We start from the raw sequence: 72,089 nt of genomic DNA, 5'->3' as shown, positions 1-72,089 counted from the left end.
AAGCTTTTGTTTCACTTCCCCAACTATAGGGGGAACCCCCTTACTTCTAATATTGTAACGGTCATTTTGCTTTTGGGGTTGCTTCTCGGTGTTCATCTTCCACGTTACTTGCGAGCACTGTTACATGTTTACCACATGCCTAAAGCTTGATGCCTCATCTGGTGCAACATCTTCATTATTGTTTGTATCTCTTGGTTGTGCCTGCGCATTGCTTGCTACGTCAAGTTCACGGTTGCATACTGAGCCTGAAACTCGCTTCCAATCTGAACAAGACCCTTCTAAGTGATCATCTTCATGAAATGAATAGAATTAATTGTTCACGCATTGTTCGATCTGGAACACTAAGCTCTATGCAGTTTTAGTCAGGAGGTGATTGTTGCCTAATGACATCCTCCCTTGTCTCTGTTTGGGCAGTCGAATCCTTGCAGATGTGTCAATTATTTTTTGTTTGAGCTTGGACACTTTTGTTGTCAAATTTTTTACCAGACGAGTAAGGGTTTCAATTTCACTTGTTTCTCTGTTCTTACACTTGCTCGTTGTAGCCTATGGCTCCCTTCTCACATCTTTGGAGTCCTTTTTTGGTTCATCATCCTTGATGACTCCAATTGTGCACATGTCCTTTTCAACAGTGGTTGTCTCTTCACAGTTTTCTAACAGTGTTGTTTTTGTAGCTCACTTGAAAAACTGCGCAATGCTGGTCAGTAGTGCGTATGTGTAGTAACCTATGGTGATGGAGTCATGAGGTTTAGTGTCCACAACAAACTTATTTAATATGCACAAAAAACTCTGATTGAAATATTTTACCTTTTCTTTCCCCTCCATCTTCAGGCTTCCCAATTCTTTCAGTAACATCGATGGGGTCTTGTCATCAACAAACTTTTCCAGAGACATACGTTTGAACATACCCCAGTAGTGTATGGATTTGACATGAAAGTTGTGATACCATTCTGTTGCGCGACCATCCAAGGTACATGGGAACAATCTACATGCAACATCATCGTACGATACCTCAATAGTCTACAACTGTAGGTAGAAATTATCTAAGTAATCTTCTACCTTCACTGTGATGTCAGGGTCGAACTTTGTGATCATTCTCTCCCACTGCTTCGACATCCTATGTAAAGCACCTGGGAGAGTCGATGGTCCTTGAGTCAACCATTCCAAGTTTTGGTCAGCCATGTCTTCTTGCTCTTCATCCTCCTCCTCTTCTTCAAATTTTGACGGTTCTGGCTCTAAATATATTGGTTCTTCTCCACCTCATCCTCCTCCACTGCCTTCCCTCCCACCTCCTATATCGGAGACTGAGCCCAAGATCACGAGGGTGTCTCATTCTCCCTGTTGGAAGACCGTAGGTTCCTCTTCGTTCTCAGCAAATTCTCCCAAACCTTTAAGTCTGGAAAGAAATTCTTCCACCGATGATACAACAACCCCTATGGGAGTGGTTTTTCGCTTTCTTAATGCATATGGAAGATGTTGTATTCCTCGGATCTGTCTGACTACTTTCACGAAGTAATGGGTGATGGGATGGATGGAGCAAAGGTGCTGATACGAAATTTCTTGTTCAGTCCTGGCAAGTGAGGAGTATCCAACATCAGAGTCACACGTAGATGAGGGGGGGTGCGAGTTACTACCTTGACCAGATGATTGATGAGTGGGGGTGAGAGGACATTCAACCATAAACAACTAGAAACCCTCCTTCTAGCACCAGAAATGTTTATGGTGTAGACCCGCCAACATTAAGGGGATCTCCTCGGTATGAAGTCCCAACTAGACCTCACACTGTTTGGTGTAAGATTCACATCCGGTATGATGGCCCGGTTTCCATTATCTTAAATTTTTTCCTTATGTCTTTCTTGTCAGCACAAGAGAGTGGTCTTCTTTGTCTTCGAGGTTCACGTGCCTGGTGAATGATAATTTTACTTATGTCAAGGTTCTTTCACAGCAGAGAGAGAATATGGAAGTGAGTCTCTAGTCGATGGAGAGAAAGTGCCAACTCTATTAAAGACACACAACATAACAGGACATGCACAGATTTCAGAGGAGCAGTGCACACGGATGTGGCAGCCACAACACACACGAGAAGATAGCACGTACAACACCTAGAGGAGCAGCCCGCACAAGTGCGACGGTCGTTATAACAAGTTTATGTGAAATGTTTTGTCTGATGTTCGGGAGGTAACCAACACGGGCATGACACCATTAACAAGTTATACAACACATTTTCATAATTATATGTATTAGAGCAAATGAATGAGTTTTATTGTTTAACACAAGTTAAAGCAACGATTATTACAATCGTTAAATTTTAATATTACAAATAGTTACAACACATGTGTGAAAATGTGTTGGCTTGTGATTAGGCTTTTGAATTAAGCGAAAGTTCCAAGACACATCAATACACCATACAGCACTAACCCCATGAAAGGGGCGTTGGAGCCACTGCTCGCTCCTCAAAGAATATACTACAAACTCTCAAGGCTAAGTGAGAGGAGCCAAGGTGAAAAGTCCTTTGCATGTACAAATGAGGGGGTATTTATAGCCAAGGGTGAAACTGGCCCTTGTGATTGTTCAACTTCCCTCATGACTATTTGACTTATTTGACTCTTTGGCTTTACATGACTCTTCAGATTACAAGTGGGTCTCTTGTACTTCCACATTACATTACATTGATTTACAACAGTAAGGCCCACAATAGTGATGTGGCTGACATGACTCATGAACCGACTCGACATGACAGTGCTAGTATGTTCATGCTGGTGGTGGTGTGCATGTCGAGTTGCAGTGTTGCTGAGTGATGGATGTCCTCTTGGTGTATCACAACTTCACCTCCGCATGGCAAGGTGTGTAGAGTCTTCGATGGTCATTGGGGTTCGCTTGATGTCATATGTGCACGTTGCTCCTTGCTTGTACTTTGGCATGCTTGACATGTTCGTCCATTAGTGAAAATTTATCCTCGCATGTTTGTCCATTCGTGAACACATCTCCTCGCATGCATCGTTTGTTCGTCTGTTTGTAAACACATCCTCTTGCATGTACTCTCCTTGGTCATCCCATATGTCGTCACGTCACGTCTATTCATGTACCTGTATCTATAGTCACTCATGAAGAGACGACATCAAATCCATAAACGTCCTAGTCTACCATGATGCATGGTCATTCTCTTTTGGATGCAGGTGGTCAAGAGAGAGGAAAAGGCTATGAAACTGCGTGAGGCAAGTTTCAAGCTGGGATCAAGATCTTGGCACTACTGGTGAAAATTACGCAGAAGTCACTGGGAGAATGATATAGGAAATCTGGCTTAGCAGTGACTGTCTACGGGATCTAGCTCAACTGGAGGGAAGATCTGCGCAATTTCTCAAGCGAGGCAGTTCTGGCAGCTGAGGTACTTGGTAGTAAAAACTGCGCAATTCCTGGAGGGATCTGGCTGCGAGCTTCAGGAGGCTTGGCAACAAAAACTGCACAATTCCTCGAGGGTGCTAGTAGCAGGCTGCGAGATAGCTTGGCAGCAAAAACTATGCAATTCCTGGAGGGAGTTGGAAGCAGGTTGCATGGTTACTGGAGACAAAAACTGCACAATTGCTGGGAGGTTGACTTGTTGAACATCTTTGTGCAGTTTCTAAGTTGAGCAATATGTTGGGATGTTGAGGGGCTTGCTCAGAAATCTACACAGTTTTTTGGGTGAGAAACTAGTCGGCTGTCTAGGTGGCTGGTTGGGAAAACTGCACAATTCCTGGAGGGAGACAAGGACGGGCACTAGGTGTGTGTCTGGCCTGTCTGTGTAGTTTTCTTAGTCAGTGGAGCGGGCAAGGTTTGCAGTTTCTGCTCAATTTTTTAGGGGAGTGAGTCCCGGGGTCACTGCCTGGTCAAACTCTCTGGTTGACCAATAGGAGGGTTGGTTGATCAACTTGCAAGCAACGTAGATTGAAATGCCTTGTTGTACACTTCTATGTTGTTCTGGGTGACAGTTGGTTGAGTCGATTGCATGGTGGAGGTCTGGTTTTTAGAGGGTGATTTGATCGTCATAACTTCAACAAAATGACTAAGTGTGTGAGTGAGTGAATTTGTGCATACACGACCTTGCAAACACACACTCAACATGACTTGACGACAAGACGCCTCAAACCATCGAGACAACATATGCTCAACATGACTGAACGATGGTGCGAGCAACAAGCACGACGCTTGTGATATATTTTTGAACGACTGCGATGACGCTTGCGCGACAGTGCATACAACTTCATGTGTGAGTGCGACAGATGTTTACATAGAAAATACCACATGTACACATGAAGCGAGGACCTTGTGCATGACCAAAACATGGCTGCAAGAGTGGCATTGAGACCAACATGCAAAAAGTTGTCCATTGAACGGTTAAGCAAGGAGGGTGCAAAGACTCACACAAGCCCACGAGGTGAGCCTGAGTGCTTGCATACATCAAGTAAAAATCCAAGGGAGACTCCGGAATTGAATTCAGGCCAAAATTTTGGAGGGTGTTGCAGTCGCTACAACATAAAAATATAAACTGAAAGTAGAACACCAACATCAGCATTTTCCAACCATCTGGGGTAGACCATGCTTGGGGAAACTATGGACAGAGGTAGCATTCTTCCTCTGGTAGGTTAGTCATGGACACGCCCTCACATGGGACCAATTACAAAAACGAGGTGTTCAGGGTCCTTTAGCATGTAACATGTGTATCACAGTCGGAAACTATGGAGCACCTCTTAAATTCATGCCCTTTTAGTAATCAACTTTGACAGAATCATGAAAACCTCTTCGGGCATTCAGACAAAGATCGTTCAAGCATCAAGGCTACAATTGAAATATAGAGGAAAAGAGTATATAAAAGAGCTATCCTCAATAGAGCCTGGGCCATCTAGATTGGACTTCTCCTTTGGGCGGTGTGGAAAGTAAGGAATTAGAGGGTATTCAAAGATAAAAAATAGACTGAGATAGATGTCTGGCAAGTAATCAACCAAAACATTCGAGAAACCATCCTTGCAGATAAATAGTACCTAGATGATTGGAAAGTCCCTCTTGAGGAAGCCCTTATCCTGACAGTGCTCAATTTGTCTCCGTAGATTCTAGTGCCTCATTCATGGAAAATAAACACCCCCCCCCCCCCCGCACCATCAAATCACCCTTGAAATTTATATTCCCCCTTAGAGGAGTTCATAAAAATGAACTTTGCTGGCACATCCAAAGGTAACCCTGGTGAGGCGGGATTCAGAGGCAGGCACGAATTCGAGGTAAATTCCTCCCTAGAGAAACCAAGAAACTTCAATTCGTGACCTCAACAAATAAATTAGAGAAATATCACAGCTATATGAAATACCATGCTATGATCTCCAAGTTTATTGGCATTTAGCCAACGGAAAATGACTCAATCAAATCAATCCAGCATAAATGGCAGCCAAAAGGCCATATAGAGCTAAATCTGGAAGCCAGAGGTTTTTTTACAGTAATTTTCTCGAATCTGTAAGATAAGGAAATATTTTTCGAAAATGGGCCTTATTTATACCACAATGCAAGTCTCTTCATGAGATACTGGGAGGAATGCTAGAACCCAAACAAAGAGCAATTCCTAGCGGCTCCTATTTGGGTTCGCCTCTTTTCGCTACCAGTTGATTTATCGGACCCTGAAATCTTGGAAGGTATCAAAACTCAATCAACAGATTTTTGAAAATAGCAGTGTCTACTCGTAGGGGAAGATATACCTCCTATACCTACATCTATGTTTATATGAATATCTCGGAACCCCTCCCAGAATCAGTGGAATTAGAATACCAAGATGAGGTTTGGTAGCAATCTTTGCATTATGAGCACATACCGTTTTTTTGTCACCGTTGTCATGAGTATGGTCATCTGTACAAAGAATTCCCATTGAATCAATCTAGTTTGGAAGAGTTGAAGTTGTCGTAGGAACAAACCTCACCACAAGACAAGAATGAGGGGTTTAAGGAGGTTCCACACAAAAAGAAGAACTCAAAGGTGCAATAGAATCAAGGCTCCAACCATCAAAAGCAAAGGGTAATCCAGAACAGGTTTGAAGTGCTGCAGGAGGAAGGGGAAAGCTCAAAAGAGGTGGAACAATTAGAGGACCTAGACCAAGATCGAGAGCCATCCAAATCAACAATCACACCAAAGAGGAAAGCCCAAACAGAACTATCAGACAAAGAGGAACATGAACAATCAATTGATCTTATCGCAATGGATGTCGATGCATCCAAGGAGGAGTTGAGCACGGAGGAAGCAGTTCTTGTAGGTTTTAACCCCATACAGAAATTCCCTGCATATGAATTCTAAAACACAAAAAATAAACAATGCGAGAGCATAACACATAAAACACATATACACAGAGATTTTCCCCTGGATCCAAAAACTGGGACTACCAACTTGATTTTTTCATTATGTTCCTTTCAATGTTATAATACATATTTATACATGCCAAAGCATCCAATACCATGGACCGAAAACCATCGCGTCCAAAACCATGTGCGAAAATCATGCACAAAACCATAGGTAGGTCTGCCCAACCTAATATAGGGTCCAAAAAACAAAATTTTTTGGGGCGCTACCCTGGACCCCATAGAGGGGGGTTACCTGCACCCCTCAAACCCCCTGTGACCCCCCCGCTATGCAATTGGCACAACAAAGGGGGGGCTCCGCCCCCCCTCTAACCCCCTAGTTAACTACATGGGCTAGTCGTTGAAAGAATATAACACAACCCAACATTCTCCCTCTTGTTTTTTTCTTTCCACAGGGGGCCACAAGAGAGCTTAGTCATTTATCCAACCCTGCAACACCCATTGTTTCTCTACACCAAGATAACTTCTGAGAGCTCACATATTTTGTCAATGCATCTGCAATATTCTTCAAAGTGTCCACCTTTACCATCAACACCTTTTTGTCTTCTATCATATCCCTCATAAAGTGATACTGAACATCAATGTGCTTTGTCTTTGAATGATATGCAGGGTTCTTTGCCAAGAAAATTGCACTTTGGCTGTCATAGTCTATCCTTATATCTCCCTATACTAACCCCATACTTGAACACAATCTCTATAGCCAAACTTCTTCCTTGCTTGCATGAGTGGTTGCCATATATTCTGCCTCTGTAGTTGATAGTGCCACTACATATTGTTTCTTACTCATCCAACTGACTACACCTCCAAATAGGTTAAACACATACCCACTTGTAGATCTTCTCTAATCCAGATCTCTAGCCCAGTTTGCATCAAAAAGGCCACGAATATCCAACACTCTGTCCAATCTTGGTCTTCCTTGGTAGCACAAACCATAATCACTAGTGCCACGCAAATACCTAAAAACCCGCTTCACTGTTGTCCAGTGCTCCTTCCCTGGTTTTGACATAAACTTGCTCAATACTCCCACTGCATGTGCAATGTCTGGTCTAGTATAGACCATTGCATACATCAGGCTACCGACTGCACTTGCATATGGAACAAGGGATATGTCCTCTTCATCTTCTTGTGTCTTGGGACATTGTTCAGCAGATAACCTCACACCTATAGGAATAGGAACCTTCACCAGTTTACTATCTTGCATATTAAACCTCTGCAGTATTGTCTCAACATACTTCCTCTGGTTTAACCAGAGCTTCTTCTTTTCCCGGTCTCTTTTAATTTCCATGCCCAAAATATAGTTTGCAGCACCAAGATCTTTCATGTCAAATTTGGAGGACAATTGGGTCTTCAAATCCTGGATAATTTCTTTGTCATTTCCAACCAGCAACATATCACCCACATACAAGACCAGATAAATAACACGGTCACCAATTAATTTAAAATACACACAGTGATCTGCTTTGCTTCTGGTATAGCCAAGTCCCTGTATAAATGTATCAAATTTCTGATACCACATCCTTGGTGACTGTTTTAACCCATACAGAGACTTCTCTAAACTTGCATACCAGTTCTTCCTAGGTCACCTGTTTGGGATGTAATTCTGGACTCGGCAAAAACACTAAATTTCTTGGACCATATCTCCGCAAATATAGCGAAGAAATATCTGAAATTTGGGCCTGAGCTTCATCCTGACTTGGGCTCAAATGGGTTTTACTTTAAGAGTTTTAACCTTCATAGAACACAAATTATAGCGAAAATTCCATGATGACCTATTTGCGATGGAATTATGGAGCTTTCAAAAACCCTAACTTCCTCAAATCATATATCCAAAAATACAGCGAGACAAAATCTGAAATTCAGACCCGAGGTTTAGCACGATTTCAGCTCAAATGGGATTTTTTTAGCTTCTGAAACATCGTAGAGAAGATGTTATATCTAATATTCCACGATGACCTGTTTGGAGCAGCGAAACCCTAAAATCCAAAGCTTTGATACCAAGTGTTATGAAACCAGCTCACAAAAAGATAGAAAAGATAGATCAACGACTTAAAAATCAGGCTCTTCGAGGGGGAAACCTCCTTTACATTACACAAATGAATAATTATTGGAAGATACAAATGACAAGACCTCCTTTCTATATATAGGAGTCTAAAGGGTCCCAATACAATTAGAGCCTACATAACAATAGTATTGTAGGGGCACAACAATAACAATAGTGGGCTTCTATGGGGCATAATAATAACAACATGGGGAGTATATGGGCACAATAATACAATGAGGGGGTTACACTAGTAGTATAGGGACCTAACATGGCTCGTGGGTTGCTATAGTGCATAGATCGTCTCTGTGTGCTCTACCTCATATCTCTCCTAGCTATATTTGCTCAACTATGGAACAAAATTCTTTCGAAAGAATGGAATTCCTCTTCCTCCTAGTGGCCTGGTTATAACACAACCCAATAGCTTACTAGTGGTTAATTTTGACTACATCAACTCTTAACTAGAGTTACAAAATAGTCTCTTCTAGAGTATTTTACATCACAAACAAGTGGCTAGCCCCTTTTCCATGAATAATGGGGGTTGACGCGGCATCCTCCCGAACTATAGATGTGAAAATAGGAAGGCCAAATTATGGGTGGCATAACTTTTGCATACAGACTCTGATTGACATGATTCTTGCACTGTTGGAAAACTTTTTGTGTGTAGAATAGCATGAAAAGATGCACAAGAGTAGAAAATCCCCCCCCCCCAAAAAAAAGTCATTTGATGCCTCAAAACACTCCCGAAAGGTTTCAGACCCTGTTTCGCCAAACTGGGTCCCGCTAGTAAAAACGGTCCCGCGAGCTACTTTCTCCACTTTTTCCACTCCAAATGCATCAAGATGGATGAAAAAAAATATAATGATCCAATTTGGATCACACCTCCCCATTTTCGGAGGCTTTTGGTCCCTAAAATATTTTACTGAATGAGGTGAGGAAATTTTTCCTCTACCTTCTCTCTGGTGTAGCATTTAGCTTTGCCTGGAAGTTGTCTCTTCAACCCAATCTTCCAAAGGTCTTCTTGCCCTTGTCTTGTAGTTCTAGACCTCTTCTGCAAAATTGTATCTTCTGTCAACTCTGCATGAGCGTCTGGTGCCAAATCCTCCACATAAGGTAAGACTTGTTCCTCTTCCTGATCTAGCATGGAAGGCTCATAGAGTTTCAAATTATCTACATCTACAACTGAGTAAATGCGCATATATGGTGGTAAAACGAATCGATAATCATTATCCCCCACATTTTCTAGTATCTAAAAGGGACCATACCTTAGAGCCTTGATTTTATTACTAGGCCCCTGTAACGTCTCCTTGTTTAGTTGTAGCCATACTCTGTCTCCCACCTTGAATGATTTCTCTGTCCTGCCAGTAAAAACACTCCCGTGAGCTAATTCCTACATGTTTTCCACTCCAAATTCATCGAGATGGATGACAAAAAATATAATGATCCAATTTGGATCATTGTTTTTGTGGCTTTCATGGTTTTTGTATGGGAAGTTTTTTTTTCAAATTAATTTATTTAATTTTGCAAGAAAAATTAAATAGAAATACAAAAATGATAGGAAATCTACCTTAGCTTGGGCCTCTGGGAAATTGGTGGGGTTGTTGGGGAGGTTGGTTGGGTTGCTCCATCGTTGAATCCCTTTAATACAAAATAGGGCTCAATTGAGATTTATCGCTTAATCAAGCCCTTAAGCTCAATCAAGCCATAATTTTTTATTGATATCCTATTGTCTACTTAAACAAAAGCTCGATCGAGGGTTTGTTTTTAACTCTCAAGGAGATTGATCAGGTGCTTAAAAATGGCTTGATCAAGTGCTTAAAGTGGCTCGATCAAGCTCTCTATTTTCACCTAAATGCACCCTCCCTTGCCAAAATATGTAACCCAACTCCATGTTTTTACCGAGCCACAAATCATTGCTATCTGCAATAGAACCTGTAAGAGAAGAAAAGTAAAAGAAGTCTTTGTCACCTGAATCTTCATTCTTGGGCGTCTTTGGAAATTCATCAATGTTAGTTGTGGTGACATGTTGTTTTCCCTTCCTTTTTCTATCATCCGCTCTTTCTAGACAATCACTTCTATAATGACTAAATTTGTGACAATGATAGCATTGAAATTTTGACATGTCTCTCTTCCCTTGAGGAGAGTGTCTTCTTCCTTCGGGGCTTCTTCCTTCAGGTATTTTTCCTTCATTTCTTCTTTGGAAACGAAACTTATTTCTTCCTCCACTCTTCCTTAAACATGTTTCATATGCTTGAGAATCACCTTCTTCGAGTCTTTGAATCTTCCCTCTTGATATGAGCCTTGATTCTTATTGAGTACATGCAGTCCATAGTTCATCAAACTTTGGAGTTTCATTTCTAGCACATATCCCTGATGCAAAAGAATCTCGTGATTCAGGTAAACCATTAAGTGTTGTAGTCACTGGTTCCTTTTCAGGAATCATGATTTCATCTATTACTTGAATTTGATCTCTCAATAGAGAAATATTCATGAAATATGAGGCTATATTATCATTCCTTGTCATCCTAACATCATGAAGCGCATTCTTTAAACTCATTGCTTGACCAATATTACTGATAGTATAATCCAATTAGGGAATTATACATTTTCTTTGAAGAGTCAAGATTTGCAATATATTAGATCAATTGATCTTACAAAATCTACAATGATACTTCTAGTTGTAACATCATCTTTCTCAAATTTTAACTTTTCTTCATCTTTTTCAAGTTCAGTGACCTTACCCTTCACAATATCCAAGAGTTCATTCTTCGCAAGGAGAGCAATACTTGTTTTCCAAGCCCTAAAGTTTGTGGCTACTTCTAATTTGTTTTATGTTGTAATGAACAAAATAAAGAAAATATTTATTAAATAAAATAAAATATTTATTTATTTATTATTAATTATGAAAGGGTAAATAGTCAAAAGACATGACTATTCACCTTCATGGCCAGTCAATGCCTATAAAGGCACCACCACGAAAGTATTGTATCCATCACTCATTATATCAACTTATCAATATATATATTATTTACTATACAATTGTGTATTCTACATTGTAAGTACAAAGAAGTTACAATATTTTTTTGCTACAATGGTGTAAGAGCCATTCGATCCTCTAAACATTAACCATTGCACAATATATCCATTAATCCTTAGGTCTAGAAATCATGGGAACATATTCTCAAGATTATGACCATAAAACTAGGTGAAAATTATTACTAGAAATGAAATAAATACTTGCAAAATAAATAAAGATTCTTGAAACATCAGTTTTAGCACCTACTTTAGAAGTTGGCCTTAATGTCAAAGAGGATGAAATTATTGGGAATAATATACCTGAAGATGTACATACTATAAATGAGGAAAAAATGGCCAATCCACCTGAGGTCTTAAACACTAGCATTTCAATTTGCATAAAGGAAGCAAAAAATCAACAGTGCCAACCACCATCAAATCTTCCACCCCTTGTACCATCTTCAGAAATTCCAAAATACCAATGGATTCAAACATTTAATTCCTGTTTCTTTCTTACAACACCTGACCACAAAATCCACATCAACAATAAAATGTTTTTCCAGTAAATGTTTCATCACTAGTACCAGGTTCCTCATTACCAGTTTTCCCATCCCTCTCAATTTCAATATCGACAAAACCCACAAAATATACATTTGCAACAAAAACAAGGGTTAAAGGATCCAATGAATACTCATATGTATAATTATCGATATCAATATCCAAACCACCCTTCTCGGTATAATCCTTCACTTGCAACAAAATAAAATTTCTCATCGTACCCTGCAACAACAAGAACTCCTCAATCAAAGAACTCCTCAGCAGCCACAAAGGCCTAAAAGAGCTCCTTAGTCAAGAGGAAAACCCCAACAACATGAGGTGAAGAAAGATTCATGGTGTCCTGCTCCACCTCCTTCGATTCCACAATCTTCTAATAAATGCTCTTGACAATCCATCCATACTAGTAAAAATGTTCTCAAAGATGAAATATCTAAGAATACAATAGTGGGACAATCTGATAATCAAGAATCCAAACACCATCTTTATAAATATGAATTTACTCCCAAAGATAAAGAACCTAAATAAGAAATTAAACATTCTATTACCCTATATTGTGTACTCAAGACTCTAGTTGCAAAACCAAAAAATTCAGTAACTCCTAAAACTCTATTGAAATATCCTGTACCCAAGATTTGAGTTGCAGAATCCAAAGGCTCCAGTAACTCCCAAAACTTCATTGAATGCTCTTGCTAAAGTACCCCAGCTAGATAGAGGACCCAGAAGATATATTTTTAAGAATTTGTTTTTAGATCTAAAATATGGGATCAAAAGAACCACAAAAACTTTTCTACGCCTTCCCCAACCACATGTAAAGGATTTTCATTCCCAAAGTTCAGATTTTGAAATTTTCAAAAATCCACTTGGAAATGTACATTTTAATACCTGCTATAAAGGTTTGCATGTTCTTGATGGCTACCATTATGCACTAAAAATTTTGAAAAGAACATATGGCTGATTTACATGGGCTGATTCCATGACACACTCGTGCCCATGTGACATCTATCTCCAAAACCCTCGTATTCTTTCCAACTCTCTCATGTTATACCACACATCAAGCATGGATTATTTTGAGTATAACAACCTTTTGTATCTGGCTTTACAACGACGACAAAGGAACTCTATGGAATATTTTGGTACTAGTTCAACAAGAGATACTTGATGCTACTTGTCAAATGCGAACAAGATAATGCACGAAAAACTGTTCAAGCAACCCAACCCTTTAGTTAAGTCAATTCAATTCAAACTTTTTCTCTTCAAACATCGTCCCTATCAAGTCTACCCAAAATTTTGGCCTACCTAGAATTTCAGCATACCCATAATATTTTGCCTAGAATTTCGACCTATCTAAAAACTACCTAGAATTTCAGCCTGTCCAGAAACTGCTACTTAGAAAAGTCACACATGTGAGGTCAAGAGAGAGATAGATGATAGAGATAAACTCGTCCTTATTTTCCTTCGCTTGGATGCCTAGAAACTGTCTTGCTTGTGTGAGATCAGATGGTCCCTTTGTGCGGAGGTTGCATGCCTTTATATAGTGATATTCTTGTCCAAAATGGTTGTCTCTTCACTAGGCCAAATTGACTTGAGGGAGGGCCAACTTGATCAATTTGGAGCCAAAAATTCAAAAATTAAATTTCAAAATTTTCTCCTTTAATTTTGACATTAAGAACATGTCTAATAATATTTCTTTTAAGGGCTAATCAATGAAAATGACATGAAGAATATGTCTCACATTTATATTATAAATTACAAGGGATAAAATATAGATTATGAAGACCAACCATAGCTACAAAATTCAACATGTTGTACTTCTTTATATCCATTCACAAGTTGAGTAAGTAAAGTATAAATTATTATATATCCTTAACTAGAGTAGGTAGAAAAATAATTCATGACCAAATATTATGATGTGATTTGCCCATAATTCATGACCAATAGAATGAGCTACAACCCATAAAAAAAAAAGATTTGTGGTGAAGAGTTCATCAAATAATAAAAATAATAAATCATAAGGTTAGTTAAATTAAATTATATTTTTTATATTGTAGATTTGTTTTTATTAATAAAATTATTCAAAAAAAAAAAATCAGAATATGCATAACACATTTTAAAAAATTTAAATAATAATAATTCATATTTGTAACTATGATATTTAATTAATAATCATATATTTTTTTATTAATAAAATTATGATTTTTTAAATAATCATATATTTTTTTATTAAAAAAAAATCATAATATGCATAACACATTTTTAAATTTTTAAATAATAATAATTCATAGTTGTAACTATATATATATATATATATATTTATTTAAAAAGAAGAAGTATAAAACATGTCAAAGAAAATTGACACGTAGATACTAGATACGTATTATGAAGATATATATATATATATATATATATATATATATATATATATATATATAGGGAGACATTATATGTATTTTTATATAAAAAGTTATATGTAATATAAATAATATTATAAAACACTAGTATAGATCCATCTTAATTATGGATCTATAAAAGAATCAAATATTTGTAAATTTAAATTTTCAAGTTTTACATCCAAAAAAAGATTTGCATTTTAAGAGATTTAATCTCTTTCAATGCTTAGTCTAGAATTAAAATGAATTTATGTAGATTAAATAGTTTATTGTTTAACTATAAATTTTAAAATCAACTTAACTTTAATCCCTTTTCCATATTGATCATATTTTTTATAATAAAATTTATGAAAATATTAAATTTATATTTCATGTTGATCTCACTTTAACTTTATCATTTTTATATTAATATTTAAAATTTATTAAAATTTTCACATTGATATTCAAAAAATATAATTAATATTGACAAAACTATAGAAATTTTCAAGACAATCAACATATTTATCTCTAGGGTAGTCTAACTTAAGAAATAGTATTTTTCACGAGAATCTAACAATACAATTTCAAGCAAGAATGTGATTTTTTTGTTGTTTAGAATGCATTTTGGAAAGTATAGATAGATTCAACACCTTGAAAAATGGCTAAAGCACTCAAATTCTATATATTAAGCAACTTAAACTCATGTTTTTTAAAATCTCTCTTGAATTTTGGTTAAAATTAACCAAACAAAATATCATGAAATTTTCACTAGAATCTAACAAGACAATTTCAAGCAAGAATGTGATTTTGTTATTGTTTAGAATGCATTTTGGAAAGTATCCATAGATTCAACACCTTAAGCGTCGGGACGGGGGAAGCCATGTTCTCAGTGACACAGCCAACCAGTAATCGACCTTGCCATCGTGCACGAAGATCCAACCAATCAGCGTGAGCCATCCTCCAACCAGCGCAGGTCACCGGTCTACTCGTTACGAATCTACATGGCCACCTTCTTTTCTGGCTGGACATGTTTCATGGGAATAGGTTTACAGGCGCCCAGCCATGCAGGGAGACACCTAGTGTCTTTATCCTAGCCACATACACTATTGCTAAACTCTACTTATATTGCGTTCCGTGGGCCGTTTTTCGTTTTCCTCTCTGGCCGTCCAGGCCAGAGGAAAGGTAGCAGAAGCCGGTTCATAATCGTAATTTTCAGTCTTTGATTCCCTTTCTTTGCTGGTTTTTGTCAATCACGGGTTCTCTCGACATGGTTCCTCCGTTTCCTGATGCGATTTCGGACTCCTCTCTCGGGTCAGCAATCTTTTTCTCAGCTGTTTTCTCCCTTTAGTTTCACTATTATGATGTTTAAATGATTTTGGATAGATATTTACAGCTATTGGTCCATGTTAATGAGTCTGTTTTAGTCCCTGTGAGGAATTTTGTGCTGCTTAACGATGGTTTTCTGTAAAATTCATGCTTAAAATATGTTGAAATCTATTATAAACAAGATTAAGGCATCTATCTTTATTTATAGTCCATGTTCAGACATAAGATTTTGCATAAGGAGATGGTGGTGCATCATACAGATCTATTGTTGTTGTATTGACTGTCAAAATGAGCCAGTAGAATAGGTTTCAGTAAGTTAGTTTTGGCCTGGTTCGACTCTCCTTGGCACACAAGGTTTTACGGCAGGAATTTTTCGCCAGTTTTCTAATTTCAAAAGCCTTCTCTGGTGTCTGAGCAGATTCATAAATTCCTCTGGCTGTTCAGAGCTGAACTTCCATCATCTTTTGCTCAGAAGTTTCTCACCCCCATGCAATATGACATTTTGACGGTGGAGTCTTGTCCTTCTCTGTCATTCCTCTTAATGCAAGCTGACCCTTGAACGAAATCTTCCCTGTCCTTGAAGTTTCTTTTTTGAGGTTTCGGTACCTTTTCCCTGTGGTATCCTTAAGTCCATATCTAGCTCTCTTGACATAATCTACAGGAAACTTCCCCGTTGTACTTTTTTCTATAGTTTTTCCTTTCTAGGGATCTTTTCATCCAGGCTCAATTGCAGAACGTTCTCTTTAGGCTATCATATCAAAACGCCTTCGTGCAGTACTGCCTTTCCAGCTCCTTCTGAGCATTCCATTTGCTTCTAGGATGTCGTTTGACAGTGACTCCCCAGCCACGCAGGCTCTTTTCAGAGCTGCTATCGAGGCTGAAAAAACACGTGAATTTTCCATCCAAGACACTAGCTGGCATGCCACGGTGGACGAGATGCTTCCTTCTCCTTGTCAGGACTTTTCTCCCCCTGCTCGACTGGTGCCGGATTCTGACAAAATGGATCCTGCTTCCTCTAAATTTGGTAAAGCGGGTGAAAAGGCGGAGCGCTCCAATAAATCCTGGAACCCAGTCAAAACAATCCCCCTGCCAAAGGCTGTCTCTGTCACGAGTGCTACATTGTCCGAACGCATTGATAGCCTTTAAAAGCTTGCACTGATTGGGAAATGGCATTTCCCGGAGATGACAGAGGATGAAATGAGATCATGGCTATCAACAAAATGGACTCCTCTGATTGGATATACTCCAGTCATTTCTCGGCTGATGAAAGATTGGTTCTCCTTTCACTTCCTAAAATCATCGAATCTTGAAATTATTCTTAATAGACCTTGGGTGTTTGGCAGGAGTTTCTTGTCATTATCTCGGTGGTACATGGGTTTCGACCCTCTTAAAAACACGCCATCGAATTGTATGATTTGGGTCAAGCTTCCCAATCTTCCGCTGGAATTATGGTCCGTTGAAACCCTCACGGAGATTGGTAACTCAGTTGGTAAATTTATTTATGTTGACCCTGGGTCAGAGGGGAGAAGGACAAAAGTATTGCTTGGATTTTAATTGAAAAACCTTACAAAGGTGGCTATCCGGATCATATTGAGATAACTTGGGAGGGGGCCACAATATGTCAAAGACTTGACTTTTGGGGTATCCCTTTTCGATGCTCTCTCTGTCATCGAACATGAAACCTCATCAAAAATTGCAGCCTCCATTTTAATCGCAAACCAAAGCGGCGCCCTCTCTATAGGGGTAGAATCTCCAGTGCCGAATCTCTGTCCGAAGATGCAGGTATCCTTGACAATCATGCACCTTCTCAGGTAAAGGCCTCTCGCCATTCTCAATTCAATTCTCATGATCAACCTGATGTCCCGCTCTCATCGGATTTTGACTGTCCTCTTATCCCCGAGCCACTAGAAGAAAATCCGGTGCCCTCTCCATCTCCCATGAATAAAGGGGATTTTGTGGTGGGTACACACCCCATTCTGATAAGCTCATCAACGCCTTCTTCTGTTACCCCTCCCGCAGGCCTCTCTAGAGGTAAGGAGCCTATGCCATCTCCTACTCCTTTTAATTCCCCGACGGAATATCCGGTGAATAAATCTGATATTGACATTGACCTTCTCCTCCAGAGGAATCCACCGGTCCTTGAACCTTTAACCATCCATAAGCCCTCTTTTCCTTCCATCAGCCCCAATTCTGCAAAGAATATTACCGTCCGGAAAAGGCAGAGAGGAGGAAGTCGTCATTTCACGGGCAGAACAATTGTTTCCGATTTTGGCATCACAAACCTTTCCCTAGTCGAAGTTCCAATCTTAGATTCTGCTGACTCCCAGCCGCTTAGAGCATGTATGGCTGGTCAGTCTTCAAAATGACTTTCCTGACTTCTTTGAATATCAGGGGATTGGGCGCCCTCCCAAAATATTTGGCGCTAAAAGAGATTTTCGTATCAGCTCACTCTCATATTATCTTCATACAGGAAACAATGCACTCAAGCAAGGTTTCATTAGCCTTTTTCAGAAGAATGTTTCCGTCCTGGTATATGGTTGCATCCGATGCTGAAGGTTTGTCGGGTGGTCTGGCAGTTTTGTGGGACCCGACATGGGTCAAAGCTAAAGCCTTTAAATGTTGTGCAGGCATCCTAATCTCAGCTTCTGTCAGAGGTTGGCCTAAGATTCTAAACATTTTGAACATTTATGCGCCCTATAGGAACAGATCCTCCTTTTGGGATATGCAGTTTGCCTCGGAAATTCTAGACATTGAATCATTATTGATTGCAGGTGATCTCAACGCCACACTGAATTCTGATGAATGTTGGGGCAACTGTAGGAAGAATGACTCTATGACTGATAGACTTCGCCTGGAATTTCTAAATAGGAATCTGGTTGATGTTACTCCTGTTAAAATGTTAACAAAAAAGTGGGAGGAATTAAAGCATTCTGAGATGGCTTCTTTCTCCACTTTCCGTGAAAAGATCCAATCTTTAAGGGAGGTGGCAAAGGATTGGCTAATTAAACAGAGGAAGAAGGATAAACAGGAGCTGGATGACATAAAAAAGGAGTTAGGTATTTTCTCTGCCTCAGTAAACTTCGACTGCTTGTCCTTTGATCAAAAAAATCATATCAGAACCTTGGAGAAAAAGAAACAAGCGTTGTTGCTAAAGGAGGAGTCATCCTGGAGGCTTAAAAGCAGAGCGACCTGGCTCAAGGATGGCGACCGAAATACAAAGTTCTTTCATAATTTTGCAAATGCAAGGAGGTGTAAAAATTCGATCTAGAAGATCGAAGATGGAATTGGGGGTTTCTTATATACACAACATGATATATCGGTGGAGGCCACAAGGTTCTTCCAGAAACAATACCAACGGCGGACGAACGAGATAAATGATGTTTTCTGGGTGGTTGATCAAGTGCCTATTATGTTTGATGAAGATGCTAATACAGAGTTTTTCAAGCCCATTTCAGAAGAGGAACTTCATGGAGCTATCAAGAAATTCAAAAAGGACAAAAGTCCTGGGCTAGATGGCTGGCCGATTGAGTTCTTCTCTCACTTCTATGATATGTTTAAAGTCGATTTGTTGGGGATGGTGGATGCTACATGTATATCAGGGAATATAAATAGCGCTCTCACTGCTACATTCTTAGCTCTTATCCCCAAAAAGGATCAGTCTGAATCGTTTTCGGATTTCAGGCCTATTGCATTATGTAACATTCTTTTCAAAATCATATCAAAAATTATTGCTGAGAGAATGGAACCTGTCCTCAATTCCTTCATTTCCAGGGATCAGCATGCTTTTTTAAAACATAGGAATATTCTTGATGCAGTCGCCACGACATAGGAGTGCTTATTTTCAGTTTTATCAAAAAATATTGATGCGGCTATTCTAAAGATAGATCTGGAAAAGGCTTACGACTGTGTGGATTGGGGGTTCCTTAGAATCCTCCTCGCAAAAATTGGATTGAGGACTCAAGGAATAAACTGGGTGATGGCATGTGTCGAAAATGTTAAATACTCAGTTATCATCAATGGTATCCCTTCATCTTTCTTTCAAGCGGAGAGAGGACTGCGCCAGGGCTGTCCTCTCTCCCCCCTCCTCTTTATCCTTGTCATGAATTCTCTCAGCACTCAGATCAACAAAGCAGTGGCTGATCAACGATGCATACCGATCAAGATCTGTAAGAATATATTTCTTTCTCATAACCTGTTCGTCGATGACATACTTATCTTTGCCATGCTATGCAAATCAAGCTGGCTCTGTCTCAACGAGATCTTTCAAAAGTTTCAATCAGCATCGGGCTTGGTCATAAACAGGGTCAAATCCATGTTGTATCACAATGACTCTAATCAGGAGTTAGCTCAATGGATTGCCGCGTTATTTGGTATTAATCTGGCATCAATAAAGGAGGGCTTTAAATATTTGGGCTTCCTCCTCAAACCAAAAGGGAACCGCAAACAGGACTGGTTATGGCTGATTGATCGTTTCTATAATAAAATTTCAAGATGGGAGATGCGATTCCTATCTCTGGGAGGTAGACTTATCCTGGTTCAGACTGTCCTATCTCACCTTGCGGTTTATTGGGCTCATCTTTATTTTCTTCCCGCTTCTATTATTAGCAAAATGGTCCCCTTAGCTGCAAATTTTCTATGGGGTGGAAGAACTTATCATTCCAAGATCCACTTAGTCAAGATGGACTCCATCTCAAGACTGAAGAGGGTAGGTGGTTGGGGCCTTTTACATATGAGGTCCTTTGGCAAGGCCCTTCTCTGCAAATCTCTCCATAGAGGCATCTTCGGTGAAGGCAAATGGAGCTCCATTATCAATCAAAAATATCTGAAAGGAAGGTCTGTGGTATATTGGCATAGGAGGAATACTTTGGGTTCAAAAAGGGGATCAGCCATCTGGCTCAGCTTCAGAAAGGTACAAGCTCTCTTCCTGGATTTCTTAAGATGGCGTATCTCTACCGGATCTAGCATCCTTTTTGGTATTGATCCAACTGTGTATGGACTGGAATCCATGCTCACTCCCGAACTGATATCCTTCCTACACTCAAAGGGTTTCTTCACTTGGAATAAATTGATAAAATCTTGGTTCTCATCTTCTCCAATCTGGATGGACGGAGATGATCTATGTCTGCCTCTTTCTCTTCGGCCTACTTGGTGTTCTGCTGTAAATAATTTTGTAGGTAAAGGTATTAATCAAACAGGTTCAAAAGATGAATTGGTATGGTCGATGCGGAATTCCTCTCAGCCTGTTCGTGTAAAGGATCTATATGCAGCTGCCTCAACTAATCTTCCGCCGCTTCCCGCACCCATCTTTCCTTCCAAATTCTGGAAAGCATCCTGTCCGCTTAAGACAATTTTATTTTCATGGCTGATTTTTACCAACAGGAACCTCACATGGGAGGTTCTTCAAAGGAAGGGATGGATGGGTCCGGGAAGATGTTCCATGTGTTGTCAGGCGTCCGAATCAAATGTTCACATGTACTTTCAGTGTGCGGCATCGTCCCAAATCTGGTATGATCTCTCCTTATCTCATGGTTTTCCTTACCAGGTTTTCTCATCTGTTCAGGAGGGCTTCAAATGGTGGAGTGATCAACGTCCAGCATGGAGATCGTTATTCATCACAACGTTCTGGTTTCTGTGGAAATGGAGGAATGCTCGCATCTTTCAGGAGTCCAAGGGACCAATTGCCTCTGTTCTGGTCTATATATCCGCTTTGCTTGAACCTGCTGGTTATCCTCTGTGGTTTATGTGGAACCTTTTCTACATATGGATCTTCTCTCCTTTTAGGATGGTTTTTTCAATGACTTATCATGATATATCTGTTTTGACATTTGGATAATCCTTTTGTAACAGCTCAAATCTTTTCAGCATTAGTCCTATCTGTTATTATCTACAGGATGAGACGACCATGATGAGATGGCCTTATATGTATCAACCCATTATATTCTCTTAATATAATTTCATGATGCTTTTCTCTCTGAAAAAAAAAAACAACTTAAATTCATGTTTGTTAAAATCTCTTAAATTTTGGTTAAAATTAACCAAAAAAAAAATCATGAAACCATCCTTTCGAATGTTACTTTGACTATGCCTTTATCTTTTCCATAAAATTAAAATAATTTAAAAATATATTGTTAAAAGAAAATTTACAAGCAACTTGACTTTGCACATAAAATTATTTGGTTTCCATTCATGTCAAGACTCTTGACATTGTTAGTCATTTGTCATTTGATTCGGCTATTGAAAAACAACTTTACAATGGAATTTAAGCATTTACCTTTAAATTAGCACCATTACGTTTGTTTGTTTTGTTGCTTTTTTTTTTCCTCTGAATTCTAGTTAATTAATTTGGATGCTTTTCAATATAATAATATTTATAATAATTATATATAAATGAAAAGTAAATGAATTGTTTTTTGTTCTTTAGGTAATATGAGTTCTGAGATTTCTTAAGTTTAATTAGTGGTTGAGTAATAAAGGCATTTAAGTACGTGTAAAACCATTGAAACTAAATAAGTGACAAAGCACTTGATTTAGGATAATGTGCAATTCATGTTATTGTCGTTCAAAATGGTCCCACGTTGTTCGTTTATAGAACCTCACTATTTCCGGGGCCCACTTTGACGTTTTGTTTTGTTTTTAATGGTTACGGCGGCATCACTTGGCTTTCAAAACAACTGTTACTTTATTTTCTTGCTCTGCTTTACACTCCAACAATCACATGGTGAATGATTTTGTACTCGACGGCCACTGAGCAACTTTACGTCACGTCAAGACAGAGACATTCGTAGTGGACAGCTGGAAAGATGTTGACTCGTCCTTCGTATTCAACCGTTGGGAAGCAAGTTGAGTGCAGGCGGCAGGGGTTAAATTTGATGGGTGACCCTACCCGTCAAGGAATTTTTTTATGACGTTTTTATTTTTAAACTGCCCATCATATGACTTTTAAAATTTATTTGTACAAGTTTCATCTAATTTCAAATTGTACTCATAATTGTTCAAATTTTTCATTTTTTGTTGTACAATTCGGCTCAAGTCTCATTGCTACACTTTGTTTTGAGACCTGCAAGGAAATTCAAGTATCTTATATGCAAATCTAAATTCAATTAAATACAGATAAGTCACTATTTTGATTTAGCGTTTAATTTCCAAAAGGCTTTATGATAAGTTAAATATTTAAGTATGCTCTAAGAATGGAAACAATAAATATCTTCTATCATTTAAACAAGAATTATGTATTTCGGTTAAGAGCATAGAGGATATCATCTATCTTCCTAAATTATATGACTCTGTAATTTTATATTATGTATAACTAATTATTCCAAGAATTGTAGCATATATAGCATATTATTGTTCCAATGTTTTTAGAGAGGACAAATATATTGACAAATGCTTACAGATCGTTTCTGTTGAGACTCGCAAGAAATAAATATATAAAATTCATAGAAAGCTACAGCTAAGTGACAAGTATATTTTACTCCTTCAACTAACGAAATATATAATTATAATTTTGCCTTCTAACTCAGCAAATGAACTCGACGATATTCCATGAGTCTAAATAATAAAGATTTATAATATTAACCATAGACTGGGTAAAGATTCTCTGTTCATAAAGAATTCATTTCTTAGTTAAAAATCAGTGAAGTTATGCAAGTAATAAATCAAATAGACGGAGCGCTAAAGGAGAAAGAACTCTAAGATTTTATACATATATGTAAACGAAATTTTAATAGATAGTACCCAAAATTGAATCCCCATCACATTCAATGTAATAACATTCAAACGAAATTTTAAACCCTTACTATCTCTAACTAAAAACGAAAACTAAATTAAACTCTCATTGAGTAGCTATATATATATATATATATATATATATATATATATATATATACAAAGCGCAGACATGGTTAATAACATTCAAACGAAATTTTAGACCCTTACTATCTCTAACTAAAAAAGAAACTAAAATAAACTCTTAGTGAGTAGCTTTATATATATATATATATATATATATATATATATATATATATATACAAAGCGCAGACATGGTAAACTGGCTCTTAACCAAACACAGTAATCATAAAAATACAATATCAGTAACGGTGAAACTTGATGGATACATTTGACGAGAATTGGGCGAGTGTTCACTCAAGGAGGCAAACCCTTAATAACTTAATAACAAACCCTCAAATAATTTAATAAACATAACCCTTAATAATCTCAGCTTAAATCCTAATTGTCTTTTTTGTCAAATAGCAAAATGTTAAACTCTTCCATTCTTTCAATCACAATAAGGACTCAGGACACCAACCTAGAACAAGAGGTATGAAAACTCTGTTAGGAAGCTTGTTTTTAATAGCGTCCTCGAAAGACCGCCAGTCACGAGGCATACCTGCAGGACCATGATAAGAAATTAGAGTCTGGGCAATCAAATTTAACCTTGCAATTAAGAAACCCTTATGGGAAAAGCCTTATATGCTCTTATCCCTTGCCTGAAATGCCAAATAACAATTAAATGCCACTCAACCCACCTTCAATCACTCGGATGTTCAGTTTTAGATCTGAAACCTTACCTCGGGAAGGAGATTAACGAGTTACCGCGCAATTGCCCATCAAGGACGAATCGAGGACATTCAATACGACCACGGAAATACACCATGAATCAAACTGTCAACTGTAATCACCGCAGCCAAGTGCCGAGTCTGACCCAGTTGCAAAGTGCATCACATACTCAGGACCACCTAATGCAAATGAGAAGGAAACTACACTGATAAGCGTAGAGGCATTTAGGGTTATCCGCCATAGTGTGAACCGTTGGATTCACCACTGCAGATCTGACGATGAAGCAGCATCCGGCATTAAAAACCTCAGTCCTCTGGCAGAGAACCGGACTGTCAATTAATGCACAAACCAGATGGCACATAATTGTTCAGCGTGCGTACAAGCGAGGTTTTCCAGGTCAGCTTATGACGAGGGACTCTGTGTAACGGAAGTTGCAATGTTAAATATATATAACAATTATTAAAAAAAACTTAAAACTTTTCATTTTCAAACATGCCCGTCATATTGACGTTATTAAAAATTAATAGCAAGTTACCCCTGACGCGGATATTTGAAATTAGAACGTATTTTACGTGTAAAAAACTTAAAAACAGGCATACTGACGTCAAATTTAACCTCTGGCAGACGGGGTCCTTTACTTCGTTTCAGCAGCGAATAAAGTCATTAAATATGAAAGGTTGAACATGTAAAGCCGTTAATAGTAAATATTCAACTTCGTGTAAAACCATTGAAACTAAATTAGTGATTTCGGATAATGTGCAGTTCATGTTATTGTCGTTCAAAATGGTCCCACGTTGTTCGTTTATGGAACCTCACTATTTCCAGGGCCCACTTTCACGTTTTGTTTTGTTTTTAATGGTTACGGGCCATAAAGTAGTAGCCATTATTGTACTGATTCGACTTTAATTTATTAGCAGGTTGAGTCAAGGGCTAAGGCTGGAATTTCAAATTTATTTTATTTCATGTGTTGTTAAAAATTATAATATTTTATTTTATGTATTGTTAAAAAATATAATATAAAGTATATTAAATTATATTTTGTATTAAATTATATAATATAAAAAATGTTATTTGGTGGGTATTATAATGGAGATTTAATCATAGTTATTTTCTGCTTGTCATTTTCTCTTCATGTCTGTCAATTATCAAATTTTCATACCTGGTTGTAAATTCTGGGCAACTCAGCTGCCAGTGAAGGAACCTGGAAAAAAAAATAAATCAAAAGTTAGGACGCACTCTAAATTCCCATTACCACTTGTAATTATTATGAATGGGGAAGTGGAACTGTGGTTTCTTAAGGTGGGAATGAAAGCGACTTAAAAAAAGCATTATTGAATTTCCATGCATCTTCCTCATTACCGCACCTCCTTTGACAAAGTTGCAAAAGTAATCCACGCCGCCCCTTTGGGTGTCATTTTCTTGAATGAAACAAGAAAGGGATGGGTGGGGACAGACGACAACAAAATATATTATATATTACGTTGGATTTTGTTAAGATTATCCATCAAAATAAAAATAAAAAACAAACAAAAGGACGAAAATCACGAAAAGCAAAAGTACACTCCAAGTTGGTGAATACATGCACTCAACTTGAGCGCACTTCTTTGGGCTAAAGAAGTGTGCCCTCCTTGATTTCACTCCTTCATGTTGATAAAATGTTCCCTACCTAAGCACACCCTTTCGTGTCCAAGATATGTACACTTTTTGGATGCATGCATGAGACATATTGTTGCATGTGAGCACACTCCTAGAAAATAGGAGCACACTTAACCTTCCTTAACTAATACTTTCACTCATCGACAAGTGGCGCTCATGCATGAATTATTTTTGCATGTAAAATTATTTAAATCAACTCAATTAATCATTCATTTTCATAATCATTCTCATATAATTTGGATGCACAATTGTGGATAAAGAGACATCAACCAACGTTGTAAGTAAGTTTTCCATATTGAATCTCTCCATTGACTTTCACGATTTCACTATCGCTATTGCTTTTCTTGCTGCCATTTATTTGTTTTTCAGTTTGTTTGCTAGAATTTATGTTCAATATTCATGATACAAGTGTCAATCTATTGTAGAATGCAAAACTATTCAAATCCTTCAACTTGTTCATATTCCACCTTCAATGCGAAAACATCTATATAATCTTTCATATCTTTGTTCCCCTCTTCTTAGCATCAAATCCTGTTGTTTAAATGTATTTGTGAGCTTTCAACAAGAAAAGTGCACTTCTCGAGCTTTGTTTGGCTAATTTAATGTCTTTAAATTGTCAATCATAAATTGCCAACCAAGGTACGTACACTGATGAAGTACAGGTGCACGATATGTGCTAGAAGTTATTTCTTATGTCGTTATGTACTTGTTAGGATCTACACTTAATATTAGTATGGATATGGTGTCGTTAATTATATTAATGTCTCAATCCCTAAAGTTATCAACTAATTTCTTAGGAGTTGTTCTCCATTAAATTAGTTTATGGATGATATGAGAGTGATTCTAGATTCTACTTATGTTAGATTATTTTGGATTTTTATCTTGAATCTTTATGTTGCAACTCTAATTTACTAAGTGCAAGAGAAATCTCTTATATCAAATTGTGAAGAAGTATTGTCTGAATTCAATTGTTAAGGAGAAGAGTCTCACACTTTTACTTATTCAATTTCATTCAAACAAGATATCCTGAACAACATCTATACTATGAAGTAAACACAATTGGACTACACTCAATAAAAATCAAATGAAATAACCATGTTGTACTAGATAAAAAGAAATTCAAATAGCATATTAAACTAGGTATAAAGAAAAGGGAAGTGCTCATGCATATAACGATTCACTGGCGAACTCATCATTTTGAAGACTATCGTAAGTGAAAATGTATTTTTGATCCTAAATTTTAAGATAATAGGAAAGAGAAATTTGAAATTTTGGTATAGATTTTCATATTATTTAATTTTTATATCATTTTTTAAGTAGGTTGAATTGTTCATTTTCATCTTGAAATGGTTTGTAATTCAAAATGTGTTTTTGAACCTACATTCAAATTTTTGGATAATAGGAAAATTCATTTTGAAATTTTGATATAGAATTTTAGATTATTAATTTTAATATCATTTTTTAAGTAGATGGAAGTGCTCATTTCCATTTTGATATGGTTCTAAAACAGTGAATCAAATGTGTAGTAGCTATAGATGTACTACTATGGAGGAACAAGAAAATCCTAATAGGTGATGATGTTGTTTGTTTTTTTTTTCTTTGCCTTGTTTGGCTATTATTTATCTACTCACACCTATTTTCCATGTTTTCATATTTTCCATCATAATATTCTTCGTATGTTCCAATGCACCAACATTTATTGCCATTTTGCTTAGACTTGATTGTTGAAATTATTGTTGTCTTAATGGTAGCATCTATTTTTTTAAAATATAACAAGCTCTACTCATAATTGTTTAAAGGTTGATATAGCATTTATGGAACTAATGCTTCCAAGTTCTACAATTGTACTGGATGCTATGATGAAGTACACGTGTGTACTATGACAACAAATATCTCTTATCTTCAAGTAGCCACTTCCATGGAAATCACACATTCTGTGATGGATAGGACTATGATGTTTGAAGTTGGGATAACAAACTAGTTGTTGACCAAGTATGTGTTATGTATGCATTTGAACAAAGGACATGGTAGTAAACAAAAGGGTTTATGCATTTTAGGGTTGTCACTTGTGTGGATCTACTGGAAGATTTTTATTTAATCTAACATGGGTGACCTGTTCTTGTAGGTTCTCTTGCATAAGCTGAGGATTTTTTTAAGCCCTAACTATCTTGATGAAGACGTTTTGTAGAGTCATTATATCTAGAGTAATATTATAATGTGCTCCTACATCTTTTTTCCTTCACTAGAATGGTAATGATCTTTCCTTTATTGCTAGTATGTTTATAATTCCCCTTTTGTTAGTGAATTATTAGTGGGCTACTTAATTTTTTGCAATGAATCGTAAGAGTAAGGTTTTTTTAATTCAAATTGTGTCTCTTAAAAGTGTGTGAGAGAGATATCTTATTTTTTGTAATGTCTTATTTTGGTTAACGTGACTCAATTATACTTTTACTTAATCATTTTTTTTTCTTGTTATTTATGAAATACTATTAAAATAATGGAAATTTAGTATCCAAACATGTGGATATTATGAATAATTATTATTTATGTGATTAACTATGTTATTGTGTGATTTATTTTTACTATGCTATTTTTAAATAAAAGATTTTGAGACGTGGATACCAAGTTTGAATTATAGGTTTTAATACAATCTGTATAATGCACATAATGAGTAAATAGTTGACTTGAATGGTTCATATAAACTAATGTATAGGCTGAATGGAATATGTGATAGCCAAATAAATTAGGAAGCATCATTCAATTATTTTTATAATGTTTCAAATGTATTGCTCTGGTATTTAGGAAAGTATAGGTTTTCCAAGAAACACGACTACCCAAACTATATATTTGATGACAAAGCTCTCAAATTAGCGATGCCATAATATGTCAATGATAGCATGTTGACTATAATGAAGGATGGAGGTATTGTTAATTTTTTATCTTCTAAAACCTAGAGTGATGGAAGAGTTTTGAAAAAGCACCCACCCATAGATGTGTGATGGCCACTTCTAATTCCATATGGTCAAGGTAATTAATAAAAATATTATTAGTTAAAAGTTTTAAATTTGTTGTTAATTGTTTGTGTTTACTTTTTAAGGTGACAATTATTAATTGGTAGTGAAGGCACTCATCATTGATTGGTTGTTATCCAAAAATACATTGGCTTATCACTATTATTCAAAGAAAACCACATCACTTAACATAATTCATTGATAGATATATCAAAGGTTTCTAAAACTTAAAACTTAAGTTGTTAATTTTCTTTAAGTTATGGACCATTAACCCATTTCTTTATATTTAAGAAAAAAAATATTCAAACAAATTAAACCTAATTTTAAATATTACTATATATAAACTTATAATAATATATATTATATATTTATATAATGAATATAATAAAAAAATTAATAATATATGTTATATATTTATATAATAATATATGTTATATGTAAGTCTCACTAGCACAATTCAACGAGGATGGGTCTGGTCAGCAAGGCGACCCAGGATCAAACCTCAAGGGGTTGGTTGTGTCTGTGCTAAGGGGAAGAGACATACTGAAAAATCCAATCAACTTAGAGCTGGTGTGGCCCAGGTTGAGTGCGATCCTCGGGTAACTTTGACGAATTAGATGCTCCGGAATTGTGTTTTTCAAGCCATAGGTCAAACCTAGAGGACTACAAACAACTTGACAACCTAGAAAATATAATATATATTATACGAGTTGTCTTTAGTGAGACTTTTTGGAAGCATTCTGATGGGTTTTTCCAATCTAATTTCTCTAAAATCTGGCAGGAATTTATTGAAATCACAAGCTTGATGGGTAACCCCTACAGAATCGAAGTGTTGTAAGGGTTTTTCAGGGCGCTGAATCCATATATATAATCAAAAAACGAGTTTAAATAACACAAATCAAGATTTCACCTCAAAAAATTTCCAGCAAATTCCAACACCAAAAAATTACACTATAAACAACTCCTATATTATATATTTATAATAATATTCATTATATAAAAAAAACCTAACAACTTTGTCGTATGTGGAACATAACACTACTATTCAAAACTAATGATTTGGACAGTGAATAACATGGAGAAGCCATAAGAGTGAATAAATATATAGTATATACTTGTATAGACAAGTTGAATGAATAAAGAATCAAATTATTATGTCTCTTTAATTAGTGTATGTGGAAAATTAATCCAATTACTTATGTGCGATTTTATTAGTTTGCCTGTCCACTCACCGGATTTATTTGGATTTTATAAAAAAGATAGTGGGATTCTATAAGATTATCTATCAACTCACTTGCTCTTTTTGGGATTGTGTTGAGATTGCCCCTTAATTCACTGTAGTGCTTTAAACTTTAAAATAGGTCGTGAGATTTTATAATACTATTTATTAGCACCTCAATTCACGGTAGTGCTTTAAACTTTTTGCGATTTTATTATGTTATTTATCAACACACATGGTCCTTTACGCTTAAAAAAATCATTGGATTTACTTTGTTTAAAACACATTAATTGTTTATTGTTTTATGACTGTTAATGCATTTAATTAAACCATTCATATAATAAATTATATTTTATTTAATTTTGTTAGTTATTTTGTTTTTGCTTGAGTTTTTAAATCATTCCATTTACTTTGTTTAAAACACATTAATCGTTTATTTCTTTATGACTGTTAATGCATTTAATTAAACCATTCATATAATAAATTATATTTTATTTAATTTTGTTTGTTATATTTTTTGCTTCTATTTTCTTAATTTTGATGTAGAATTGTTTGTTATTTTATTTTTGCTTGAGTTTGTAGAATGGTGATGTATAAGTTTTTTCAATTTTGATGATTATAATTTTATAAGCAGGATTTGTTATTGGAAATATCTATAAAAAAGTTAATAAGAAAAGTATTTTTATATATAAAAAGAATTAAATTAAAAGATAAGTTTAAAATCATTACATGTTTATATATGATATTAGATTAAAAAAAAGTATAGATGTTTAATGAGATTTATAAACATATAATTCATTTTTATATCATATATCTAGTGATATTATTAGAGAGTTATTTTATAATTATGATGATAATATTATTAGTTATTCTATAATTATGATGGTTCATAAGGCTAGAGAAATAGCCTAAAATCATAATCATTCACAATAATATCAAATAGTGGTTGTATAAGAATATCAAATAGTGGTTGTATAAGCAGCTAAGCTACATGGACCATGATATTTAGAAAATTGTGAAGCATAAGAAAATTTCCACATGCCCAAAAAGTGCTTTCCACAAATACATGCATGTTAATGACATCCTAGCTTAGCATCCATAACTATGTTAATAATGTTTGAAGTAAAATAGAATTAATTCAAACAAATTTGAATCAGTTATGGATTATGTTACATCTAGTATGAGTATGTTGAGTTACAACAATTATATTTTCCATATTTCAAATTTTCACAATATATTCCTTAAACAACTTATACTTATCACCAAAACCATCACACATACTTTTAGTTTGTTCAATTTCTTTTAACTCAAGTCCACATGATATAAAATAAGGAAAAACAAAAATCTTACTTAAAATACTAACTATTTAAACCAACTGATTTATAAATCTGTTTTTATATATTAACAATAAGTAAATTATAATGCAAAAAAATCATCAAAATAAATTACAAAAATATACACACAACCTCACATTCAAAAACTAATATGAAAATTTGAAATTTGGGTGTAAAAATGTGCACATTCACCAAACAAAAAGTGAATGATAAAAAAATAAAATATAAAGGAAACTCATTATAACCTTTTTTCCAAACAAGTAATTTAAACAAAGAAACCGATAACAAAATAATCACAAGAATAAAATAAAGCAGCAATATTGTAACTCTTTCAGCTTTATAGAAATCATTAACCTCCACATGATATAGACAACCCACAATTTTTCAAACAAACTCTTACAACTTTATTGAGATCATTATACCTCCACATAGTGTAGACAACACAATTTTTCAAAACAAATAATTTATAAAAAAACCAAATAACAAAAAATTCACAAAAATAAAATAAAGCAACAATATTATAACTCTTCAACCTTTATTATTAAAATCATTATACCTCCGCATAGTATAGACAACCCCACACTTGTAACTTTAATGTTGATGTACAACCACAATTCTACTTCTAGATAGCTATAGACAACCCACCATATATAATTTAATATATAAACTTTGATAAGATTAATAGTTCTCCATGTCCTAAATCATTGATTTTCTTAAAATAAAGCAACAATTATTGCAACTCTCCCACCTTTATTGACATGATAGACAACCCCATAATTGTCACTTTAGCGTTGATGTACAACACAAGTGATGGACAAGCCACAATATATAATTTAATTTATAAATTTTAATCTCCAAGTCCTAAATCATTGATTTTCTTTCCAAAATTGCCTTGTTCTTTATAGTGGGAAAGACTTAAAAAAAAAAATGAAAGCCGGTGTATTTTCAATTTGACTTTCAAAGCCATGTGATTGATAGAAAAAATGGGTGAGATCGAGGTTATATGGGATAATTAGTTTTTAATTTCTAAATAGTAAAATTTTAGTTTTTAAATTAAAAATAAAATTAAAAAAAAAAAAATTTATTTGTGGTTTATTGGTTAATATTTAATTAAAAGATAAGCTTTTTATATATTTTTAGTTTATATGTTTTGTTAATGATTCGAAAACCATTAAGATATGATATTTTCCTAAAGAAGTTTTTATATGTTGATTTTTTATTTTTCCTTTCCAGGGTATGCATTAATTTATGATTAAAATAATGGATCATCTTTTTTTATTCTTTACATACTTAATGAACTCATATCCTATACTTCATTATCTAGATCACCTCTCAAGAAGTTTGTAAATGTATATAACTGATGAAATTGTGATGCAAAGAGGAAACTATCAAAGTTGGATAATGAACAAATTCCAAGATCAAAGAATGAACTTAATTTTACTATCAAATCATCATAGACATTGTTGTTGATTGTGCACAAGAATCAATTTGTAAATGCTTACACATCGATTTGTGTTTTCAATAAACAATGACTAATGTTATTTTGGAGACTTGATTCCCACATGTTTTGCAAATGAGTAAACAAGAGAAGGAAAAGTAATGGTAGGTTACAGATGAAAGGAAGGGAAAGATTAAAGACAAGTACAACACTAACTATGTAAAGGTACATGGAATGATGTCAGTGAGAGGAGATGTTGTGGTGGTGGTCATTGTGGCTACTACTACAACTCATTTTTGTTAGGATGTTGAGGACCAATTAATGATAAGCACAATTGTGGCATCAAGTGTTGCCCTCATTATAGCACAATGCATTTAGAAGGCATATCCCTACGATATGATCACTATCAATTGGCTTCTCTCCTTACCTATGTTAATGTCAAGACCCCTAGGAATATTGCAACCTTAATAATGGAAGCAACGCTAAGTACCACCACTCCATACTTCTTGAGCTTTAATAATCTCATATCTCATATTATGCATTGACCCATTTGAATAAAATTATTATTGATTCTTTTAAGCTTTCTATGGTAAGAATGTGTGTATGTAAAGGCTTTGAAAATCGTATAGTTTATCTTTGTATGTTAGTAGTTTAGATGTCTTTGTTTAGGAAAACAAGGCATTCCATACAAGACAAACATATTCAATAACCACTCCAACAACCAAATCAAATATCATAAAACCAATATTTTTATGTGGTTTAAATCCTCTAAGAGGGAAACACTCCATGGCCCCAGCCAATATGGCCACTGGATACAATTTCATTAATGCAAAAGAAATTTTTTACATGAGAGTGTTTTTCATAATCGATCATTAACAAATGATCCTCCATGTTATTTAAATAGAGATCATGGACCAATCAAGTTTTAATCCATGGATCAATAGCCATTGATGTCAAGGAGAATATGATCTATCAGATCACTTTATGTCTAGAACATATCATGATCATCAAATTATAATGCAACTAATGCACAAAGAAAATTACATTTTTACCTAAAGACACATTGACCAAGTTGAACTTAACTAACTCCTAAGTGTCTAAATATCCTAACAATCTTTCTTTATAACATATTCTTATTTGTCTTCTCTTTTCATGGATTCCCCCAAAAACCCACATGGAGAAACAATTTTGAAAGAAATCATTATACAAAATGTATTCCATATGAAAAGGGTTTTGTTAATCAACAATAACAATATGTCGAGAGTTGATTTCAACAAATGGCACTAATTTGGAACTTTGCGGTCAAGATTTATTAATGAGAGGATGTGAGCTACTAAAACACACTCACACACAAATGTGTGTGTGGGTGTTAAACCTAATCATATCCCCAATGATGGGTGGACTGTCCACTTGAAACATTAAAGAATTTCAAAAACTCTAACATAGTTTAATATGGAAAAAACTATTGTAATAAACATGATCATGTTCATGTTTATGTTTATGCTTATTCTTGGGTATTAATTTGTCTCAAGATTTAACTAATCCATGCATTTCCCATGGCCATGTTTGGTTGTAAAAGGTCACCTTCACTAAAATTTGGTTTTCTTTGTACATAAAAAATGGTGAGGAAAGAAAGTTATTGTTCCCTATAAAAAATTATATTGAAACACATTTATTTTGTGGAGGTTAATAATGTTATAGCTATTACTTTCCAAAGGTTAGTCAAACCATTAAGAGTGAGCACATCAACAATATTCTTACAAATAATTAAAAGTGTAAGCATGCAACCTTTAATCATATATATCATGATGGGTTAGCTCTTTTGGTAGGGTGTTGCTTTGAATTTCACACAGGAGGTCCCAAGCTCAATTCCTTGAGTTGATTGCAATTTATTTCTTACCTCACTCGATGTCCTTTGTCGGGTCAAGGGTTGTAATTAGCATTGATGATTTTTACACTAGTACCATCTATAGTGCAACAAAGTTCCCTAGACTTTCCCTATGAGATTTTCCTTAGATAAAGGACCTTAATTAATCATATATATTTTTGTTCTTAGGATTCATGTTATTAATTTTCTTGAGAACTTTTTAAAACTATCAAACCTAATGATATGGTAGGAATTTTACATCATGTGTATACTTACCCACTTGGATTTGGAAAGAATAATTAGTAGGAACAAGGACATGGGAGATATATATCTATCTATCTATATATATATATATATATATATATATATATATATATATATATATTTTTTTTTTTCTTGAGACAACAAGTAGAGCAATTTGAATTCCTAAACAAAACAATGAATTGAATATGTATCAAACGGGTTGAAAAGTTGCTTTCTTTATCATAAACTTAGAAGTTCAAACTCCAAAGAGAAACCTTATTAGAAGGGTTAGTCAACTTAGTTGACTAGACCCAATAGGCATGTTGGCGTTATGACCAATGTGTTGTCCTTGATGACAACCTACTTGATGCAGATGTCATCAGGATGTGTCTACCTGTGACAGAGAATGAATATCAGTTCAGAGACATAGGAATGATAAATGTGAAGCTTGAAGAAGTATACGTAGGTTTGGTGAAGCAAAGTCAAGTATACGTAGATTCTGTGAAGCAAAGTCGTGTACGTACTCAAGTTTGGTGAAGCAAAGTTGAGAATACACGAGTTCTGTGACTAAAAGTTGCGTACACATGAGAGTATGAAGAAGAAAAGGAACGTACATATTCTACACCATGGTATTCCAAATACCAAGGGTTTTTACCATGGTATTGATCTATGGTATTAAGACCAGCAATGGATATTTGATCCCATCCAAGAATGCCTTTGGCAATAGTATGGTTTTGACCCGTGGTATTGTCTAAGGGCTAAGCTATATAAGGAGATGAAGATCAAAGTGTTTGGGTGTGCAAGTGATGAATATTTCATGAATAGTTAGATCTAAAGCAAGTGTGCATGTAATGGGCTATTATTGATTTGTTTGATCTAAAACTAAGTATGCACCCAGGAATTTGATGATGGATCAGATCCAATAGATATGAAATGACAATATCAATTATGGGTTGATTTGATCTGTGATGAGAATGTTTTGACGTGTGATTATTTTGTGTATGCCAAGATTTGGGTATGTTTGAAGTTTTGTTATGCAGCGAAGGTTTGTGCCAGTAATTGCAGAACTGTACGTGGGTTTGATAACCTGAAAGGCACGTACACACACGTATTTAACATTGGTAAGTCGCATACCTATTCAAATCTATACATGGGTTTCATTCCTGAAAAGCGCGTATACACACGGAAATTATTTGTGGAAAGTGCATATATAAGCTAGGGTTTTTATGAAAAGGATGTCTTATTAGTCTAATCAGTCTTGTTGTGTTTCTGTTGTCTGGCAATGAAGTCTTACCTCATAATTTGAGTTTAACAACTATGTTTGAAGTTGAATTGATTGATTGAAGAAGTGATGATGTTGCTAGCTATATGTGACATGTGATGTTTCTATGATAGTTTCAGAATGATTCAATGTTTTAGGGTTTAACTCAATGTGTGTTTCAGAATAACAGTGATTCAGTTTTAGGGTTCAATGTTTTGTGATCTGTACATAGGTATGCCTCATGGAAAGCGCATATATACGTGGATATGCTAAAGCAAAGTAGTGCATATATTTTGATATTCTATTGATTAAGGTTTGCAGTGACAGAATATGGTTTATGTGATGAACAATATGTGGATTGGTATTCTGGTGAATGGGTTTACAATGATCTAACTGCTTTGTTGTTTGAGATTGATTTTAGTCTCAGTTTGTATAGTGATTAAGTGATTTGATATGATGATTGGTTTCATTTTTATTATTTGATGGTAGTGGGTCGAGTCTGAAAATTTGATGAAACGTGGCCTACATATTTGATGTTTTGTATCAGGTGGATCCAGTGTGAAAAATTATGAAACGCAGTCCACGGTAGTGCATGGGGTTGGAGCTCTCTTCCAGTGGGTGTTGGAAAACAAGAGAAGGTTGTAGCCTTCTGCAAGTGGATGCTTGCGTACTGGTATAAGTCTGCGCCAGTACAAGACTGTAAACATTACTTCATCATAATAAAAGGAAGATAGAGACGATGACAACTGTGGTTTTTTCCCACATTAGGTTTCCACCTAAAAGTGGTTACATGCAGAAAAAATCCTAATCTAAGGAAACAATTTTAAACTTGTGCTTCATATCCTAAAAGCTTTGTTGTGGAAAATGGGAAAAAACATTGGTTTTTTCACCTTTTCTACTATGGGAGAAAATTCATCAGTTCCACTTTTGTTGGTGCAAAGGCTAAGAGGTACTACTAATCAAAGGGGAAATAATACCTAGTAAATTCATCTCAACCCCTTCCATTGGTGCAAAGACCAATAAATACTACCACTCAAACGAAAATAAGACTTATATGAGCATCAACTTAGAATTAAAAATTCAGTCAACAAGGAATGACATACAACCTACTTGCATTAATCAAAACTTATGGAATGGGAATCAATCTAACGAACTTCACAAGTGATCCTTCTTCTTTTAAGATGGAAACAAATAGATATTGTTCCCTTCTCCCACTGTGTTGGTCTTCACTAGCAGTGGAAGATGGAAGGCACCTTCTTCACCTACTAGAGAGAGCATTCTTGAATTTCCATGCACCTTCTTCACCTACTAAAGAGAGCATTATTGAATTTCCATGCACATTAGACCTTCTAGTAAATATTATTTTTTAATTAAGTTGTTATTTTAATTTTATTTAAGAATAAATAAATTATTTTTTAATTGAGTTGTTATTTTATTTTTATTTAAAAAAAATATATTTTCCAATTCCAATGTAAATAACAAAATTATACTCTCAAATATATTTTTCAACGTAATAAAACTAAAATTCTATAAGTATATGAGAGAATATATGAAATAAAAAGGAAGATAATTTTTTAGTAGAGCAAAATAATGTTATCAAAACTAATAATTTCCACAATGAATAACATATAAAAGTGACTTGCAATTATTTTACAATTTCCACCTTTATTCCAAATCCTTCCTATCAATTTACAAATTGAATTAACAAAGTATAGATTATTATATTTACTTGAATACAATGTTGGGAAAAATAATCCACCAAAATATAATATGCTTAGGTGGTATTTGATCAAATTGCTTATTAATTCAGCATATTCCTTTAAACTTTAAAAAAATTAAAAAACTATGAGAGTGTCTTGTCTATCAACCCACCTACTCTTAAAGGATTTGATTACATTTTCTTCCAAAACTTTAACAAAAGATGGTGGGAGTCCACAAGATTATTTTTTCAAAAAGTTCAGAAATTATGAGAATGTCTTGTCTATCAACCCACCTTCTCTTAAAGGATTAGATTACATTCTCTTTCAAAACTTTACAAAAAGCTGGTGGGAGTCTACAAATTTTTTTATAAACCATACTAGTCTTTAATTTTTAAATAAAAGTTCATTATATTTACTTTTTATTTAATCATTTAATTATTTTCACTAAAATTATTGTCTTTGTCAATACAATGCACTTAATTAAACATTTCCATTTTATCTCATTTTGTTTCATATTTTATTCTAACTTTTGTATTTTATATTTTGATGTACAAGCTTTTTGTATTTTATACTTTGATATACAAGTTTCTATACTTGTAGTATTAACAATTTTTTTTTGTAAACATGGTAGTACTTTCTGTATTTACTTTTTTCAAAAATTTACATTCAAAACCTTCGATCAGTCACTTGCCCGAAGGAAACCAGGTGACCATCAATCAACATTGTATCCACTCCAAAATTTAAATAAGTTCATCAGTATCATCTTGTCTTTACTATCCATTTCCCAAATTCCTATCTTTGGCCTTTTAAACAAAAACATTCAAAAAACTAAAGATAAATAACCTACTCCTCATCTGAGGAGGCTATCTGAAATGTTGCCTTCTCTTCCAGGCTCAGCATCTTCCTACCAGAATTCTGTGGGTTCACCCCTCGGCCTCGGAGCTCTCGTCCCTGCTAGAACATTTTCCACTTTATCTCCGATAGAGACTGCTCAATTCGACCCAAGGCGAGATTGTTCCTATAACTTTGTATCTAAATGGTTGCCAGTTCTTTCATAATTTCCCCTCGTCCTGGTTTTGGTTCCTTGTTTCTCTCCTACCTATTCAACACTTCCCCTTCCAAATGTTCCTCATGCAGGGTCATGGCTCGAGCAACAATATGTTTCATTATCCAGTACTGTTGCAGAATCCTGTGATAGAGAGATTACCAACCATTTGTTGTACCTGGGTCCTGTAACATTTCTTCCCACTCATGCATAGAGAAATCTTAGCCTCTTATATTTTTTCTCAGGTCTCGCTCCCAACCCCAAATTTGGTCCCGGACTTCCTGCGAATTTGCCTCCATGTAGGCATCAATTAGTTTCTTCATCTGCTCACTGTTCGATTTCCTTCCCTTTTTATGTCTTGTGCTGCTTGTTCCTTCTTCTTGTTTTACATTTCTCTTGCTATGCCTGGGTGCCATGTTTTTGCTTATCAACGTCTTGGTGCTCTTATCCTTAGAATGTTGTGACTAGGTTGCAGTTGCCCCCTTGCCGTTTGTTAGACCTATCACATTATAAACATAGTAGGGTAGTGCTACCACCCCTCATCATAGTTCCTCTCATGCTATGTCTTTCTCATTTATGTAGAGCTAGGGCCTCTCTGGTGCTTTCAGGCTTCGAGCCTCCAACACTTAGAGTTGCGCTATGAGAGTTAGCATACTTTTTCTGGGACAAGTGATCCTCCTTTCTTTCAAGGCCACTCCTATCTCTCCTAGGCTTGCCTATCCCTATCCCCGGTTTGGATTCCTCTAGTACAAAGTCACCCTCCCGATTTTCTTTAGTTTCTCTTTTCCCTATGAGATGCTCCTAGTTTCGTTCTCATTTTTTCCAGGTTTTCCTTTCCCTCCTAACAGGGTGCACCTCAGTAGGCAGAGGCTTAGGGTTTGAGATGCCCGGGGCTTCAAATCTATTACAGGGGACATGGGTGGATGGGTCCTTCATTTCCTTTCTTCTCTTCTCCTTACTTTTATACCCGCCCTTCCCAGCCATGGATTCCAGGGGTTCTTCCCTATCCCAAACTACCCTAACTCTATAATTGAATCTCAGATGATGAAGATCATCCCTATCTACCTTCATGCCTACTCTATACTTTATAATTGATCTTTTTTCCAAAGACGAGGAAGGAAATTTAACATACCTGTCAACCTAGTTGCACTATTCTATCTTCTATAGTTGTCGTTTGCAGTCTATGCGTTCTCGCTCGCCACCTTCCTTCTTTCACGTCCACATGCAAAATGCATGGTTTCCCTCAGACTCTACTCTTTTAATATTCCCCTGTCTTAACGTTACCTCTAGTTGTCCCCATTTTCGTCCATCCTTGGCTCACTTTCCGTCCCACTTTCCTTGGCATGCTGCCCAAATGTCTTCTCCTTCGTGCTTCATTAATGTTTTTCTTCTCTCGGCTGCTCTTACCATCCATTTGCTAACTTCGCATTGCCATCTGGCTTCCCCTTACTGTCCCTTCTCGGTCTTGATGTCCTGTTCTCCCTTATCCCACCCATTTCCATTTCTGCCCACACGCTTCTCGGGTCAGTCCTTTCTCTTCCCTCTTCCGTCATCCAAGTCCTCTCTGTCCTTTCTTCCGTCCTTTGTTGTTCTGTGGGTGATCTGTGCTGACATGCCTGCACCTACCCTTGTCCTTCTACCCTCCCATTAGCGTCACATGAATTCTCTAGATGTCACCTATCTGCTTCAATTGCTTGTATCATTTGGTTCATTTCCTCATTCTGGCTAAGGTCTTCTTCTCCTACATCTAACTGTTGCTCTCTATTTTGGCATCCCCAGTTCGCAACGAGGTCCACCAATGCATTTCCTTTCCTTTTCACATGGGACAAGATGGTGTATGCCAAGTGCTGAAGTTTCTTTTTAACGTCTGTTATTACCCACGCCGTCCTCTAACTTTTTCTTAGTTTTTCCGTTGGTGTTCCTTGTTGTAGTTGTTTTATGGTTTCTATGACCAGCATGGAATCACCTTCTATCTGCAGTCTTTAGTACCCTTCTTGTATCGCTATCTCCAGTCCCCTATTTAGTGCGTGGTATTTTGCTTCATTATTTGTGGCAATGCCGCAATCCATTGCATATGCCCATTTGATCTTTCCTTCCTCTTCACTGAATATCCCTCCTATACCCGCCTCCCCTGGGTTGCCTTTGGCTGCCCCATCGAAGTTTAGTTTTATGAATCCTTGTGGAGGGTTCCTGTATCTTTCTTCAACTCTTGCCTTGCCTGCATCATATTCCTTCCCTATGCTGCTTGAGGTTTTTGCTTTGATTTCCAGTCGATTCATGACGCTGGTTTCTGTTCCTTTCGTCTTCCAGTCTTCCTCTTTCCAGTTTCCCAGGATGATTGTTTCTCTTATGTTTTTCATGATTTGGTTCCAGATTTCCCCTTTGTATTTTTTTTCTTCATTGAATATTACCCTGTTTTGTGCTTTCCAAAGGTTCCACAGGAGAAACCTAATTGACAGGTTCCAAGCATGGTTTAGGATTGTGTTGCAGTACGGCTTGCTACGCCATTGCTCTATTGTTATTTTGATGCTCCCTAAATTTCTTTCTATAATCTCAAAAAATTGTTGGTGATTTTGCCACAGGTTATTACTTACACTACAGGAATTTATGACATGCTCCATGGTTTGATGGGACCAACCCACACTCCAATACACGACTTAAACCAAAGTCTGTCCGGCGCTGATTGTTAACTTGTATTTGGGTTATGATTAGGCACTAATCACACTTTTAATCATAAGATATTTTCCGTGGTGGTTGAAATCATTTATGGCGGAGTGTTAATGTGACAGCTGATCTGTACCTACCTCGGTCCTCGTTTCCCGCTTGTTCATTTTGGCAAAACCCTTGGCATTTTCGTCATTTCGACTTTCTGCTCTACATGGTGAACTCCATGAGGTTTTGTTCTGGTGTGTTATTTTGTGTTGTCTACGATTGAATAAAGAGCTACAGGCTCTGCCTGTACCTGTGGTGACTATGCTCCTTGCTAGCACGACTCTGTCACGCGTTCTGGAGGTTGGTTTATTCGGTTTCTGGGCACAATTTGTTAATTTATTTGTTCGAGCATGGAAACGACCACTGGTTGGTCTTGTCTGGTTCTCAACTGTTACTGTCCTACTGTTTATTTGCTTTGCTACGGTTTTGCTGCTAAATTTTTTTTGTTTATGTTATGCATGCTCCAGGTTACAGGCACGGTGGCCTCATTCTGCTCTTATTCCTCAGGTAACTTAACCTTCCATGCTTCACGTTTGTCTTTGCCTGGTTCCAGTGCTAACAATGTCTTGCTCCTTTGTCTCAGGTGGCTTCCGTGTTCTTTGGCTCAATAGCCTGCGTTTTCTTTGTGCAAATGCGTCCCCAGGTAAGGTTTTTTGTTCTCCCTTTGCCCGAACTGTATTTCTCTTCGTTTTCTTTTATGCATGGTTAGACTGACAGGTTTTGCCTGCTCTGGTCTCACAGGTCAGGGTTCGACCTTGGACGTGGATGGCTTCAAACTCTAACTCTTCGGTTCCTTTTTGGTAGGCTTTGTCACCATAGTCTTCGTATGGTTGCAACTAGGGTCTGTAATTTTTTTTTGCCGCGCCACAACATTCGTTTGTTTGGGTCTTTGCTTGTGTCGCTATGCGACCTGGGTTCACCTCTGTTACAATTCTAGTTTGCAATTCATTTTTGTTGAACCATATAGTTGGATACGAGGGTTTTACTGTATCAAACCCTCAACTAGGGTTTACTCAGTTTCATGGACATTATTTCTTCTACTTTTTCCGGCAATGTAATACTGAACTGTTATGTAATAACAAACATATATATATATATATATGTGTGTGTGTGTGTGTGTATATATATATATATATATATATATATATATATGTATATATATATATATATATATATGTATATATATATATATATGTATATATATATATATATATGTATATATATATATATATATATATATATATATATATATGTATATGTATATGTATATGTATATGTATATGTATATATATATGTATATATATATGTATATATATATGTATATATATATATATATATATATATATATATATATATATATATATATATATATATATATATATATATATATATATATATATATATATATCTATATATATTTTGTTTCGTTGGAAATGAAAAGAAATTTCGTTGAATAGACTGTCACAGGTTACCTCTGTTTGGGGTTTTTCCACTTGACCCTTAGGTTCTTGTTTTTTGGTTTATTTCATTATGTTGCTTTGAATTCTTCCGGCCACAGGCTTGTTCACTATTTGTCCATTCTCGTCTTTGAAAAACTTGTATGCAATCGATCTGTCAGTACTCTGTTCTTTAAGAGAGGAAATGTATGAAGCTGTATGCGTGCACTACGTTTGTCATTCTGAATTATTTAATGGTCACGAAATATAGATACACAATGCAAAAATTGTTATAGATGGATGGAAAATAAATTTGTTCTCTATCTTTTTATTATTGTATACAAAATGCTGAACCTTTTGAATGATTTTCGATGTTACATTTATGTCTTCTGTCCACAGTTACCTGAACTGTGTAGTTACTTTTTCAGTTGCAATTCTTATTAGTTACATAACTATTCATGCATTCGGTTCTGCCTATACTGCAAGATTTTACATTAGACATATTTGTCTTTTTCCTTTAAAATGACAGAACAGTTATTAACCTATTGTTTATTAAAGACAAAAAAAATAATGACCCTAACCGAACAAACTGTCCTTAACTAATACTGAGATTAAAATGAAAAGCAAAGTCCTACATCCTATTTTGACAAACTGAACATAAAGAAACCAATATGCTAATACAACTTTCCAACTTGGCAGAGACCAACACCCGGTCATGGTACCCTAGCTGGATGCTCCTACATCATGGTTTCTTCTTGATTGTGGCATAACGCACATCGCGAAGGTCCATGCGTCCCTTTCCTTCTTAATTGATCCCAAGTCAAGGCTTGCCCATGTAGCACTGTCCAGGTAAAAAACGCCACTTTTGGCCAGGTTTTTAACTGCCAAATTTCTTTCCATTTTTTTATGTCTATGTTTCCAGCTCCTCTTGTTTTCATATGGTAGCCTTCTGAGATTGTGAACATGCCTTTTATGCGTTTTCCCCATCTTATTATATCTAGTCCTTCTTTAATTTCTATTTTCCTGGTTGCCAATTCTTTTTGATAGGTTGTCCATTGATCAGTTTCTGGGGCTTTGGGCTAGTCACTCTTCATCTTCCATTTTCTCCAATAACTATTTTGTTCAACTACCCAATAGTTTCTTACTACATCTTCCACTATTTGGGTTGTGTACTCTTGGATATCATGTAGCTGGGGTTCTTGAATCAGGGTTCCTCTTTGTTGCCACGCTTCCTGCAAAAATCTGCTTTGTCTCCCTCACGAATTTCCCAAACGCCGTTGTCTCTTATCAAGGCTTTGTTCATACTTTCCAGGTTCAAAATCGTTGAGCCTTTCCTTTCTGAAAGGGTTCAGAGTTTACATTCCGGAGTCCTTGCTATCTCATATTTCTATTCCCACAATATTTTCCATAGGTTATTCCCTCCTTGAATCCATCTCCACCATAATTTCCCCCCCCATGACTTGGTTTAAAACATAAGGGTCTCTTAGTCCTAGACCTCCCTTTGAGACAGACCTGCTTAACCATGTCCATGAAAGTAGAGCCAATTTTTTTGATTTGTTTGCCCCTTGCCACAGAATTTTTTTGAAGATTTGCACCATTTTTTGGCATATGGTCTTAGGGATTGCTTGACTGGCCATCTGATAGACTGGCATAGCTTGAAGGACTGCTTTCAGGAGTATGAGGCAGCTCAGTGTATTGAGCATTCTGAACGTCCAATTGTCCATTCTTTTTTGAACTTTCCTTATCAAACCTTGCCATTTCACTACTCTGTACTGCTGATCACTCAGTGGTACTCCTAAGTATTTTGTTGGAAACTGCTCAATTTTGAACCCCATTGTTCTTACCAGGAAAGCTTGGCTCATTCTTGGCGTCTTGAAGAAGAATATTTCAGTTTTCTCTTTATTCACCTCTGTTCCTGAAGCTTTTGTAAATTCTGATAGGATCTCCCCTCATTTTTTGGCTTCCTTGATGTTTGCTTGGTTATACATCATTACATCATCCACAAATTGCTGATGTGTAATAGTTAAGTCATACCCCCATAGTCTTAACCCTTTGAATTCTCCTCTGCTTACTCTGGCATTGATTAAATGACCTAATCCGTATGCTGCTAAAATGAACAGGAACGGTGAGAGAGGGTCTCCCTGTCTTAGGCCGCGGGATGGCTTAAAGGTGTCAGTAGGGGTCCCGTTAAGCAGGATTGACATACTTGGTGTGGATATCATGGGCATTATCCATGTTATCCATCTATTGTCAAAGCCGTAGGCTTGTAATATTTCTTGTAGATATTGCTAGCTTAGTTTATCATAGGCCTTTGCTAAGTCAAGTTTAACCATCATTCCTTTATTTCCCGTCTTCTTTAGGGAGTGGATCACCTCTTGTGCAACTACAATCCCATCCACAATATGTCTCCCTTTCACAAACCCTATTTTTTCTTTTGCTATCAATTCTGGGAGTAGAGGTTGTAATCTTTTTACCACTATGGTGGCCAGAATTGTATAGATTACATTGCAAAGGGCTATTGGTCTGAAGCTATGGGGTTCTTTAGCCTGATCTACTTTTGGTATTAATGCCAGAAAGGTAGCATTCCATGCAAGGTGCATTCTTTTATGGCTTCTTGATTTTTCTATTGCGTTAACAATATCTTTTTTCATGAAACTCCAAGTTGCCTGAAAGAATTCTGCTATGAAACCATCCGGGCCAGGGGCTTTATTTTAGCCATTGACTTGACTACTTCCTCGACCTCATTCTTGGTAATTACCCTTAGAAGAGATAGGTTTTGATCCCTGTTTACCTTTTCTGGGATGTATTGTCCTATCTTTGCTATCTCCTCATCTCTGTTACTTTGTGGCTTTGTTAGTATGCCCTTGAAATGTTGGATTAGGAGATTTTCCATTTCCTCTTTCTAGATTACCCTGTTACCTTGTTTATTTTTGAGGGAGAAAATTCGGTTCTGTTGCCTGTGTTGTTGCATCGCTCGATGGAATAATTTTGTATTCCATTCTCCCTCTTTTAACCATTGAACTCTTGACTTTTGTCGCCATAGGATTTCCTCCTGCTTTCTTCTTTCCTCCAGTCTAATTAGCACCTCTCCTTCTTCCTGCACAAGCTCCTCTGTTCTTCCTTCTTCTATTATTTTTTGTTGTATCCTTTTCATTGCTATTTGGAGTTGTTCCTTGTCTTTATGGATGTTGTCGAATTCTTCTTTGTTCCAAGTCTTAAGTTTTATTTTCAGCTCCTTGAGTCTCAATTGGAGTGTGTGCATCTTATTCTTACCTTGAATTTCTACTTCACTATTCTGCCACCAGGTTTCCATCTTTTCTATGAGTGTTGGATCTCTTAGCCAGAAGGCTTCAAACCTGAAAGGTTTGTGCTGGTTTTGATTGTTCATGGAAATTTAAAGTTTTATTGGCCAGTGATCTGATCCTTGGCATGGTAAGATCGTTGCTTCGTATAAAATATCTTTCCCAAGGAAGTGTTCTGTTGCTAAGAACCTGTCCAATCTGGAGGCTATCTGCCTGCTACCTCCTCTTCTATTATTCCATGTGTATTTTCCATTGATAATATTTATATCAATCAATTGGAGGGCTATCTGGGTTTCCCTAAATCTCTCCATATTTGCATCCTCCCATTGCAATCCTCCTTTCTTTTTCGTTGTGGTTGTGATCATATTAAAATCTCCTGCTATCACCCATAGTTTTTCTGTGTGCAGGTTGCCCATTCGAACCAACTGTGTTAGGAATGCCTCTCTCTCAAGCGATATGTGAGGCCCATACACCGTTGATACAAGAAACCAATCTTTATGTCCTACCATTCTGAATATCTCTGATAGGATCCTTCTCATTCCTATCCATAGGTCAACCATCACTTCTGCTGGATTCCACAGTATTGCTATACCCCCTACACTCCCTTTTGCATCTATTGTCATGCTTTCATAATAAGGCTTGATTTTTTAAAGAATTTCCTCCATTTTTGCTCCCGTTATTTTTGTTTCTTGAAGCAACATGATCTGAGGTTTTTCTTTTTTGATCCTCTCAACCAGATACCTTTGCTTACCCTTGCTATTAAGCCCTCTTATATTCCATGATGTAATAATCATCGAGACGGTTGGGTTGTTTGACGGAAGACCATTGAAAGCGGCACTACTCTTCCTGTGTTGACTAACATTTCTCCCATTACTTGAATGGATTCTTGTAGGTTCTTCTATCCTCGTTTTTTCTCCCCTATCCCTTTATTTTTATGTTCCTAGCTATTGTCATGTTGTGTTCCAAGCTATTCATTCGTCCCTGTGTTTCCACTCTCCCGTTTTTCTTTGTATTTTTGGAAGATGTCTTTGTATAGTTTTTTGTCTTCTTCTAGGATAAACCGCTCGTCCAGGTTTTTCCACTTATCCAGTAAATTTCTTATAATTTCCTCTTTTGTGGTTGGGTCATCCCCTTTATTTATGTCTACTTCCATTACTTCATACTCCTGGTATACCTCCTTTTCTTGTTTCCTCTTTACTTCTGTTTCTTCCTGAGCTTTCTGCTTATTATTGTTGGCGTCCTAATTCCCCCCCCCCCCCGCCTTCCTGATCTGTCTCTTCTTGGTGGTCCATCTTTCGGGTTTCTTCCTCCCCTTCTTTTGTTTGTAGTATTTCATACCTATTTGTCTCTTCAATTTTGGTTTGTTGTTCTTTCCTTCCATCCTTATGGATTTCTTTGGTATGAATTTTCTTGATTTTTACTTCTTGAAACCCCTCATCATCTTTAGTGGTTTTCCTCTATTGCTTGGTCTTTCTCTCCTATTCCTCTGCATTTAAGGGGCATTCCTTGAAAATGTGTCCATATTCATGACATTTTCTACATCTAAAAGGTATATGTTCGTAGTCCAATGCCTACTTCCAGACCTCCTCATGATATTCTAGTTCAACTACACCTGGTATAGGGTTTGCAATGTTCATGTAAACACATATTCTTGCATACGAGGTATATATTCCTCTTTTATTTGATTCCACAATATTTACGAAACTGCCTATGGTGTTCCCTATTCCTTCAAGTATCTCTGGGTCCCGGAAATCCATAGGTAGTCCAAACAATCTAACCCATACAGGTGCCACTAGGAATTTTTCTTTGTCTGTGTTGTAGCATTCCTCCCAATACCTCATAAATAAACCTGCATTGTTATGGAAATATGGTCCATTTTCAAAAACTTTCTCTTTTTCTTGCAGGTTTGAGAATATTACCGTAAAGAATCAGCGTGCACCTAGCTTCAGTTCAATGTGGCCGCGTGGCTACCGTTTCTGCTGGATCCATCTTGTCAGTTCTTTTTCCGAGGGCCAAACTTCGATGAAATTACAGATCAATGCATGGTATTTCATATAGATTCTATACCTTTCCAGTTTGTTCATCGGAATGATAAACCTCAGTTTCTCTGCTGTGCAGGGCAGACATCTTCCTTTGCTTCCTACTTTCCAGCGTGCTCCTAGGACTAGTCCTGGTGTCCTTTGTCCAGCCTTCTCTTTTTTGCTGCTTGTTCCTTTTCCCACCGTTGCGTCCCTGTAGGAGGGGATCTCTCCCTCCTAGCCTCCTCTGCCATTTCTGAGCCGCCTGTTCACTTCTTTCCGTGCCTATCCGCTTGTTTTCGAAGTATTCTGTGCTGCCTACCTCATGGCTGCATGGTCATTAGGGTTGCAGAGCTCCAAGAATCCCTCATCATTTTGCAGTGGAATAAAATGTAGTATTAATAGTTTTATTCAATATCAAGGTGAATAAATAAAATAGTTTTATATAATAAAAAAATCCAAACAAACAAATTAAAAGATAAGTTTAGAATCACGATATAGTTATATGATATAAGACATTTTAAAGGTGATAAACCTCATAGAGGTTTAAAAGAATTTAAGAACCTATAATTCACCTTCATATCATGTAAGTAGTTATGGTAGCAACGGTATTATTGAATATTTATTTTATGATTATGATGATTTGGATGGTTAAGGAAATGGTCTTCCCTTTAGAATTTCATTTGTTCACAACAAGACTAAATAGTGGTTATATTTAAGGCTTACGAGTAATTAACCAACATTACCATGAGTGCTTTCCACAAATACATGTGTGTCAATGATATCCTAGTGTATAGAAGCTTGGGATCCATGACTGCGTTAACAATGTTTGAAGTGAAGTAGATTTGATGCAACCAAACTTGAATTGATTAAATAAGATTAAGTGTGAAGTTATGAAAAATGCATTGTCCATCTTTCAAACTCCCACAACATATCCCAAATACAATCCATTCTTATCACCCAACCATCATTTCCTTTGGGCACGTAATATATTTTACTCGACTCAACTCCACATGGTATATGGTATAACAAGAGAAAGAACTAATCTCATTTGAATCACCAATTATTTAAATCAACTAAATTATAAAAATAATTTTACATCTTTACTTATAACTTCAAATATATAATAATAATCACAATAGAATTTTACATCTTTACTTATAACTTCAAATATATAATAACAACAACAATAGAATCTAAATGTATAGATAATCATTTTTATGAGGAGGCTTGAAATTTAAATGTAAAAGTTTACACCATGATATCAACATCATATATTCACACCTTCCCAATAAATAAAAAGGTGAGTGCTATAGAAATTTCATAATTTTTTTAAAAACAAATAAGTTGGAAAGGGAAACAAACAACAAAAGATGAAAAAATAAAATATAGAAGTAATTATTAGAATCTCTCACCTTTATTGAGATCATCATGCTTCCATATGGTGATGGAAAACTCACAATTGGCAATGGAAATTCACAATTCTACCTCTTGATGGTGAGAGACACCTCACAATGTCATAATTAAAAAAATTGAAAGTGATAAAAATAATAATAATAATAAATAAATAAATAAAAATAAAAATAAGATATTAATATTGCAATATTATAAAATAGTGGATTTTGGTAAGATTGACTGTGTGTTTCAATCTTGTAACATCCCCCAGTAACCTCACATGAAAATGCATGGAGTTAGAAAAAATTTACACCATTTACCCATGAGTAACTATTAAAATTACTATTCCCGAATCGTCATTAACCATTAGATAGAATCTCCATCATTACATAGAGTAACTTTAGTAAAGGAATAGTAAATTACATAACCATTATAACCACTATTGTAGCATATTAACATAAACTTTTTGATATAACCTTGCATCCATTTCATTTTTCTTTTAACTAGATTAGTTAACCACATACTTGATATTATAACATCACATCATGCAAGGAATCAACATCATCAAACTAACACAATAAGCAATCACATTATTGAACACTGATATACCCTGGAAATTTTATGAGCTAATTTAGGGTATTATTAGGGTTTTTAAGTGATATTTCCTTGTAAGATTCTATAAAATTTTATCAGCCAATTTTATAAGTCAATTTTATGAGCAAATTTTATGATTTTGTGAAATTTCCCACATTCAATGGTTTATAAGGGATTCCATCCCTTAACCATTGTCATAAAATATTATAAGGAAATATCACTTAAAATACAACATATCTAGCTAAAAGATATTATAATCATCATGATATCATTTACCCACAAATCTTCAATATTTATATCATTGTGGCCTGGTTGTTTCAACAGTGAACCATCTTGCAGCTCGCAATCATCTGCATGGACCATTAATTGTTTACCTGCCACAAAATTAAACATAATATATCTTGTGCACAATGTCACCATCCTTTCCTGTCATTGTTGTCGTCATCAAACTTTGATATCATGATCAAACCAATTCATAAATATATACTAGTGGTGCTTCGCCGTCTATTCATGTACATTCATGAAATGCAAACAAAATATCGCGACAAGCTTCCTTTAACAATACTGCATATGCATTAGTTATAAGCGTATAACCATCAATACATGTTTATCAACAAATACCACATTAACTAGTATTCCCCTCACACAAGTACACGTTCCTGCAAGACAAATCGCTACAACTGTCTAGGAATTCCTTTAAAGGAAACTAATGCATCAATTATAATCTTATTACATGTGAATTACCTAAACTTTATCAAAAGAACTAGCCCTTCAACTATTACTTTTGGTGCATGCAAATACATAAATAAATCTAACACAACATGTAGTCACTTCCTGCATGCGAATGTATATGCTTTCGAACGACAACTAACACAAATCTTGCATGCATATACATCTTATTCCAAAAGAAACTAAGATAATAGTTATGATAGCATAAAAGTAATCACATATAATTTTTCTAAAGAAATATGTTCAATAGTTCTTGTATGTATGCAAAGAACACATCTCTATAACACAATGACTATTCTTTGTGCATGCAAGAGCTTATCATAATAGCCCTTCTTTAATGTACGCAACACATATTCCCTTCTCTAGAATTCTACCATCATTAGGTATTATTTTCATGTAAACAATTTCATACTTCTCTTTCAAAAGGAAGTTAATATAACCTCATTTCTCTATCTTTCTATATGTAAGTTTCTCATGCTTCCCTTTCAAGAAATTACCATAGATAACCATCTTTTATGCATAAAACTCAAGCAACAATAAAAGGTTAACTTAACCTTTTATGCACCTAAATCAAGAAATTAACATAATTCATCTAGCCATGCAATATTTTCAAGAGATTATTCTTTTCAAGAAAATTAACATAATAACTTTCTCTATCTACATGCAATTTTATTTTTTTCTATATCACAATGACTACCATTTTGTGCATGCAATAGTGTTTGTCTAACACAATGACCCTTACTTCAATGTAGATAAACTTTTCAAGAAACAAGCATGCTTTCTTGTTCTTGTATGAACAAGATTCATATGCATATTTTAAGAAAACAATCTTTATTTTTCATCAATTCATCCACAAAACTCCTATGCAAGTCTTTCTACACTAAAATCCTTGGAGTCTTTAAATAAAAAACATGGGTAATATATGCATACAAATTCATGAAAACCCTTCCAAGAAAATTAATCTAATTAACTTATCTCTTTTCCAAGAATTTGATAATGTATGCAAAGACATTTCACTTCGAAAGATAATAAAATGATGCATGCAACTAATATTTTCTTTTCAAGAATTAACATAGAAATTTATTTCAACAATTCCAATATAATGGATATTATTATTGTGCAAATATTCCTATTAAGAGGCTATAGGAATCATGCTAATATCTCCAAGGAAATTAATAATCTAATTTTTCTCTCATAATTTCGTGGAAATCTTTTCTTTAATAAAATAGCTTATTTTATTTCATTTCTTTATCTTTTACCATACAATGGACATGGTTATTAAGTATATTTTTGCATTATATTAGATATCATTCAACTGCGTTAGTTCAAGTCGAGTGCTCATGAGAATAGTTCATAGCACTCATTGCATGATGCTCACCTAGTGAAATGTGGAGAACGAATCACATAGCATCAATCATCACTTTTGCATAACCTTCACCCATTTAGCAAGTATTGTGCCTCATGAACCATTCAGGTAGAGATCCCTTGACTCTTTTTGAGTCAAGGGATCTCTACCTGAATGGTTCATGAGGCACAATACTTGCTAAGGTTTTGCAAATAGCAAGCTAAGTCTTGATTGTTTTTTGAGCCAGAGGAATGGGTGACCTCCTGGGAAGTCCTGGTTATAAGTGATGATTGATGCTATGTGATTCGTTCTCCACATTTCACTAGTTTCAATACTTCTTCAATGAGCATTGCAATGAGTGCTAAGTGAACTATTCAAAAATCATGAGAAATTAGTCACTTTACGACTACCTCTCATGGAAATGGTCATACTTTGAATGACTTACTTAACGCAGTTGAATTGATATCTGACATGGTTATTTATCCATTGAAAGGCATGGTTACTTATCTTAAAATTTGCATAAACTATGTAGATGATATTTATATACACCTTTCTTCAAAGCAATGGCTACATTCTCTTCTTTTAAATATAAAAATATTTGTATGCAAATTATAATTTCAAGAATAATGATAAGAGTACTTATCTCTTGAGCGTAATATATGTGAAATTGGTGACTTGTAGGCCAACATGTTAAAGGCTTCAGTGAGATGCAGTCACCATAGTCCTCATTCTAGAGCGCATTCATACTCAATGGATACATTGATCATGGAACTCTCTCTCAAACCAAGAAATGGATATCTTTACACAATCAACTATGCTGGGACCGAACTTCAAAGTGGAGTCATTCTTCTATTTTTCATCATAATTCTTAATCAAATCCATTTTTTAAAGTAGCTAGAGCCAAAAGTAATTGAAGATCGTTAACCCTAATAGAATTAAAATGATCATTTCCTAAAGTTGATAACTGACCATGTATTTTTCAAAATAGAATCATAAAAACATTATGATTTTTTTGATGTAACTCAATCTATTTTCACTATGAATACATATAAATAAGAGCTTAAAGAATGTTGTTTAGATGGCTTGTTTTGCTAGAATGTAGATGAAAAATAGTCCTTATTGCTTCGATTGTGTGAAACAATTATTAGTAGTTTTCCCCCCAAAGAGTATGATTTGATGTAAAATTCTTCTCCATATATTTTGTCCCTTTCATTTTTTTTCATTCATTTCATTAAGCAAAAACATCAATTGGATGAGTAATCAATTATGAAAGAAAATTATTGATAGTGAAGACCCATATCAAATTCATTTGTAAAATTATACTTTTATACTTCCAAGTGATCTTAACATTCAATGCTACAACATGCACTACATAATATAATATAAATTCCATCACCAATAAATGATATGCACAATTCAAGCATAACACATCAATCACCAATTAGTAAGAAACTTGTAAATCTACCATTAGAAAACCAAAGAAACTTTTAATTTTGACATCATAGAACATAGCTTATATGAACGGAATGAAAGAGAAGCGTGTGATAGAAGCCAATTCATTATTTTTGGCTACATGGATGGCTCCTTAACAAAGATTAGGGTAGTGTAGTTCCCTATTTAGTACAATACCAAGAGGGTTTTATTAGTTAGGCAATAATGTAATAAGTCCATTCATTGTCATTGTTTTAATATAATGGAAAATGAAGTCAATATATCCATTCATATGAAGGGGGTGAAAGATTTTTCATAATTGATCTAATGTTATAGGTATTGTTGGGGGGTGTAAGTGGGGGTATACAAGTAATATTTGGAAGTGCTACAGGTCATTTCATCGCATCCAATCAAATTGCCTGAAAAATCAAATCAATTAACATCCTTAACATTTTTTTATTGTCCCTTTGCAAAGCCCTAAGCATTATCTCTCCAAAAGGTCTGAATTTTTGGTTTAATCAGTTTGAATTGGGTTGATCTTTTCTAGATTCTTTCTTCATCTGGTTCTCCATTTCTCCCACAATCTTCTGATCCCCATTCTGATTTGTCCTTTGCATTCAAACCCCCATCTTCTCCAAATATCCCCAACACTCTATTCAAGGACACCATAATGAATATTGCATTGTAGTTGATATCTGGGACTTGTTCTTCTAGCCGCATAAACCTCACCTTTGCAGGATCATGAGGTTTGTTTACAGATTTGTTGGCCATGATTAGGGTTTTATGATTTTTGGCCCTACCGATATAGATCCTTGCAATCTCCAAAAAATACCCAAAGAAACTTGATCTAATAAAAAATGATCCTTAAACTTTTGTGGGTATTACACTTGACAGTTTGTCACAACATACCTAATAATATTATGTTAAAAATATGAAAATTCTACACTATTATAGTTTTATTAAACTTTAAGATCTGTAGATTTAATTGTAATTAGTGCATGCATGAGAATGGAAATAATGTAGAACAATAGAGAACAACAAAATAAGCTCACACACACACATAAGACACAATATATGCTCCAGGAAATTCTTTCGGGAGAAAAATCTAGCTGGAAGGTGAGGTCGCTTTACTCTTTTTCTCTCTCTGGAAACATGGGTGCAGGTACAAATAAGTAATTCTTGTGGCCCATGGGCTGCTATAGTTCACATATCCTCCATGTGTGTTGTACATCCTATATCTCCTGGCTATATTTTCTCATCTATGGAACAAAATTCTCTCAAAAGAATGGAATATCTGTTCTTCCTTATGGCCTGGTTATAACACAACACGAAAGCCTACTAATGGTTAAGCTTGACTACATCAACTCTTAAGTAGATTTACATTATACGCTCTTATACATTCTTTTACCTCAAAAAACATGGATAGCCCGTTTTCCATGAATAATGGGGGCAGACGCGACATCCTCCCGAGCTATAGGTGTGAAAATAGGAAGGTCAACTTCTGAGTGGCATAACTTTTGCATATGGACATTGATTGACACGCTTCTTGAACTGTTGGAAATATATCAGTTTGTAGAATAACTTGTAAAGGTGCAATTCTAAAGAGGTAGAGTTTTAGCCTCAAAAAACATTGTTTGATTCCTCAAAATGCTCCCAGAAGGTTTCAGACCCCATTTTGCCAAACTGGGTCCCGCTCGTAAAAACGGCCTCGTGAGCTGATTACTCCACTTTTTCCACTCTGAATGCATCGATATGGATGAAAAAAAATATAATGATCCAATGCGGATACAAAAATATACATATCACCAACATAACTTATAAGGGGACACATATGTACACACAACTCCTTGAAATTGTTCTGAAAGAGAGTTCATGATAGTTACCTCCATGTCTTGGTATGTATTTGGGAAAAAGAATTAAGTACATCATTTACAAGTGTTTAATTATTTTTTGAATGTGATTAATAGGGTTTGGTACCACTATTAAAATTATTTTGGCATATTACCCTAATCTATTAAAGTTTTGCGACTGGGACTAAGTTCATGCTATTGCAATTGTGGGTGCAAATTAAACTTAGATTTCACTCCTAGTAATGCATTAGGTATATATCTAGCTTTTTGTCTACTATGATCTTAAAACAATACCAAGAAAATTACAACAAGTACCACCCATTCATCTACTAGATGTTCAACCTCAAGTTCCAAATTGTTCTCGATTATTTAACGAAGAAAATACGAAACCTAGTGTGATTTTGATTGCTTATAAAAAAAAACCATATGCTTTGTATATTATTACTCTATGAGCTTTCCAAAAACACTCATTGTTCATGTATTAGTGACTGCTAACCAAAATTATTCCCTACTTCTCATTGAAAACAATGATATGGAATTTTGAAATTAGAAAAGCATAATTATAGTAGGTAGGATAGTTCAAATGATGTTTCAACAGTAACACAAATATCACCTAAAATGATTTTATTGGGATACCTATACATTGACTTCTTGAGAATGACAAAAAATAATAATCACATAATTGAATCTATTTAAGAAATTGAGACTAGTAGGATACATACATATAATTGTAATTGTAATCTTGTTATGCATTATAATTGTTTGTTAAGCACTAATGCTAGCCAAAAATTCATGGAGCAATCTAAGTAAATAAAAATGAGTAGTTTATAAATTGTAAAATCAACATATACTCTGTAAATGACCTACAAAATAAAAATAAGTATTCTCTAAGCATTTACCCTACGAGATAGATTGTAGAATCTTAAAAACATGTATTCTCTAAAGTATCCTAAAAGAATGTTATTTCTATAAGGACCATACCTTTACATGTTTTGATTGATATAGTCTTATAACATTAGGGGTTGAAAATTCAAGGACTTTTTTTTACTCTTTCACCATTTTTTCATCACCAAGATCTAAAGTTCCTTCCCAACATTGATAGACATTACAATTCAAGAAAAAAGGGTTTATGAGTAAACAAAATTGGAAGAAAATCTTCAAATAAATTAAAAATTCAAGCAAAGAAATGAATGTAAGGAAATTAAAATTGGGGTACATTACCTAAATGAATAAATCTTCTCTTTTTCCATGCAACATAAATAACTTTCATAAAGGAGGCTATAAATGAAATTGTCTTATCAGCGATATATACATTTCATTGCATCATGATAGTCGGTTTTAGCTTTTGAAAAAATCAAGGAGATCTTTGGCCTCTCTAACTTTAATAGGTGGCTAGGGACTCTCTGTTGTATATTTTTAACATCCTACTATTTTTACAATGGCCTAAGCCTATCATATATTGAGCAATGCCATTTGAACCCAATTCTCTAGTATTGTTTCGTCTACGATTCAATGTCAAGTTTTAAATATAAAATGAGTTGGATAAACACATTAAAATAGATAACACAATGTACTATCAACCAAAAAAAGCATACACTTACACAATTATCTCTTTTCTTTCTTCTTCCAACCATTTCAACCAAAAATATATGAAATTTTCACATTATTTCTTGTTTTCTTCCTATTTGCACTCTTTATAAAAAAATATTGAACATTCCTTCCTTCGACCCTTCTTACTATTTTTTTACTATTTGAGGGTTAAAGTGGAGCCAGTCTTCTATTTTCCATCATAAATTATTTTAATCAAAAGTATTTATTTAAATGGAGTGAACATCTTTTATTTTCCATCATCAATTTTATTTTATTTTTTGTTGGTCTAACCCACGACAATTTGAACTTTGAATGCCATATTTTACACAATACTTCATAACAAGGCCATCGCCAATTGAGTTTCACCCCATGGGAATTTTCCATCATCAATTATTTTAAACCAAACTAACTATTTAAGTGAAACCAACATTTTATAATTACTTTCATTTACCTCTATTTAAATGAAGCATAATATGGTAAATGGTCTTCCTGATATTCCAGTAGATGATGAAGTATATGAAGATTGTATATTTAGGAAACAACACAAAGAAAGTTTCTAAAAAACAAACATGGAAGGCTAGAGAACATTTAGCATTGACACACTCAATTTTGTGTGGTCCAATGGAGATAATCAGTCTTTTGGAAAGGCAAGTTATTTTCTTACTTTCACTAATGATTATTTGAGGAAGACTTGGGTGTATTTTTTGTAGGAGAAATATGAAGTGTTTTCTTATTTATAAAAGTTAAGTGGTTTGAATATTCTTACCCTAAGAACAAATAATGGAGGAAAATATAAATAAAATGATTTTTTCAAATATTATAGAAGAAATAAAATAAAGGAAGAGTTTACAAATTCATATTGTCCTTAACAATGTTGGGTGTGGAGTCTAATTATCTTCTTGATTTAGAGGTCTTGTTTCAACCACATTTAGATCCTAGTCCCCAGTTGGGGGGTGTGGGGGATTTGCCCCCCCATTATTGTTGTCTGGAGGGTCCGGGGTGGGGGGGAGGGGGACAACTATAGTTATTTGGAGCTCCCCTTAGCTGAGGTTTGGGGGAAGTGCCATTGAAGAAAAAAATATATGAAAATTTTCCTTGTAAAATATTGTAATTTCATAGTCAATATGGGTCGTTCATTAGGCGAATGATCTGACGGTAGAAGTTTTGTTAATTTAGGGTTTTTCACCCTAGAAGGAAAACCTCGGTTTATATAATGGAATTTTATTGCGGTTGTGTATTATTATTCTGTGTCAAAAAGAGAGAGGATATTATGCAAGAGTGAAGAGGAAATTAAAACATATTTATTATAGGTTTTATCTCTTCATTTTGCTAGAGAATATAAAAGGAATGACTGATTGTCTCTTTGTGGACGAAGCCCAAATTAGGTGAACCACATATATCTATGTCTCTCTTGTTTTATGTGTTTCTACATTTAGGTTTCTGCAATATTTTATGTGTTCCACTTCTCTGTTAATTAATTTCTAACAAACAAAATGAAGTCACTAAAAGAAAAAAACATAGCCATAGTAGAAATGGCTCAAAGCATGTTAAAACTCAGTCTCTTGGAAATGAATTTTGGGTTGGAGAAATACACATGACAATGTATAGTCTCAATAGATGTCGTACAATAATAGTGTTGAATTTGACTCCGGAAGAAGATTAGTTAGGATACAAGCCTAGTGTTGCATATATTACAGTATTTTAATGCACACCATATGCACATGTGCTGGAGGAAAAGAGGAAAAAGTTGGATGATAAAAGTGTAAAGTGTATCTTTATCAGATATAGTATTAAAACAAAGAGTTGCATGTTATTTGATCCTTAGGCAAGACAAATCATAATAATTCAAGGTGTTGTCTTTGGCGAAAAGGACTATATCTGTCAAAATATGTACATGTAGAATCAAATAAAAATAAAGTAGAGATTGGTAATGAATCCAAAGGCAAATGATGATAGGAAAATTTATAAAAGAATTACCAAATCATAAAGTTCAACTGTAAAATTTGCATTGATGGCTATTGTAATGAATATGAATGATCCAGATAATTATGCAGAGGCATCAATGAAGATTGAATGAGTTGAAGCCATGTAAACATAATTCAATGGTTTAATGATACTGGGAATTTGATCAAATTACCAAATTAAAAGATGTAATTGGTACAAAATGGGTGTATAAAACTAGGTATAAATTATATGGTTCAATTGATAAGTATAAATCCCTTTTAGTCGTAAAAGAATGTGTTCAAAAACAAGGGATTGAGTATACAGAGACATTTACTCTAGTTGCCAAGATGGATATAACCGGGATGATTCTTGTAATTTATCATATGGATGTTAAATTGGAATTCTTGAATGCTTATGTAGACGAATAAGTCAATGTACAATAACCTAAAGGTTTTGATATTTCAAGAAAAGTAGATTGTGTATATATGTTAAAGAAAGAATTGTATGGGCTAAGCAAGCTCCAAGAGATTCATATTCAAAAATTAATAAGTATTTTCAGGATTATGGTTTAGAGAAGAGATCATCTGAACCTAAGGCTTTATATACTTCAATCAAGATAATGCATTCTTATTATTGCAGTTATCTTAATTATATAATCTATACAAGGAACGATTCTAAATTGTTTCAAAGGTTTAAGTCACATACAGTTGCAAAATTTGAAATGACATACCTTGGTGAGTTGCATTGTTTGTTGGGTATAGAAGTATAATAGAAGAAAGATGGTATTTTTATGTTACAAGCTAAGTATACTTGGGATATTCTAAAGAAATTCAAAATGTTGAGCTGCAACTAGTTGTGACTCCTTTGGAAGTTGAGATGAAGTTATACAAACATGATGATCCAATATAGTTTATTCTACTATTTATTGTCAGTTGGTTAGAATTTTGATCTACATAACTTCAACTTGACCATATATTAATTTTACAGTCAATATGGTATCCATGTTTATGTTAGAACCCAAGGAATTTCATTGGAAGGAAGCTAAAAGGATTTTGAGATATTGCATGGTACAATTGGTTATGGCTTAGTATGTAGATCAATAGAGGATTCTAGGCTAATTGGTTATATAGATTCAGATTGGGTAGGGTGCATGGATGACAAGATATAAACTTCAAGATATCCATTCAACATGGATTCAGTAGTAATTTCTTGGTGTATTTAGAAACAACCTACAATTTCTCTCTCCACAACAAACGTTAAATATAAAGCAATAGTAATTTCATCTTGTCAAGTAGTATGGTTAAGAATAATTTTGGAGGATTTGCATAAGTATAGCAGAAATAGAGGATAAAAAAAAAATAGAGGATGTTTGAGATCTAATTCAGCAAGGTGTGATCAAGATCATGTATTACAGAATAAAGGATCAACTTGTAGATATCTTCACCAAGGCACTACCAAAGGAATGTTTTGCAAGTTTAGAGGTGATCTTGTAATTTCTCCCAATGATATTTATGGGAGAGTGTTGTAGGGAAAAGTATCCGACTCGGATGACCCTAACCCACTCTAAGGGTGACAGTTCCTTAGCAACAACTGTAAAACAAACTACTGAAGGTTTACTTCTTTATGAAAGAAAAAGAGAATGGAGAAAGCACTAACCGTTGCCTTGCGCTTAATGTCGAATCCAAACTCTTCTCTTTGGCCGCTTGCTCCTAGCTCTTTGTCCTTCTGCTCGCCCAGCTACAATGAGATCCTGCAAAACAACAAAGAAGGAAACTACAAGAGGCATGCAATCATAACTGGTTCATGGATTAGTGTAAACCAAACATGCAGTCATCACAATAAATAATTGAAACAAGAGCACATAGAAGAACCTCAATAGCTTTTATTAATGTAGAAGAAAAGGTTCTGAGAGGATTACAACCATTGCAGGCTCAAACCCAGCAACACCTCCCAGCAGAAAGAATTGCTCTTCTTCACCTCTCTCAAACAATCACCCAATAACTCAAGAATGAAATTGACAGCATATCATTACTTTGCACAAAATTCCAGCCTCCTGAGCTCATAGGAGAGAGCTCAATATATAGATGAATTGAGAAAGGATGAGTCAGCTTGCAACTGATGTGTAGCTGCCTTGTGTCCTCTCTCTCTTCAGTTAATCTTTAGTTGATCTTCAGTTCTTGAGTCCACTTGGTGAACCTTGCTTCCACTTGGAGAAACAAAGCCTCTGACTCATCACAAGGCGAAATACCTGATCCAAGTGTCATTTTTGGAAGATTCCAAAGCAATGACTCACTGTGCCACATGTCCAAACTCGCCCAACGCAGGTGGGCTTTGTTCTACCTGCTTTGCAACGCAGGTACACCATGGAGCAGTTGTGTTTCAGCGCAGAAGCCTAGTGGAGCACCTGCTTTGATTTCAGGATTGCTTGTTTTTGAGTGCTTTCAGGTGGAGAACTGATCTGAGAGCTGTTGGTTTGCTGACCTTGTTCCTATAGGGGTAGGAACATCATGTTTAGGGAACTTTGGATCCCTTGGATTATTGACAATTCATGCTTGTTGCTGTAAGGCACAAAATTGTCTATAACAGATGCCCCCTAAAGTATGAGGTCGTTTATCGGGTGAAATGCTTTATTGAGAGGATCCGAAGTTCATTCAATCTGCTGAGAAGTGTCCTGTAATAAGATACAATACAATACATTATTTTTCATACATTTTTCATGATCTAGCTGAGTCGGGCATTCCCATGCTCAGCTTTATAAATACATTTTGGTACATAGAACAGACGATCGTCTGATTGTAGACTGATAATTCTCTGCCGAATTTATCATCCTTTTCTGATTGTAGACTGATAATTCTCTGCCGAATTTATCATCCTTTGAAAAGGATGATCATCTACTGCAATGATGTACATATCAAATGTCTTTATGCCCTGAATATATATCGCAGCCCGGATGGATGAAACTAGATCCGGGGTCTTCAATCTCTTCCGATCTTCACTCGATGTACAAGTCGATCCATGTGAGAATTTCTTGAAGTCGAACATGGAAAGACATCGCTTGATTACCGGTCAATGATGTAAACCTTTAACAAGCGCGAGAGGAATCACCGATAAGGATGATGATCCTCAAGGTACGGCAGTACAATCTACATGGTGGGAATAAAGGACTTGGCGTCGACGACCATGCAAAATCTTCTGGTCGAAGGTCATTGATGTATACCTGTCGCCGGAAGTGAGAAACTTGCCATTGAGGCATGCAAGCTTCAAAGTACTGAGGGGGGTGTTCCTAGATCAACTCCTTGGATAATCAGCTGATGTCGACAAGGAGCGATCCGTCAAAGGAGGGCCTTAATGAATCCCACATCAGTGACACGGAACGGAGCTAGTGATTGTGATGAGGTGAAAACAAACTGTGATGTATGATTCAGGGTGGCGGTCATGAAGTGGATGAAGGATAATGTATGGCAGTGGGTGGAACACGGTTGACTCTTTACAGAACCACATCTCTTGAACATGTAACGACACTGATGTGATGGATTGGTAGCATTACCCCAATTGTGGATGGTGTGGCGAGGACCATGATTCTGCGACCGGTGAATGAAACAACCCAACCCGATGCGGTACGGAGGACAAAGTGTCATGTTCAAGAGCGACTTGCTACCATTAATACTGTGAGGTTCTCCCAATTTTTCCCCAGTCATTGCTGACCAGTACCTCTTTATTTTTGTCAAGCTTGAGGAGGATAACATATGCTTGTTCTATAACCTGCCCTTCGGGCAAGCCCATCGCTATGTTTTAACGAGCCTAGCGATAGGGAAACTCGTTCTCGTCTAAAGACAAGTTTGTCGCTATTTAAGCATTTTAACGAGTCTAACGACAAAGAAAACTCGGTCCTTTTCATTTTTAGAGAGTCTGAAAAGATACGAAAAGTTAACTCCACAATTCCTTTTTCGTCTTCTAATCCCTTAAGTCCGAAAAAGTATAAAACAATACAGAAGGGATGAGTTTTCGATTGCTTTAATGAGCCGAACAAAACAAGCGCTCGATCTTTTTGTGCAATAATCCCTCAGGTCCAAAAAGATTAAAATCTAGAGGAGGGATAGCTCTTCTGGTCGCTTTAACGAGCTGGAAAGCCAAAACTCGGCAAACTTTTCATATTTTACGAGTCAGTGAAAAGAGCTCAAAGAAGACTCGTCTTTTGAGGAACGAGTGATGAACAGGGCTAGCAGCAGATTCCAGGTACAGGTTGGAATTCTCCAATCACGGCAGTGTCACAAGGATGGCTAAGTGAAATCACTCTTCGCAGCTGTTCCTCAAAATAGGTAAACACACATATGGAGGTGAATGATTGGCCAAATGAACGGATGGAGGTGATGGCATATAAACACGACCAAGGGTTTTTAATATGGCTTTCAAAGGTTACATTTCTCAAGGTTGTTTACCGGTTCATTTTTTATGGGTGAGCTTGAACTGTTAGAGAAAGATTGCTCACAATTTATGTTTATTTTTTAACGAGCATGAACTCCGCACAAAAACTGCTCGATTCTTGCGTTTATTTTTTAACGAGCATGAACATTGCTAAAACTGCTCGATATATGGTTTACTTTTGATCTTTACCATAATTAGCTTCTCTTTTTCATTGATAGCACTGCATTTTCCATTTGCTGCAACAAACTAGTTAGAAATGGGTAATATTTACTTGAAAATGAGATTAACTTACAATATTTACCTTGAATTACGTAAGACAGCTAATAAAAAGGGTTTTACCTCTCATTTTACCATTTCATTTGCATTTTGCTTGTTGGAGCTTTGGAGGAGCCTCTTTCCCCTCGATTTTCACCAGCTGATTCCGGAGGATTCTGCGGACGATTTTCAGCGCCGTTCGGACCAGGTAGGAGCTAAACCTTAGCTCTTCATTTTCATGGTTTCATTTTCCTGTTTTATGCCTGTTTTGCTGCTCTATTGAGCCTCTGGGGTTTTGCCAGGGCGCCCCCTGATCAACGCAGGTACCCCATTCGAAACCTGCGTTGGGATCCAAGCTGCTTGAAGGCAGCTTGTCCTCCAACGCAGGTAGTACACTGGGCACCTGCTTTGGGGCATAAAAGCAACAATTTTTCACAGATTTTGATGAAATTTTCGCCAGTTTTTCATCAATTTCAGGAGCTGACTCATCCTCTTGTTTGCTTTGCAGGGATTCTTGAGCAAGATGGCCCTAACATGGCGAGAACGAGAACACGAAGAAGAAGATATGATTGCCCTTCATGATCCTGTTACGGTGGGCGCGTTGCGAGACTGTGGTTTACTGAAGTTTTTCCGTATCTCTAGCATGAGAGCACAGATTTCACTACTGCAGTATTTACTTGATGCTTGGGATCCTGTTAACCAAGTATTCCAGATCAGGAACAAACCCATTCCATTGACTGTGACAGATATTTACTTCTTGACTGGCCTGTCAAGGCGGGGTGCCCCCATTTCTTTATCAGGTACAGTTCGGGGGAATGATTCCGTGAGAGATTATGTTCGCCAGTATTGCAGGGAGGGGTCCCAGCCGAGCAGAGACGGCAAGGTGGTTATCCGTGATGTTACTAGTAGGCCTCTCAGGTCCATTCTGTATACTGTTGGTAGGATGGCCGGTAGCGCATCTTTACATGTTGCCAACAGGTCTCACATGCAGCACGCCTTGGAATGCCTCCAACCGAAAATCTTCAACTGGAGTGATGCAGTGCTTAGTCAGATGAAAAATCAATTGAACAAGGTGAAGGACGGGAAGCTGAAGAACTTTGGTTTTGGTTCAATTCTGACTGCCTTCGCCTTGGAGAAGATCCCTCTGATGCAACCTCAGTACATTGATCTCGGAGTGCCTTCTCCTACCGAGCCACGTATGCAGCGATGGGTCGATCACATGTCCAGGCATGCCGGTCAATCCCAGATTTCTTTTAATGCTGCTTTCTTTAGGTGGTTCGATCGCCAGGAGATGGCTTTTTCCGAGTACCCATATGTTGGTATGGATTTCCGGGGCGATCCGGATATGGTACTGCCAGACGGTGCTCAGTGGGATGCTACTGGTAAGAACTTCAACCATATTACCGTTCATTGTTTTCATTCATAATGTTCTTGTGCTTTATTCTTTCAAGACTTTAATTGAACTCATGTGCGCTTGCAGATGTCGGTCCTGTTTGTCCGGCATTTCGTCCGAGGCCACCTGTTACTGTTCCGGCAGAGGAACCTGCTCGGAGAGTTATTATCCGTGATCTTAGCGACACAGAGACCCTTACAGCTGTGCAGGGGCAGGTTGAGAACCTTACCCGTGGTCTTCCGGATGTACAGGTTGACGAGTTACCTTTACCGATGCAGCAGCATACTATCGGTGTACCTAGACGATGGACCCGTCTTCTGCGTATGATCGCACATACTGTGGCTTACTATCAGGAGCATCACTAGGCTAGGGTGCCCCCTAGCATTTTGAGTTTTTAGGTCATATGACCAATTTTGTCTTGGTTGCAGAACATCATGTATGAACTTTATGAACAGCTTATATATATATTTTGATTTTCGAGTCTTATTCTGGTTGCTTTGGATGATTCATATGTACACTTTTTATGATGTGTCCTTTATAGATGTTGCAAATGTCTGTCTAACACATAGTTTGCCAATGAGTCTGTTAATGTGTTTAGATTTCTTGAAATATGTTGATATTGAATTGAATCAAATCGTCTTTCCAAGATCTTTACTCTTAGGAACATGCGATAAATAGCTGGATTACGAACAGAATATATACCATTGAGTTGTAGTACTACGAGCTGTGAGTCTAGCCTGACAATTAGTCGGCATATGCCTCGTGCGATGGCATCAGAGAGTAGTTCTATCAACGCGCTATATTCAGCGATATTATTCGTTGATTGCCCAATACATACACCTCTGAAACTTACTAACTCGCCATTTGGATTAAAAATGGCCCATGCTGCGGAGGACAGGTTCCGCGAACTACGACTTGCTCCGTCGGCATATCCAACACATGTCTCCATGAGGTTTGACATCTGCAACGAATGCAAAAAGGGAATCACTCAACCAGAGTAGGAACTTTGGCGAAAACAAAATATAACAAAAGCACGCGGGTTACTATTTAAGCATAGTAACGCTTGAGGTACAGCCCGTTTCGGGGCTGTGCCAGTGGAATTCCGTCGTAATCTATTAACTCGTAGGCTCCTTTTGCCAATACTCTTTTGACAATATAGGGGCCCACCCATAAGGAATTGAATTTACCTGCTCCTAATTTATCGGATTCTTGGTCATAAAGCAAGACCAAATCACCTTCTGAGAAGACACGGGGTTTGACATTCTTGTCGGACTGAGCCTTGACTCGTTTCTTATGGGCTTCGTTAGCCAAAGCGGCATCATGACGGGTTTCATCCAATTGGATTAGTTCCATGAAACGAGCCTCTTCTTCCGAAGTTCCGGGGAGGAGATCAATTGCGAGTTTAAGCGACGAAATTTCACACTGGATCGGTAAGACTGCTTCTAGACCGTACACCAATTGAAAAGGTGTGAAACCGGTCGCGTTTCTTACCGAGGTTCGGTAGGCCCACAAGGCTGCATACAGGATTAGGTGCCATCTTCTTTTATGAACTCCGATCATCCTCTGCAACATACGCTTCAGGACCTTGTTGATTGCTTCAACTTGTCCGTTGGCTTGTGGATAATACGGAGTAGAGCTGTCGTGAGATAGCCCTAGTTTGGCAGCTAATTCGGCCATCATGTGATTGCGGAAGTGCGATCCATGATCTGTAACTATAGCCTGGGGTACACCGAACCTGGCGACTACATGATTGAAAAAGAATAGGGCAGCTGTTTCACCAGTATTGTCCAATGTAGGCATCGCCTCGGCCCATTTGGTAAAATAGTCAACTGCGACTATAATATACCCATGCCCCCCGGTCGAGGTGGGGTTACATTGCATGAAATCGATGCCCCATTTAGCGAAAGGCCCAACCGCAACTATTGGTTGCAGCGGTGCGGGTGGTCTTCTAGTTTTGCTATCAAAGATTTGGCAGGAATGACAACTTCGGACTGCGATTATGCAATCTTTGAACATTGTTGGCCAAAAATATCCTGCTCTTAATATCTTTTGGGCTGTAGCGAAACCTGATTGATGCCCCCCACACGCGCCTGAATGACACTCATTCAGGGCTTTTTCGGCTTCTTCATGGGTGAGACACCTCCTCAGAACGGTATCGATACCTCGACGGTAAAGAGTATTGCCGACGATCATGTAGTCTTTTGCTTGGTATCGTATACGTTTCTGTTCGGAGTGAGAGGTGTCAGGCCGAAACTTTTGGGTTTGGAGATAGATAATTATATCTCCATACCATTCATCGCTTGCAGATATCAGAAATAAAGTCTCGTCCACTATTGACTCCTTGGAAGTTTCGTCGTTGGACGATGATCGGAGATCGCATAATAATTCTGCGAATACTAGAGCTTTCTTTGACTTGGATTTCACAAATTCCAGATCAAACTCTTGAAGGATTGCTATCCATTTGGAATATTTGCCCCCCAGCAACTGTCGCGACAGTATATAAGTCATGGGGTTGCAATCTGACAGAATGGTAGTTTTCCTGAAGAGGATATAATGCCGAAATCTCTGTACCGCTTGAACAGCAGTGAGCGCTAGCTTTTCAACGTAAGAATATTTACTTTCTGTATCATTTAAGTTTTTACTTAAATAATATACAGGATGTTCAACTCCATCGACTTCTTGTACTAAAACCATCGCAATGGTTGTATCTGCTGCAGCTAGATACAGGTTAAAATCCCTAAGATAATCTGGGGCGTACATTAATGATGCTTTTACTAGGGACTGTTTCAAAGCGTCAAAGGAAGCTTGCGCAACCTGGTCCCAATCGAAGGGTACATCTTTTTTCAAAAGACGTGTATAACCTTTAGCAAGTTCTGCGTAATTTGGAATGAACCTCCTCAGAAAGTTTGCTTTCCCTTGGAGTTTCTGAATCTGAAGCAAATTCGAAGGTGGAGGCAAATCAATGATTGCCTGAACCTTACAGGGGTCGAGACGAATCCCATCTTTAGAGACTACAAAGCCAAGTAAACGACCAGAACCGACACAAAACACACATTTGTGAGGATTGAGTCTTATCTTGTAGTGTCGGCAACGTAAAAATATCGCTCTTAAATGCTGCGGATGATCAGTCCGCTTTCGCGAATGAGCCGGAAGATCGTCGAGATATGGTTGAACAATGCTCTTGATGTCATGGAAGGCGTAATTCATAGCCCTCTGAAAAGTTGCCCCTGCGTTCTTCAAGCCAAAGGGTAATTTTCGGTAAGCGAACATGCCCCACGGACATATAAATACAGTCTTCGACTGGTCCTGTGGGCAGATATTTATTTGATTATACCCGGAAAATCCATCCATAAAGGAAAAGATTTCACATCCGGCGCATTCATCAATTATCTGGTCGATGAAGGGTGTAGGGTAGTTGTCCTTCGGACAAGCTTGGTTTACATCCCTATAATCGACGCACACTCTTATCGTCCCTTGTTTCTTCATAACTGGGACAATATTCGATACCCAATCGGTTAGAGGAACCGGGTAGATGAATCCAGCATGGAGAAGTTTCTCAACTTCTGCTTTAATGGCAGCGGCTTTCTTAGGGTGCACCTGTCGAAGCCGTTGTCTTACTGGTTTGACATCAGGATACATTTTAATTTCATGTTCAACGATACTCGAGTCGATGCCTGGCATTTCATCATATGACCAAGCAAAGACATCTCTAAATTCACGAAAGAGAGCGTTATATATTTTCAGTTCTGAAGGGGAACAACCTTTGCCAACATGAATATTCTCTACAACATCAGGCTTTGTTGAGATATTTATGGCTATAGTCTCTTCGATATTTGATAAGTTTCGTTCGGAATCCACCGTGTTTACAGTATTTGTTAGGAATTCAAAGACTGAAGGGTGGTAAAGATCTTTCTGAGTATCTTCCTCGTATTCTGGAAGAAGGGAACGATGGTGGTGATCATTCCATGGTGCCCCCTCAATCATCATTGATTGTAAGATTCCTTCGTCAGTCCCATGTACTTTTAACCAAGGATCTAACGGGGTACCATATTCCCTAGATCTATCTACCCAAACGCTCGACGAGCGTTGATTTGGGTTTGCCTCCCATGCATGACACATTGATTGCTACAATATTTCAATGGGGCTTGGTGGCAAAACCATTGCATGATCCATAGCGACTCTGCCTTCTGTGACTTTCAAGGTGGATACCATATTGCATGTTGCTACAAATGGTACATTTCCTATGCAAATAGGAGATGGTAGCGCGAAAGTTCCCATCATAGTGGGGTCTTTCAATAGACCTACTCCAATGTCTTGAATTGACCGGTCGCTGCCATGGATCATGGGAACGCTTCCTGTAACTTGTGAACCATTAGGGAGGAAGTTTTGTTGATCGACGACCGTAATCCCTCCTTCAAAGGGGAATGCGATCTTCCTAAAATAAGTCGACACAACAGCTTGCATGGCATAAATCCATGGCCTTCCCAGTAGGATGTTATAGTCAAGATTGCCATCGATGACTTCAACATCTATTTCTACTGTTTTGCCCCCTAGTTCAACCTTCAGGTTACTAAGGATACCGTAAGGGGTATATATCCTCCCGTCGAATGCTTTTAATGTTGTCGATGATCGCGACAAGGTTGGAGATCCTAAAGTTTTCCAGCAACTCATCGACATAATACACGTCGATGCTCCCTCATTAATAATCGTTCTATGAACTGTTTTGTTGAGGGCTTTCATTTGGACGAGGAAAGCTAATTGAGCCGGCAACTGAGGATCATACCCTTTGTGATCAAAGGATACCAGATTGGAATCTTTAGGATCCACCCCACCAATTGCTGATAACAATGCCTGCCTTTGGGATGGACAATGCTGTAATACCTCAAGAGTCGACATAGCAGATGGCGATTGCGCCAAATCTTCTACTATGTTGTAATGCTGTGCCGCTCTGGCACGAGGATTGAATGTCGACTTGTGTACTACTCCCTTTGGTGGTTTTATTGTTAATTCATGTGTGATGGGGGGTACAACTTCTGCCGAAGTTGTCGTCGAACTGCTAGGTTGATCTGTGCCTTTATCGCTCGACACCTGTGGATTCCCATAATCTTTGCTCCTTGTCGAAATCAAAGCATCATTTTGCTGTTTCGAAATCGACAACATAAGTACTTGGGACGGGGAAGCGTTTCCACTATCAACCAGATTTTGACCTGGGTCAGGAAATTGATCACTTGACACAGTTGAGGCATGAGGACTTTTAAAGAACCTCTTTAGCTCAGCTTTGAATGGGCAATCCTTAGTGTTGTGATCTTTGTCATCGCATATTTGACACGGAAACCGTTTCCTATTCCCAGGAGGGTTTGAAGAATTTTTCTTAGGGGATGACCCACCTTGTTTATTCTTCCTCCCTTTGTTTTGATTCTTCTTGCTTCCTGGTTGATTGGTTTCTTTGCCCTTATCTGTCGATACGGCATTTACTTCCGAAGCAAGAACTTCTTCATGTGCATTTTGATTCGAATCCTTACGGGCCTTCTTTTGATTGGTCCTTTTCGGATTCGTGTTTGCCGTGCCAATCACGCCATCGTTGGCATGAGAGTCACTGTTCGATTTAGGAGGAGGAGGGATTGAAAACTCTGGTCTAGGGGCGTCTGGTATTTTGTCATAGAGCGTGCCGGACTGAGTATATACTAAATCCAAGTATTGTGCACGAGCGATAACTTGCTCTTCTGTTACGACTCCTCCCTTTGCTACATCTTCCGTTATAGCCGGAAGTAATGACTTTATAAACCACTCAGCTAAAAGCTGATCAGGAACGTATGTTTTAACCATTCTTCGTCGACGTCGCCACTCATGTATATGATCTGATATATGAGTTGCAGTTGTCTGTTTGAAGTTAGTCAATATCTCTGTTCCCGTTTCGTACCTTATTGGTAATTGAAAGTGGGTCAAGAATGTTGTGGCAAGGGAGCCAAAATTGTCGAACGAAGCTCTAGGTAATTCTATATACCATTTTGCCGCCGGACCTGTCAATGTCCTCTGAAAGAGGCGAAGCCTTATCGAATCGTCATTCAAAGTGTTCGACGAACACCATAGATGAAATGTCATCACATGATTCGATGGGTCTTCGCCTGGATTTCCATTGAATTTAGGAATGTCGGATGGAAGTTTGTGCGGAATCACTGGCCACCAAGGGGCGTAAGCAATTGGATCGTTTGTTAACCGATGTAAATCAGGCAACTCTAAAGTTGCCACAAATGGTAACTGCTGGTTCAAGTTAGGTGAAGCGTAACCAGGATACGATGGAATCGCCTGAACAGTCGGTCTTTGCATACCAGCATAATGGAGTTGATGTTGGTATGATGAATACGGTTGATGGACTTGACCACTATAAAGTGGTTGATTTTGACCATTTTGAATATATGGTTGTCCAGTATTCACAAATATTTGTTGTTCAGAACCTTGGTACACTTGTTGGAATTGTGGCTGTTGGTATTGCATTATCCACGGTTGCGACACCATGGGTTGTTGCGCTACACTAACCATTGGACCAAGATGTGGGGTAGTTGTACCCAATTGTACTTGTGTTGTCCCACCAGTAGGTGATTGTGGTTGGGTTGCAGGGTCAAGGGGTTGTTGCATGAGAACCTGAGCAATCTGAGGTTGACATACAAC

This window comes from Pinus tabuliformis, chromosome 5_2 (assembly GCF_031772625.1).
Source record: "Pinus tabuliformis cultivar Carrire ecotype Pingquan chromosome 5_2, CPIR1, whole genome shotgun sequence".
Classification (NCBI taxonomy): Eukaryota; Viridiplantae; Streptophyta; class Pinopsida; order Pinales; family Pinaceae; genus Pinus; species Pinus tabuliformis.
The sequence above is the reverse complement of the archived record's forward strand: the minus strand, read 5'-3'. Positions refer to the sequence as shown.